This window comes from Stegodyphus dumicola, chromosome 3 (assembly GCF_044657685.1).
Source record: "Stegodyphus dumicola isolate Sdum_Otavi_A_Nest chromosome 3, ASM4465768v1".
Taxonomy (NCBI): domain Eukaryota; kingdom Metazoa; phylum Arthropoda; class Arachnida; order Araneae; family Eresidae; genus Stegodyphus; species Stegodyphus dumicola.
In genome coordinates this window covers 104,092,289-104,157,003 of record NC_140770.1, presented here as the reverse complement: position 1 = coordinate 104,157,003, position 64,715 = coordinate 104,092,289, and the positions used below count along the sequence as shown (strand labels likewise).

Here is a 64,715-nt window from a genome sequence, read left to right as displayed (position 1 = left end):
TTCTCTTTGAATAATTGTTCGTTGAATTTTAGAAGCTTCGTTAAAAGTTTTTGAGGAAAGTATTACTTGATTTTTCGAGGAACGTAAAAGTAATTTTTTGCATATTTATATTTATTAAGCTTATTTAACTATTATAGAATAATCTTCAGAAAATTGATTATATTTAATTCACTGTGTATTCTGAATTCGATTTTCAGTTTTCTCCCTCCTATTCGGTTTCAAGCTTTGTTTAATACGAAATGGGACTATTCACCGATTCCGTTTCCCCGTTAGGACGTTTCGTCGTTAAGACATATTTTTTTTTTTTTTTTTTACATGACTGCGTTATATCTTGCTGTATCATATTAAGTTGATTTAGAATTTTCTACGCACAGTTTTATACAAATACATCGTTACGCATGACATATCAGTTTTTAAAAGTGTTATGTGCTGAGACGATTCAGAAGTAATTTCGTTTTCAATTCAGATTTCATAAAAATTTCAATTTCCTGTTTGCAGAGTGATTTCTCTGAACTAGCCAATTAAAAGTGCAAGAAATTTTGACGGATCCTGTAAACATTCTACCAGCATAATTTTAAAATCGATAATATAACTTCTGTTATATCAGAGGTTTTGCCCCAGTTTTCTTTGATACTGACATAATTTTCTAACTAACTATGTGTAATTTCTTTATATCTCATAAACAACTATATATATTACAAGCACCTTTATTAAGTAGGCAAAATGTAAACAGAATTATTAAACTAAATAAATTTAATACGAGTATAATACGGCAAGATATAATACAGTCATGTAAAGAAAAATGTGTCTTGACGGCGAAATGTTCCGACCGCAAAACGGCCACGTTGAAATGGCGAAGGCGAAAGGTCCTAAATCCGTTTAATATGCAGCAATATTCTTATATGGACGTTAATAAAGTTTAGCATGTAAACATATTAAAGTCTTTTTAACCGCGCAGTAATTTTGCATTTAAAAGTGAATTATCACTTAATAAAATCAAGTACTTTGAGATTTCCCTTTCGAATTTTTTTCCGATATAACTTACTCCAATTTAATACATTAAACTATGGAAAATGTCGTTGAATATTGTTTCTTCTAAGGGTTTGGTTTGGCTTGGCTTGTCTGGTTATGGCAGAGGACTCGATGGCGTGGAGGACTTCCTAAGGGAAACTGGCTGTATTTCCAGCCCTAAGTTCCTAAAGTTGCAGAAAGCAGAATGCAAAATCTCGAGTAAGAGAAAAGAATCTGAAAGGAAAGACAAGAAATAATAGGCTATGAGAAATTGCGGTTAGAAAATTTGGTTACAGTGTTCTAGTTCGTTCCTATTTGAATTTTCAGCCCTGGACAAATTATGCAATTTGTTTAATCTGCGATGAAAATGATGATACAGCGATGTTTTCACAAATGCACATTTAAACATAAGAAACTATCTTAAAACAATCCGTTTTGTCAAATTAGATTTTGGAGGGAATCGAAATTCATAAGATTCAAAAAATAAAATATAATACACTGGTGAAATAAATTAAGAGAATTTGCATATTTGATCTACGATCTCTAGAACTACTGCACAGATTTTAATAAAATTTGGTGTGAACATAGATTGATATAATACAAATAAAATAAACATTTAACAGTTATAATAGATACACATGGTCATGTATAACAATCATGGGAGTCTGAAGGTCCAAAACAGCGGTTGCAGAAGACACGAAAGAAATGGGTTAATGGGGGTGCGGTCCCCTCTTACAGCCATACAGGCCTTGCAGCGTGATGTCATACTGGAAATAAGGCAGTTATCAGCGCCTGTGGCAATTGGTCCGACTCATTTAGCAATACTGTTTTCAGTTCCTGGATGGTTTTCGGAGGTGGTGTTGTGAGTTGCAATTGCCCTCTACAGAGAGTTCCAGATATGCTCTATAGGGCTGAAGTCTGGAAACATGGCTAGTCAATCCAACCGGCGAATATCCTCACTCTCGATAAATTCGTCGACCAGGAAAGCTCTATGTGGCCTCACATTATCGTCCTGTAAGATGAACTTGGGGCCAACTGCACCCCGGAAAAGGCAAACATAGGGCTCCAAGACCTCTTCCTTATACCTCACACCGGTGACAGAGCCTCTGTCAAAGACGTGGAGAGGTGTGCGGAGATCCAACATGATGCCTGCCCAGGTCCGTTACACCACCACAGCCATAATTGCTGACTTCGAGGACATTGGAGAGTAGGTAGCGGGTCCCTGGCTCTCTCCATATGAAAGTACGGCGAGAATCGGTGTTTAGGCTGAAATGGGACTCGTCGGTGAACAGAACGGTCGCCCATTGCTTCGTACTCCAATCACTATGCTGCCTGCACCATGCAAATCAGACTCTCTTGTACGTAGACGTGAGCAGGACGCAAACAGCTGGTCTTCTGGCAAACAATCCGCTCTCATTCAGTCTTTTGGAAAAAATCACCCTTGTTACACGGGTTCCTGTGGCTGCATACAGGTCTCGAGAGAGCTGAGAACCTGTAGCCCCTCTGTTACGCCGCTTATTCACAAAGCCTACAGACCGTTTCTTTTGCTGTTTGCTCCGATTGGTTAAAAGAGGTAAGGTTAACGAATCTAGTGCTTGGGGACTTTTGGTTCATCGCCTTTACAATTTGTATCTGAGCGTCGTGTACCAAAAAGGGAGCATAACCCACCGGAGAAACCGCAGCCCAGTGGTAAGGAGCGCGGGAATAATTCTCAGGCTTCTAGGTCGCCGGTTTTATCCCCGCTCGTAGCTTTCATAAACTCTGCTCTATACAGATTTATTTTTATTTTGACTTTATTGAATGACTTATTTGTCTTTTCGCTTTCGGGTACGGTGTTAAAAATTAAACGCCTTTATTTTCTCTATTTTTGTTAATGTTAATTTTTCTTTGGTTTGTACTCTTTGTAGTAGGTACCAGTAAGCAAGATTACAATTCAAGATCCCGAAAGGCGTTTCAATAGAAATAGCGCATAATGGAATAAAATATAATTGTAGTAGTTATACTTACTCGTAAAAAGAACAGGTATCCGACGCCCTAAAATGTTTACTGAATGTTTTCATTTGGTTAATTTTTTTAATATTCCTTTATTTGTATAAATTAATGCGCTATGAAAATTTACACAATAGGCTCTTCCTAAGTGAAATAACGAAAAAGTGCATATGCTGTCTCCATATAAACACCTTTTCTTGTAAACCAATTACATGCTTTTAAAAGTTTAAATTCAAATACAAATAAACTATTAATAAGATCAGTAAGTTATTTAAGATATATTCCACACATTTCCTCTAAGCTTTCATTCATAAACTAAAAAAATATTGAATGAAATAAACGCTGTTTCCGTTTGTTTGGCGTTAATTAATCATTCTACAACAAAATTACGTAAATCAAAAACGTCGAAAGCTATGTATATTAGAGCTTTACTGAGAGACTAATTGTAAATTCCTCTTTTTTTTATCAGTAGTTAAATATTGAAATTTTAATATTCTCTTGAAATTAAATGCTAATATCAATTTGTAATATAAATATGAACACATAAAATCATTTTCCAATACCTAACTTTTGATGCACACTGTAAAACAGAATCCACTCGTGATTCTCTAAATCTTGCAAGGAGAAATTAAAAGTATATTGAAATACTTCATCTTCTTTCTTATTTTACCAAGTATATATTCAAATGTAAATACAGGAGCAACTGAATAAAATGTCATCTCTATAGTTTTATTTTTACCAATTTCATTGGTCTGAATCATAGCAAGTCTACGAATTATTATCGTGACAAGAAGTACTAGATTGCATCTGTCTTTGGCCAGAGTCTTGATCACCATGCAGGTGAAAGTCCGACTTTGTGAGGTTCTGCACCAAATTTGAAGGATAGCACCCCGAGGGACAGGTCCAAGTGTCTCCCACACCTCTTCCCTTATCGCCAACTTCTCGAGAGGACTTTCGGCTCGCCGCATATTTTGTGTGCCCATGCCGCAGAGACACTATATGTTTAAAATATCTATGCCTTTAAGGGATTCGAGCCCGGTCCCTTCGTTAAGGTAGTCAGCTTCGCTAACCACTTTCTCATATGGGCAGCGTCTGTAAACATAAATACACGGCAAAGTGTGTTGTTTTAGTAACACTAAGCATTTTAAGAGTAGCTTTATAATGCGTAGTTTGAAGGGGCTACATTAGTACTTACATAAATGTATAATTAATTTAAAATTTGAAATTAAGTTTGAAATTATTGTCACGTTTACCATCATTTTAACTACTGACATGTTAACGAAAAGTAACGTCCTTTTATTATGAATATAAAAATTGTCAACATTGGATGTTTCGAGACTTTTTTGTCATTTTCGCAGATTTGTCTTGAAATGTAATTTCTATTGAACATTTCCGGCGCGCCAGCGGCCGAGCGTTGAAGTTCCTGAACACTGGTAGTTCAGTCCGAGTTTCGAATCCCGCGGTTTGGTGATTTTACCCACGTTTAACGTGGGAATACGAGCTGGTTTCCGTTAGAAAGTCCTACACAAAGACATCCCTCCCTTCCGTTTAGTGACTTATGATGGAGACTTAAATAATAGTAATAATATTGAACATTTCTAGGAAAATGCAATATAAACGTACCTTGACTATTTTTCACGATAAGGCAGAAGCCAAATTCTCCATTAAAATCCTGCAAGTACGAAGAGGACTTTTTTTTAAATGAAAAGTCTTTAATGATAATTAATGACAAATCATCATTTATAATCTTTGGTTAACTTGCGCTCTGTATTAAATAGAAAATGTGATTGAAAAATCAACAATACTCATTTTTAGAATGAAAATGTAATAATTCCTCTGCTTTCAAGTTCCCATGCTTTGCAAATCAATACAAGATAAACTACTCTCTTCTAGCAACAAAGTTCCCTACATTGTGTTTGGAAAACTCCATAAAGATCATCTTAGCAAAAGCGATTAGAACTTTCAATGAAAAAAGAAATTCAAAATTTTCATAAATGTCCATTTTGACGACAAAGGTTCAAAATTATATTGATTATAAAAATGTTAATTAAATTATTTCATTCCAAAACAATCTTTAGCTTTGCACACAAAAGTAATATATTCTCTGAGCATTCGAGTTTTACAACGTAATTGAAGTCGGCATTAAGTTTAATGGCCAATTAGCTATTAGAAAAGGCAGAACGTTTAAATGCTAAAGTATGTTGATATTCATATTTGTAATTTCTGCTTAAATTTATTCCGAGATTTATGGAAACATAGTTGATAATATGCAGATCAGAACGATCTAAGTCAATAACAGTTTTCGAATACCGCCACAAATTTTGCAACGCAAGATGGGTTATATGTAATATCTCACATATAACGCATTTTTAAGTAGAATCTCAAAATCACTGGGGGCAGATCTTTCGTCTTTTAAAGCACTTTAAATGAAATAGGAAAAAAATAAATAATATCTCTTATATGGAACAACTTTGATTCATTTTACCTTAATTAATTTTCTCTAAAACTGTTTTGATTTAAATCAGTGTTTACGTGTCTGAAAAAAAAAATAATTTTTCATTTTGTTGCAGTTTTGGATTTCATTTCCCTTTCAACTAGCATGAGGCTTAAATTTTAGAATACTTCTTGTAATATTACACAGAATATATATTTACGATTTCTGTGCGTTTTAAATTGTTAGCTTTCTGAATAAATAATGAAACCTCATACTTGGAAAATCATTAATTATTCATTCTCCAAGTCTTAGTTTCAATAACATTTCCGTGCACTTTCTCTTTCAAAATATATGCACATATCTATTTTGCTTTTAATGAACAGCAAATTCCTTACTCTTACAGTTTTCACTTATACCAATATCTTCAAGACTGCCGCATGCATTCTATTCTTTATTTTTTGAAATTCGATATAAACTTTTCTCAACGTGCTCCAATTTCGATTTAGGAAATTATAAATTTTTCATCAGAATTAAAGTATTCATTCGTTCGAAACGGACTTCTAGAATTTCCAGTTGTTTACGTATGCCTTTTAAATCTCAAGACTTTTTTAATGTTTATTTGGCTTAAAACACTGCCGAAGTTCTTGATAAAATTTTAAATCACTTAAGCTTAGTTTTCGTACCGTGTGCATGAATGTTTTCATTTTCTGGTATTTCTCAGAACATCGCGTGTGGATGCAACTATTGAGACACTTTGGAATGGTTTATATAGCGGAACCAATCTACAGTAATATAAGAAACATTAGTTTCTTTCTCCAATACTCTTATTTATTCCTTAATCCCAAAACTTAAAATTATTCTCAATGCTTGCGAAATATTTAAAGAATTTCCACTTTTCCCACTCAAAAATAAATCCTTTGCATAGCAGCTCACTAATTTTATCGCAATTTCCTTCAACTTGGCGCGTTATTTGGCAACAGTAAAGATTTAACTGCGTATTAAGATCATTTAAAATTATTGTCATATGCAGGTAGTAATTGTACGCTATCAGCCTTTTATTTCGAAATGGCAGATATTAGTACTAAAATATTTCCTTTAGATATAATCAATGGAAACAAAAACATTAACATAGCTTTGTATGCAAATAAGATCGTAAATAAGCTTGTATGCAAATAAGCTTTGTATGCAAATAAGATTTTAAATGCGTAAATTGATTTCTGCTACAGGACAAGCAATATTTTACCCATTCTCTATATTACTTTTGTTCATTAAATATATATTGATATATAATAAAATATATGTTATGTTCTTATAGTACTTGAGTTATATTTCTGTTTTCCTTAAGAGAAACAAGCTAGGTTAAATTTTAAGTTTGGTAAATCAGGAACTTTAGTTTGGCGTAGATTTTAAATGAAACATTATTGATTTCGAGGGCAAACAGGTATAGATTCCTTTTCCTCAGAACCAAAACTGTCCTACTAATTATATTAACTGAGAATTGGTTTTCTTTCTGACGAAGAAGAACCTGTATCTGTCCACACTCGAAATGGATAGAATTTAATTTTAAATATACGCCAAACACAAGGTTGTTGTTTTGCCTAATTTTAAGATTTATGCTACTCTTTTACAAAGGTTTTACAATTTATTTAATATATAAATAATAGTTTTTTAATTTTCAGATTATTTTTGTAGTCTGTTGCGGATTGTATACAGCAAATGACGGGTATGTTTTACATGTTATGGAGCTTCCGTCTCTGGGAAACCATTTATCAATACCTAGAATCAATTTATTTACGTGCTAACATGAACGATAATAAAGAATTGATAAGAAGCGGACGAATGATTCAAAAATACACCTTTGAATGCAATCATAGTCATCATGTTTTGCGGAATACATCAGAGAATGCTTAAGAAAAATATTAACTACATAGTTCCAAAGACGAAAGATGCTACAGATAAATCCAAATATTTAGAATCTCTTACAAAAGTGGGCGTAGGGTTTTTAGTTACCAAAATTTTCACTTTCAAGAACATCTTAAACTGGGTTTTTCGAACTTTCACTGGAAATATATCGAAATAAATCTGTAAAGGCATATATGTAACATACCTAACATTTACGAAATATGTTATTTCAAAATTCATCATAATGTTCCAATAGCAAATCATAGGGCTTCCTCAGATGGAGAAAAAGGAAACATTCCAGTTCCACTTTAACACGAGAGAAAGATCAATAAAAGATACTTAAATGACCGATCTGGCAGAAGATGCTTTTGATAAAAGCATTAGAGAAATCAATTTCAAGATTCAAGCAACGAGAAAGAAGTCTAATTATCTCTTATCAGGAAGAGGATATTTCTTCAAAAGTACTTAAAGTCTCTAAAAACTCCACAGTAATATGCATGGTGTCATGGTGGACTACGAATTATTTTCAGAAGCAAAAGATCATAGCAGTTTTCAGTTACAGAAAATGAAAGAAATCTATCAAAAAAGTTAAAAAGTTATACCTAGTGTGAATTTAAACTCGATGGAAAATGGCAAATCTAAAATATCAAGTCTAAATGACTCGAAACAAAGCATCACTCAAACATCAGAGTGTTTAATCACACAAGAATTGGATAGAATATCTTTGGGATCATCTTCTAACGATTAACATGTTATTTTCCCGCGAAGTGTTACAGAAAGAGATTATCAGACTGAAAGACGCATTTTGGTAATCAGTCATTCAGGTACTAAACGCATGCTTCTTAGACTTGAACACGTTATGCTAAATCTGAGGAAAGTAAAGACTATTGGAATCATTACAACAACCTAATAATATTGCTCATTTTATATTATAGTCATTAGAGCGCTGGTTATATCGACTGCAAGAAATATCGATGCTGGATATATCGTTAGGATATATGGATGCTGGAACTCGAAAAATGTACAATGCCCTCGTCAGGACTCGAACACTGGACCACTCCAATAACGCTCGAGTGTGCTTCCAGTCTCACCACAAAGACATGCGAAAAGATATGTTGATACTAGTGTTCAGCAGAGATGATTTTTCCTACTCTTAACAGTTCACTGAAAGAGTCCCCTAAATTGTCTGAATTTTGCTAAAAACCTGAAGGAAATTCTCCATCTGAGGAGAAACTTAGTCGGAGTAAGAAGAAAATAAAGAACTTTGCTTTCGGTGAGACGAAATGAAAGTCCTTGCGAGAGCGTAGGCGAGTTGACAGAATCTGAGCTGCGAAGAAAGAGGCTATGATGAAAGGGGGGTGAAAATACCTTACATACCATTTAAAGGGCAACATTATTCATAGGACTGCAAATCTCCCTATTTCAACGGAGTAAAATTTTGTTGAATTTGTTTGGTTGATGTTTATTACTTACAAAAAAGTTAAACTCTCTTATAATAGAGTAGAATCTTGAACCATGAACACCTATCATGCCGAATAAACCGGATCACGAACAATCGTACTCACCAGTCACTACATACTTGTTGTTCGACCTAGGTTCGATTTCAAGCGAACGGGCTGGCTGCATCAAGGTTTTCGTGGATTTCCTTATGTGCAATGCAGGTACAAGCGACTAGAGGGGCTACGTAGGTGTGTTCGTGGTTTCCCTCATATGTAATGAGTACATGAACCAGTTTTCCTTAAACCGGCCTTCAAGAAGGCATCCCTGCCCATAGGCAGATAGCTCTCACATGCTGTTCCAAAATCAGATAAAACCAAATCACACTAAAGCGAGCAAATAATCTGAAAATGAATGTCGAATGGAAAAACGAAGCCTTAAATCGGCAACAAATAATATTTAAAACTGTTTTAAGATAGCCGCTAATACAGAACCTACTCTCAGGGATTTTTTAAACATTATCTTAGCAGTTTGCGCAGCTTAAGTGTTTTTAATAATGCATAGCAACAAGTGTCTTACAAGATCATAAATTCGGCTTGCAGAAAATTTGAGGGGTTGAATACTTTTCGCTACCTATGATATTATCTAAGACAAATTAATGATAAAAATTAATGATAAGACAAATTATGATATTATCTAAGACCGGTTAAAAATAAAAATCGTGAAAGTCTTTATAGAGAGCCATAAATATTAAATCAACAAGAGCGAATTAAAATATTTTCAGAAGCAGCAAGAAATGAAGAAAAGCAGAATCTGTAGAAGTGCTTTCTGAAAAAGAGATTTCTGAAAAAGAGATTGGACAAGTTTGAGTGCAAAAGGGATTTGGAAGTCGAGTGGTGAAAAGGTAAAAGAAGAATCTAAAAGAGCTACCTGATATTTTCTGTTGAAGGGACCCTTCATTGGAACAATGTTTCTTCGTCATTTTATGTTAATTCAATTCACTTTGTTTCGTACAATTAAATTAAGTTTTCATCTGTTTTATCAGTTTAACAGTTAGTATATCTATTTTGTCTTAAGATCTAACGATTTGTATTGGTTTCTTCCTGATAACCTGCACAAAATAAAGATTTTATAAATTTTAAATAAGCGATGATTTGTAGTCCGGGAATAAATTCAACTATTTTAAGTAATTACTATTAAAAATGCAGGTTTGGTTTGCAAACATTGCGAATCACGAACTGACTTCAGGAACGCATCAAATCCGTGAACCAGATTTCATTCTAATTGTTATAATTCTCTATACAAAACATTTCTCAATTTAGTCAGTTCTCAAATGATATACGTTAATTTCCCAAGGTTCCGTTGCTTAATAAGCAAACATGGTTAAAGAGCTGTTCCCGAATCTCTAAACTCACGATGTAAGAACTCTAATGCATTCCAATTTAGAAGACACTGGGTGATAACAGTAGACATCTACCAGTGTTTTCTAATGATAAGAGACTACCAGGAGCTCCTTCTAACTCTCTGATCGGTAAAGCCGTAAATATACGGTATAATATTTTTTGTTATGTCTGTAACAACGTATATATACGTGCATCTTAAAATATGTTCAAAAAATCAAGGCAATGTATTGAAAGTACATAAATCTAGGTATAAAGTACCAAGGAGGTTGTAGCATTAAAATCATGAAAATATTCTAGGTAAGAATTTTTGATTTTATGATTTTGATCTTATTGTAGGTTTGGGAAATTTGTGCTACCTTAGCGAAAGCCTAGGCCTCTCAGAGGACTAGAGTCTATGCGTCTTCTAACTACAGGAGTTTACCAGAATCTTCTCTTCTAATTAACTGATTCAACATTATATGCAAATAATATTTAGAAAGTGAGGTAGCTTTTATATAATTTTATTGGATACATATATTGCGCAGCCATGATTTAAAAAAAAAGGATAACTTTACAGCTATGTAAGAAATGCTATTTCTTTCCGTGATCGTAAATTATAGTCTCTACTTACAAAATTTTCTATGCATTTATGTTAAATTTTAGTGATCGAAATATCTAAAGATTTCTTAATTAAAATCCAAATTTTCGTTAACTAGTAAACTGTGATATTAACTAAAGGATTTTCTAAATTTATAAAATTTCCAAATAGATTGTTTAAGATATGTTGGTTATGCTATGGAATTTAAGTTATTCCTTTCCATAAATCTGTGGTAAATATTACCATTCTTTTAAGATGTTTCCAGAAATTACACTTTTTTGAATCCAAAATTGCGTCTTCATATAACATTTCATTGTTACATATTTCATTGATCTCCAGATATTCCTTAGTACCTTTCGCAAGCAAATGACATAAATTTCTTCATAGAAACTTCATTAATTACTACTGAACAGCAACTGTAAACAAAATTGTACAAGCGATTTGTTCTTACAGACGCAGATTTTTCATAGACATGCCACTATGAAATTCTAAGAAGTCATAGGTTTATTATGATATTAAAGACGCTGTTAAGATTACAAATTACAAACTAATTGTATATGTAAATGGATTGTGATTAGCTAAGTGGCTTAACCAACGAATAACTGTAGTCCACTTTTGTTTTATTCTCGGTTATAAAATGGGAATAAAGCGTTTTGAACTATAGTATGCTGTAGTAATTTTCTTCATGTGAAATGTAACTCAGAGACTTTCGCATAGCATAATAGCTCATCTGTGTTTTTTACATAATCGAGCAAGTGACTCGCGTCTACAAGGTTTTAAAGTCTCCCTTGAATAATAGATTATGAATACTGAAGCAGAAACTTTCTTATTCTTTATATGCCAATCAAAGACTAAGATAAGTGGAGCACTGTCAGCTCATCCCGAGTTCAAATTTCAGAAAACGAGCTAATTGTATGAGCATTTTATGGATTTCCTACATGTACATTGATTATAAGCATAGGTTCATTGGAGATTCGTCTAAAAACTATTGCTTGGTCTGGACCTGGATCTGGATCTTTACGTTACTTGCTCACCTGTTTACGTGTTAACTACGAGAGGTTTATAACAGTATGTTAAGGTTCGAACTCATAACTCTTGCTTGGTTTTGAAAATCAAAGACACATGATAACATGAGTCGCGCACGCGGTGGGAAAACAAATAAATGAAAGTTCATTTTACAGTTGAAAAATAATTATCATTAAACAAGAAAATTCTTCCTTGACAAGACGTAGAGTATGAGCTTGAAGTCACTTAAATAATTTATGTACAAGCTATTTACATTAAATACAATGGTAACTTATTTAGTTTCTCTTACTGTGCAGTTCGCAAGATTTAAAATTCCAAATCAATATTGGAAATGTAATTTAAGGCAGCTGCGCCCACTTCTAACTTCTCTAGCATCGTTTGCGCTTCCTTAAATTTGGTGAGGAGTTCTTTAGGTTTTTTTGAATGGTTTTTCATCCATTCAAAAAATGAAAGGTTTGTAGTCTTCTTCTTCCATGTAGGAACTTCTTGTGTTTCCGGATGGTCGTCATTAAGAGCATTGCTTGTTATTACACGCTTGGTCACTTTTATACCTGAAAATAAAGGATATAATTGGAACTGGTTGCATGCTACAGATGTTTGATTTGAAACTTAATTTGCATGATGAGTCAGGAAATGATATATCTTATTTCAGAATTCATTAATTTGTTACTCTCTAAAAATAAATATAATTCTTTTATTTATGTAACGTAATGAAAAGTTAAGAATCATGATCGCGCTAAAATGCTTCCAAAAATCTTTTCACAGTACAACAGAGAAGAAAACTGAAAGATGTCTTTCATAAAAAGTATTATCTTTGTAACTAATAAACAAAAGTCTCAGAAAAATGTAATATTGCTCGCTGGCGTATTCCATATGTTATTTCGATTATTTCCGTACATTGTTTTGTTCAGAAGAAGGGTCATCAGGGACTTGTGTCTTCTTTTCCGACTGGGCAAATAAAGGGGCACCATGATATTGTTCTCGCACTGTAATATCTTCTCATGTATCTCATAGTAAGGCTCAAATCGTTAACCACGGAAACCACGTGAGTGATGCTATATCACTGGATTTAAATGTACCTGTCGCATTCCCCGATACCTATCGTTTATTCAAAAGTTAAATGAATGAAATAACGAGTTGCCTATGGTGTTCAAGAACTCTCCGTGTACATGACGTCACGTGGCAGCATAAGAGGGATTTTATGCCTTTTAAGTCTGGTGAGTTACAGACACAGAATGTGTTAGAATGTTATGTGTAGCCCAAATTAAAGTCGGCTTTACTAAACCATACAGTATTACGACCGCATTTCCAAAAACTGTCGTTTATCTACGTTTCGCGACACGATGAATTTCATAATCACCAATTACTTAAGTCTTGCAAACGGTTTTGTATCAGTGGGTTTTGGCATATCTCGCATATTCAAAGATACATATCGGTATCCGATTTCTTCCGAAGGTTAAATGAATGGACATACTGAGTTCTTCTATAGAAATCAAGGGCCAATGAATGATACAAAGTTTATTTCATATGGCCGCATAATCTAAAATCAATGGGACTTACGTCCGACAGTCTGCAAACAGATTATCATCAAAAATTAATCATATATTGCCATTCATGCTGCCAAAATGAACTGACATCAAGGAATTTCAAATTCGCATATTTTCTAAACAGACCTATATTTCAAAACTGTTAGAATTGCATTTTGTTTCCCCAAACCTGCTAAGTATTCCTTATAACCTAGCTACATTTTTTATGGAACAGTCAATAAATGGCCTCCGTTGTGATCTAGTTAAAAACATTGCCATTCCTTCGCATTGTATTATATTTAAGCATTTAGCTAAACAAAATGACAAGAAAAGTGCATAAAGGAAATATTTGTTGAGAAGACTCTGCGTAAGAAATCTAACAAAATAAATGCTCAATTGTGCCTTGAATATATCTATTCTTTATTAAATAATCCATGTGGTGTTAATTAGTGATGGAATATTATCACAGCAACCTTGGTTTCTACCATCTGGCTTTCCTATTTAAAAGAAAAATTAACATGCAATCTTATATTCTATGACTTTAATTTCTCGGGGGCTACTTTTTTAAATTAAAACGTCTAGGCAAACTGTTTAGTTTAAATCATTTCAGGTATCTACATGGATCCGTGAAGCAAGATCATATACCATAGATTTAATAGATTCTAGTTCTTGAAATACTTATTTTAAAAATTGTCAGCTTTAATGATATAACTTATTAATGGATTAACCCCAAACCTGATATTTTAAAAATCACAGTTTAACTGATATTGGTTGTAGATTATATTTTTCAACATTCATGTTTTAAATTTGTATGTTTTAGTATTGCACTTTATTTACTTATTCTGTAAATCTGATTGCTAGTTTTAGATTTAATTGATCGTAGTTTATAGCATTATCGAGAAAATATCCATGAAACCTCTGCAACAAGCGGTAATAAAATACAGGGAACCAGTGTGAAAGTCTGTTTACAAATCTCACTTTCAACACTTTGTATGCTTTAATGAAAGACACACACACACAAAAAAAAAAAAAAAAAAGAGTAAAATTCCCAATCGGGGATATTTTCTAGGGGATAATTTTCTAATCTTCCTTCCCCTTTCCGAAAAATGAATTTTCTATTCAAGACTCATTAGTTTAAAGAATGGTATACATGTCAATCTGGCAACAAGTCATAAAATGTTCATCTTGAAATCTTGGTGGGTTTTCAGTATCTAAGCGAAGAAAATTCAACAAAACTCTTAAAGAATTCAATACGTTGCAGCTTATTTTAACTGACGCTTCTAATACTATTCTGTGTACTGAGAGTACTATTAATTTTCTTCAATGTAACTTACAACGTTCTCGAGTTGCAACTTCTCTAAATTTTCAGACACTTAAAGAACTCAATATACACGTTGCGTTTTTACAAGAACCTTACATAGCTCATGATTCAATTCCGGGTCTACCATCCTTCTTTCAAACTCATTATTCTCATTCTAGGTCTTCGGTACTTGTTACAACGGGTACAATTCAATTGACTTCTTTTATGGTTTCACAGCATGTGGTCTCTGCTTTTTTCTGCTTTGCAAATGAACCACAACTCGTCTCCTCGACTTATTTCTCACCATCTGAAGATATGGATAGTAATCTACATGAACTTGATTTCATACGATCAACTTCCTTTCAACATATAATTGTTGCAGGAGATTTTAATGCTAGTAATAATTTATGGGGTTCGCCCAACGATAATGTGAGAGTAACAGCTGTTATCGAATTTTCGTATTTTCATCATTTACATATTCTTTATAATACTGACAGTCCACCCATTTTTCGTACTACAAGAGCACAGGGTTGGATTGACCTGACCTTATGCAACAACTATTCGGCTCAGTACTTTCAAAATTGGTGTGTTCGAGATGATTTAATGAGCTCTAGTGATCATGAAACAATAACATTTACGTTTAATAAACAAGTCTCTCGCTTTTCAAAGTGTAGATTCAAGACAATTTCAGGGAATATTAACAAATTTATAAACCAGTTGGCTCCTTCGGTTGAAACTCTTTGCCATCAATTCGACTCAGCTTTCACTAAAGGTGACTTGGATAAAGTGTACAATAGTCTCATACCTGGTATTACCACTGCTTGTAAGTGCAGTTTTAAATTTAAACACCTCAAACCACATCAACAGGTCGCATGGTGGACACCAGAGCTACAACAACTTTGACGAAATTTAAGACGCCTAAGACGACAAGCTCAGGGGGCGACGCAACTTCACCTCTGCGGCAACAGCTTTTTCTTAAATATAAAAAAGAACAAGCTCACTTTAAACGTAAAACACTGCAGGCAAAACGAGACTCTTGGAGGAAAGTTTGTCTCAACCTATCAGTGCGTTTTGGCAAAATCTGTAAAATTGCGACTGATGGAGTTTTTCATCCTCACTCAATTCCAGCTTCAGATCTGCCAGCAGCCTCCACTCAACAAGAAATTACAAAATATATCTTAGCCAAAATCTTTGAAGAGTATTCTATAGACGATGATACATCACAGCAAGCAGACATCCGACGTAATTTTGAGAATTATAATTTTGCATCAAAGCAGACAGATTCACCTCTACCAACAGAAAGTGAAATTAGTCTCATAGTTAAAAATCTGAATATTCGAAAAGCACCTGGACCTCATGGTGTAGATAATCAAATCATTAGAATCATCTTCAATAATTTTCCAGCTCTGTTAATAGCTATTTTTCATGCCTGTTGGCGTCTCAAGCATTTTCCTCAAGGTACTAAGATAGCTGAGGTATCACTGTTTTTGAAAAAAGAAAAAGATCCTACATTACCAACATCTTATAGATCTATTTGTCTGTTACCAGCTCTTGGAAAAGTACTAGAGAAGGCAATTTTAATACGGCTACAGTACTTCCTCGCTAAACGCAACCTAACTATCGAACAAACAATATGGCTTCACCAGGAATAAATCTACGGAACATGCCTTACATGATCTTCTAACAACAATTCAAACAAACAGGCAATTTAATAATCATAGATTAATCATTTCGCTTGACATACAGGCTGCCATTGATAGACATTGGTGGCCTGATGTTATTCAGGCACTGAAGAACTTAAATTGTCCAGTTTACTTGATTGACTTTCTTCGGGACTATCTCTCTGACAGAGCAGTTCAAATTACATATGCAGCAGGTATTATAACCCATAGGGTTACTAAGGGATGCCCGCAGGGCTCCTGTTTGCGGCCCCTGCTCTGGCTGCTTGAAGCCGACTTACAGATTTTATGGACCATACATACATAAAGCTTATTGCCTATGCTGATGACTTCTTAATCATTGTTAACGGTAGACACAATATTGAAAAAAGAGCACAGATTGGACTAAATATTTTTCAGGAGTGTGCGAAAAGACACAAGATTACCAATTCACCAACCAAAACCAAGGCAATTTTAATTGGAAGACGACATCGACTTCGACATAATCCAATAATGGTTATTCTTTACATTCATGAAAAATCTGCCTTTTCTGGGTGTTATCATTAATAATCGACTATCTTGAATTCCCCACATTAAATATTCAAGGGGTAAAGTAATGCGCATTCTTAATTCTATGCATAAAGTAACAGGACCAACATGGGGAGTACCACCCCATTTCCTTAAACTTTGGTATCAAGTAGTTACGCAACGCATCATATTGTATGCAGCATCAGCATGGGGCACGAATCTTAATAAAGGATCCAAGTGGCAGTTGGATTCCTTACAGAGATCACATCTTCTTCTGATAAGCAAGGCTTATCGTACAACATCAACTGCAGCACTTCAGATTTTGGCAGGCATTCCTTCCTACTTGTAGAGAGAGAGGCACTTATAGCCAGTATTATACGTCTCCGTACACAGCAAAATCTCTGGGGCTTTACATTTTACCCGGACAATTTTGAATTGCGGGTTACAAGCTTTATTTGCAAGCCCTCTGACTTTAACTTACGACATTCAATTCATGTTAAAAATACTCCTCAAAGTCAAGCAGAAATTTCTATATTCACAGATTGTTCAGGGATGGCCTCTGGCACTGGTCTTTGTGTTCTAAATCAGCAGTTGACTTTTCACTGGAACAGACGACTGTCTAAATTTAACACGATCTACCAAGCTGAACTTTTGGCTATTCGAAAAGCGCTTCAACTTGCACACCATATGGTCCTAATTACAAATCAAAAGATTGCAATTTATTCTGAGTCAGCTTCCAGCTTAGAGGCTATCTTAGACTACACCAGCAAAACTTCTCTTGTTCAAGATCTACAGCACTTACTGTTACAATTTCCGTCCTCTCTTCGACCCAATCTCATATGGGTCAAATCACACCAAGGTCTCTTCGGAAACGAATTAGCAGACCGTTTGGCAAAAGAGGCTGCTCTTGCACAGGACCGCATAGAACAAGCTCTTCGATTACCACAATCATACCTGAAATCTTTAACATGGAATTTACTGCAGAGTAAATGGCAAGAGCAATGGTCTACTGGCTTGACTGGAACACGAGTTTTTAAATTCATACCTAAAATTTCGACAAAACTATATGCTGTTAATTCGGCTTTAACGTGGTTTCTCTCGGGACATGGTCCCTTTAAGAGCTATCTTCGAAGATTTAGAATTAGCTCAGACGATTGCTGTAACTGCGGTGGATTAGCTGATCCAGAACATTATATCTTTGATTGTCCAGTATTCAAGCAAACTCTTTTACGCAAACCGCTGGAGCAATAGTGGCCTCAGTGGCTAGAAAAACTTTTGACTAACCGCGCAGGTATGCTTCAGCTGCAGAGAGTACTGATACAATGCAGTGTACAGGTACAGAATTCTTCGTCAGCTAGAAGAATAATAATACTTTAGTGTAAGAGCTGGGGTGGGGTTCCTAGTTTCTTAGGAGTTATTGTCAGTTGTTTTTTGAGAATTGTTTACAGCTTTAGTTGTTCTCCAATTATAAGTAATTGCTATAATGTGTAATTAGTAATCATTTTGTCACACGTTTAATTAATAATCATCATTTATAACATGAAATATTATCAAGTAATATGTTTTACTGTGTTGTTTGATTTATAATAAGTCTTGATATGTTTTAATATGTAAATATTTTTTGAGTAATTATAAGTTTAAAGTATTTTTTTTTACGTTACAAGTAATAATGTGTTGTTTTATGTTGTGTTGAATGCTGTTTTTCTTTTATCTTGAAAATTGTTACAGCATTTACTATGGCATGAGTTAGTTTTGTTTGTATTTTTGGTATGACTTTTTATTTAAAATAGGATAATTGTTTCCCCATCGCTCATGGTAACTGCTTCTTCTAACATGTCAAATGCTTAGTTTCAGTTTTTATGTACTTATTAGTAACTGTACTTTGTGATTGGTATATGCTCTGATTTGTAGACAAATTCATCTGTAATCGGTTTGCCTCTCTTACAATCTGTATTCACATGGTCATACCATTTTTTTTTAATGGTGGAAAATTATTATAGCACATTTATCGTACTACTGAATGTTGTTTACGTAACGAGAAGTTTAACAAAATGCATACATGTTCTCGTTCTTATTTAGTTTTATTTGACTTCACCAGAGTTTCTGTGCGTAACGTAATTGTTCGAATCTTCTCTTATATATTGTTTATTTCAATAATTTTAACATTGTTTGGCTAGAATTATGATTATCTATGAATATCTGGTGTACTCCTGGTGTCTGATACTGCAACTTTTTATACTGTGTATTGATTTGTAACAAGTATTGTGTTTTAAAAATGTATTAGGTTATGATCTGTCTTTTGTATTTACAATGATAATATGTAACATGTAATTATATTAAGCATTATGTAACAATATGTAATATGTTTTATGTAATTTAATGTATTTAGTAAGTTTTATATAAAATAAGTAGTAGTGTATGTATTTGAATCTATATATAGTATATCTATATATATATATTAATGATAGTGAATGTATTGAATCAGTATAGTATATCTTTGTGTATATCTCTTACCTGCATTAATATCTAGGTTTGAATACAAATGTAATAATGTGTAATAATATGTAGTGTTGACTACTGCGCTTAGAATTACTTTAATTTAGCGATCGACTTTCTTCGTTTATCTCTTCATATATCTGGCGCGAAATTTCCATATTTACACTATGTTCTATCTTACTGCTAAATATTCTTGTCTGAATCTCTGCATAATCAAATTTTGTTTTGGCTTATATGAACCAGTGAATATCTGGAATGACTTACCTACGAAATAATACAATTGTACTTTTAGTAATTGTAACATCTGATTTCTTATAAGCGTTATGACATTTTTTTTTTTCATTCAAAAGCAACAGCATAAAACTGTACAGCACGTGCTTAGTTGTATCTGAAGTAATCTTTTGTTCAACGTTATGAATGCATGTCTCTCAATATTATGCTATCTGTTCTTGCGTAGATTAACATATAATTGTACTCATAGTTTTTCTCCTGGCACATTTATGACCAAGTATGGAAGCATAATGTTTGTTCTATATTGTGTATATCTGGTATGATCTTCTTTAACTCATTGTTACAATTATATGACAATTGTTAATTGTACTGGAATCAACAAACATCTTGATTGAACTTTTGAATTTTATTACTATAATTTAGTACAAATTCCAGTACCTCTGAGTTATATGACTTGAATGTTGCATGAACTGCACAATACTTTGCTTTGGACAAAACATTTAGTACTGGATTATGGAACATAAAATATGTTTATTTACACTTAAATTTGGACTCTGGAGATCAGACTTGATTCTTTCATGACTATATACTCGTACTTCATTTCAATAGCGTGCAGATTCTGAACGGGTTGTTGATACTTACTGTTCATTTACTTGTATTTTTCTATTATATATGACTGGCATTTATCTATGATCTTCTACTTTAAACGTTTTGCATTTATTGTTACCATGTTTGTTACTGTAGGCGGCTGTCAATTCCTGTCTTAACTATTCTGGAAAATCTTAATATAATAACTTCAGATGTATTTCTTCAACGTACGCAATACATCCAAATAACTCTGCATATTGTACAAATGTAAACTTTGAAATTTGACTTTGACATTTTAGTGACCGACTGATCTGTTTTGGCCCGACCTAAGGTTGCAGCCAGTAGATAGTACATGGTTTTTACCTCTGAGTAACATATTCCGTTTTTTGCCTTTACGCTAATTTAGGTCGGAAGTTGCTCAGTAGGTCAGTGTTGTATGAATTTAGCTTAATGTTTTCAAATTTTTCCATAATTCAGTTTGGAAACTGAAAACACTGCTTGTAAAATTTGTAGAAAATGATTCATAATACTGTGAATTAATCAATAAATTTTTTACAAATTGCGTAACGTCATGGTAAAATAATACATGTCACTATTGAGGAAACTGGCAAAACGCAGTTTTCAAAAGAAGAAGAAATGATTGACTAATGCATTTAATTAATACAAATTAAAATACATTTTATTTGTGTAGTATGGAATCCATAATTTTTGTAAAATTTTGTAAAATTTTGCAACATTCATTCGGTTAATATACGTAGATATTTCTAAAATCATATGTTACGTATTTCCCCATGTATTTGCTATAGATTTTTGATATCCGATTTCAGACCTTATCAAATATAATCTGAGGGAATTTCTTTTCATTGGATATATGAAAATGATTTTGCATTTCCTTCAGTAACACCTTTCGAACTTGGAAATTTTTTAACTTTGTTCTTTAGATTCTGGGAGGTTATTTTGGAATGCCAAAGTTATATTTATTAAGGGAAGGAACGATAAAATTTTATTTTGTTTTATCCGTAACAAATGAAGGCACCATTGAAAAAGATTACGATACTTGCACAGAAATAATATCCTTTTTATTATACTTTTTATAACCTAAAATATGGATCTATTAATGGACAGAATATTAATGTCATGGCCAAATTAAGAAATTTAGAGACTTTATGCACTTAAAAGAATTTGTTGCCTTGACGTATATTTAAGGCAGTTCTTTTCCCTTTTGACTCTCTCTGGGTCTTGCTACGCCATTCTATATGTGGTAAGCCGTCCAACCGGGATGGTCGTTAGTGACTCTGACTACCTCACCGAAGGGCTCCGATTCGAATCCTGGAGAAGGCATGGATATTTGTAAATGTATAGTGTCTCTTTGGCATGAGGGACACTTAAAAAATGTGGAGAGCCGTAAAGTCCTCTCTAGAGGTTGTTGTAAGGGGGTAAGAGACCCTCGGTCACCTGTACGGTACCTGTACTGCAACTGTCACCTGTACGGAAACCGAGGCTCTTGCTAGCGCAAGCGCAATCTTGATTCCTCCACCACGACGAATTTGGTGGGCTTACTCTGATTGAGAAAAGCGGAATTATTAACAACAATATTATTCGGTGGAAAAACTAGCAAAAAGAAATTTTGGTGGTGCACTTTTTCCTGAGTCTAAAATTAACATTTCTGTGCTCCTTTTTCTTCATGTCCTAAATACGGGATTGTTTTTCTTAATGTTTAATACAACCCTCCTTAACCTACAATAAGTTCCGTAACCTATCAAAACACTTTGAGATTTATAATTTCAGTATGTAAGTTTGCATCTTATTTTAACTGTATGGCAACCGACACCAGACCAGTGAATTATAAAGAAACATTTCCGAGTACGGAAATGCTTCCTTATACTTCACTGGTGCGCGAAACAGTTTGCTAAGCGGATTTTAAAAACCTTGTTTTACGTAAAGGTAATTTATTATACATATTTATTTATTAAATTTATTTTATCCTCATAAAATTCAGTATATTTTATGAGGATGAAAATTTATTGTGTATTGCATACTTATGTTTCAGTTTTCTTTTGTGAAGCTTGCATTTAACATGTAAACATGGTAAAGTGTCAGTTTTCATTAACTTCACATTTATTTGCATTTAGGAAAGAAAATGCAATTAATAAAATCACGATGTTCGGATTTTATTTCATGTTTTGTTTATATATAAACTGGCAAGTAGTTTAATACCTTAAATTAAGACTACGGAACAATTGGAATTGCTTTCTTCAATACTTCGATTTCAATTTAACATGTGTAAAACTAGACACTGTTGAAATAGAAATTGCTCGTTATGTAAAATATAATTATTTGTGATGTAAGGTATGTGCGCGATAGGTAGAAAAAATTAATATTAAGCATAAATGTTTTACAAGCTTAAAATATTTTTTACGTTAGCTTAAAATTAATTTAACCTCTAAAATAAAATATTTGTTAAGGTTAGACCTCCGAAATAAAACTCGCCCTCGAGTGCCAGTTTATTTCATAAGTAATTATCTGAAACTAAATTTAAATTTGAAAAACGCTTGTAAATGCTCATTTAATAATTATTTAAGATAATTGCTTCTGAAATAAAATGACCCTCGAGTGCTTTGTGAGTACGCAGTTTGCACTTTGACTGCGTTAATTGACCGACTTAATCTAGACTAGTATGAAGTAAACGTTAATTATCTTTTACAACTTAATACATTTTTGTGGTGTATAATATTGATATTCCAAAACCATTCATAAATATTTTTATAAAAAAACTTCTAGGTGTGACGTCTTTATCCAAAAAAGATTAAGTGAAACAAATACTTAATTGTGCAAGCGCTTATCGTCTGAAAATCCCTCGAACTTGTCCCGAAAGTCGTCAACTGTGCCCTGGGGAAATAGCAAAAACTAAAGAAAACAAACCAAAAAAAAAAAAAAAAAAAAAAAAAAAAAAATCGAGATATAATTAAGAACAGGGTAAAATTCTAGTATACGGTGCAGCCTTGGCGCGACTTTGAACATTATCGCCAACACCAAAAATGATCCAAAGAACGTATATATATATATATATATATATATATATATATACTATACACACATAGTATATATACTATGTTTAACTGTATATTTTCTTTGAATGACCCGTCAACTACTCATCGTATATGTCCCGTTTTTACTGCTCATCATAAAGTCGCCAAAAGTAGTCTGCTTAATTTAATTCGTGTAGGTTTGATTGTATGGAAAAACGTAAATGTTTTCGGCAGTGTGTCCAACTAGGATTGGCCCAAAAATTCTGAAACCATTACAAATATATCAGTTATTTGTGTTGCTTACAAGACTGTTTGGTAAAATGAAATAAATAGGTGATAATCCCATTATCAACGCATAGTTTTTTCTTTTTTCTTTTACTGAGTTAAAAATGCATTAAAATTTCGGGATTACTAGATGTGTTCCTATAAACATATTTATCAATATTTTACTTTTATTTTTTCGGTAATATTTTATGGCATACGGAAGTAACTGAGCTGAAATCTAACTAATAAAGTAAAATGTCTATTAAGCATATCTGCTTGTGTAATTACACTAGTTATTTTTCGAGAAATATTTCTATTCATTTACAAAACACCACAAAAAAATTAAATATGTACATAAACATTTTAGTTCATTTAATAGTTGCGGAGTGCTTCATAAAATTACTATATTAAAATTTAATGTTACTGTTTCTTTTCGTACAGAAAAACTGGAGTTTTAAATAAAGTTTAAACATTATTTTTGGAAAATGTGTTCGAAAGTCAGTTACTACATTGCTACAATTACCTTGTTTTGCAAGTTACGATTTCTTTCAACTTTATTTTAGATTATTTTATTCAACACATTAACTCTCACTGGAGTTTGTAAGAAAATCTATAGGCCACGTGCACTGGTATATCGTGCATCAGTTGTTACCGATTGTTAAAACATTAGAACAAAACATTCTGGAACATGCATTCAGTTAAATCTTGCCTCAAAAATGAAGTATTTAAAAAAGGGTGTGAGATTTAAAAAACTGTTTTTTCTTTTTCAAATATTTTTATGAGTAGTGAAAAAGGTTTAATTTTTTTTTAGTCCAAAGGGGCTTTGTCCCTGAAAGACTAGATTTTTCAGTTTTGCGATTTTGTGTTGAATCACTATAAATGCCCGTTTCACTTTTCAAACTGTTGCCACCGAATGTTAGAGTTCTGCATTATATTTGAAGAAATTAACTAATGAAAAATATGTATAAATGTATGCATATTTCTCGCATTGTGATAAAACAACGATACCTAGAGCCATCGAATTTTGAATGACATAATCCTTCTACGAATATGGGCATGTGGAAGACCAAATTTAAAATTTGGAATATGTTTTTTTATCGATTTCATATTTTGTAAATCTTTAAAGAATTTTTGAGTAACGAACGCAACGATTTAAAAGCAAACAATGGCAACACTCTACGGAGGAAGAAACGTTTTACCTCCAGCGCGCGAAACTGTGTATTGGAAATTCTTTAAGATATGCTCTTTTTAAAATTATTTGGCGATATTGATATTGAACTGGATTTTATGGTTTAAGTGCAAAGAAAATATTTAATAAATAAAGGTAACACACAAAACGTTAAAAAACGCCCCTTTGGACGTCATTTAAAATCTGAAATCTTTCAGAATTTTTTTCCAATGCAGCACATTTCTGAAATATGCAACAACTGTTAACTCCTTTCGCACAGTTTCCATGCATTGACAATAATTTCAAAGATTAGCAGTTAAATACCTGAAGCAGTAGCAGACTGCATATTTTGCAAAAGAAATTATTTTTCATCAAAATGTTCTTTTAATAAAGCAAAAACAATTATAATGACAATGCTAAAGGTCCAGAATCTAAACACAAACATGATTTAAAAACTGTTTCCGAGTAGGAAACTTAAACTCCGAAAATCTTGTTCCCGAGTACTTGATAATAAACAACGTTTCAAAATTATATTATAATTAAAATTATCTGGCTTAAAGAAATTCTAGTGATTTCACTGAAAATTCATTCCTTGCCTTAGCCGAATCTATTTTCCTTAGATCGATTAATGGTACATTTCTGTTACCAGGACTGGATTCAGAAATGTATGCATGGATGTATGTGTACATGTTATGTGTACATGTATGTGTGTATATATGAAAGCGCAGATGTGTGTATGTATACTATACACATATATGCGCATACATACACATGTGCGTACTTTCTTTTCACAATCGACAAAACAGCTGGCCCACTGGGTTAGGTGCTTTTCAGCCTATTGGATCCCGTGACTGGTGGGGACTGCTGAGACAAAGCGGAACACTTTTCACTATTATCGTACATGTTAGACATACAGTTATATTAAGGATGTGCTATAAAAATCAGGTACAGATGTAAAGATGACCAAATACATTACAAATTGTAGAATACATTAAATGAGTTCTGGAGTAATCATAATATTAAGTATAATTAAAAACAACAAAAACAAAAAAACACAAGACATTAAGTAAATTAATATATGTACAGAGCAGGCTGCTGACGGCACTGTGTCCAAGGAAAGTAGTCACTTCATGCTGTCAGCAATGCTTTTAGCAATGTTAGTGCAGTCTCTAATGCGGCTAAGCGTATATTTATTGTTAATTGTGTTCTTGAACCATGCCGGCATATTGATTGCTGTTGGTCATTTTAAATGTGAATTCGATGTGTGCGGGCAACCAAACAGATAGTGATCTGAATCACCACTACTGCCGAAAATACATTGGTCACAGTCTTAGGCGAAATACAGCGGTTGTTTTTCCCGTTTTTAGATGCTTTTCATTGTAATTACAGAAATATTTTCCCTAAACGTTTTGTCTTAAATGTTTTATTTGATAATACTTATTCTCCACTATCTCTTCAGACACTAATTTCCAATACATAAAGTTTTTATAGCATCGGAAGAGGTAGTTTATCCCATTGCTCTCAAACAGCTTTCCAAAGTCGTAGGAGGTTGTATCTCCACGTTTGCATAACCCGTTTTTTAAATGTCCAAAAGCACAAAGTACATTAATAGGTCATTAATTTAGTAGGGATGTGTGATGGTTACAGCCTTGATTACCTATTTCTTGTTCCGTTTTTCTAGGAAATTAACAGTAGATTTTGACGTGACGCTGCTAGCTTTATATTGATGCAGTTCTATTGATTAATCGCACAGTGTATAAAGAGAAGGTATTTCATTTCTGAAAATTAGGTATAAGTTATGTTTTTGATAATAATTGGAGTTTATTTTAATACTTTTCTCCAATCTCTTTATCTTTAATTTGCAGTTATATGAAAAACCAGCAACAATCATGAATCCTCTAGAAAAATGTTTGGTACTATTCGGTTTTGAGGGCGTAAAAATTCGCCAAACTATTGATGATGCCAGTACTGCCAAAAATAATTGCGGCAACCCTAATGCAAGAAAGGAAGTATAATAGTAAGTAACTATCTAAGATTGATATTTTAATTTAGATGAAAGTTTAATTTCATATAATACTTATTAGTAATATATTTTATATAAAAAAGGCTAAGCATGAATGAATGGAAGCATAAGAGTAAATAGCTATTTCAGATCATTATTATAATTTATATAAAAATTGCTAAACGTACCTGAATGGATGCCTGCATCGCTGTTTCGCAACCGAGTTATCTCTAAAGCATACTTTCATCTCGTTGGTTGTTCAAGTATAATTTTCTATAATGAATGATGCTTTTTCTTTAAAAAATTTCTCGGTAAACTGCAGAATCGTCCACTTGTTTGTTTCCCGCTTTTTACAATGATAAAAACAATTTAATTTTTGTCAATTTTCTTTTACTTTTTAAGTGAAAATGGGTCAATGTGTACATGGATACCGAGTATGTGGAATTGTTAAAAACGAGTCAAGCAGTGGGTGATTCTGCACTTCACCCAAAATTCTATTGCGCCAGGGGTAATTCCCAAATTGTTAAATCCCATAGGATATCAAAAAAGGATTTAAAATCCCAAAAGGATTTAAAAATTAAACTAGTATTTCACTGGCATCTTAAGAAATATAGAACTATATAAACTTACGCAATCTGCAATCATCGCGTACGCTAGATTTGGCGCGCTGTTAAATGAGCGCGTTTGCTAGATTTGGCGCTTTTGCGCATACATTTTCGCTGCATTTTTTTTACGATCCTCAAAACGGAATAGTACCAAACGTTTTTTAGATTCCCTGAACCATGTTTAAGATTTTTTTCTCCTCTTTCATGACAATAAACAAAACGCCTTTTACTGCCTTCATTTAGTACACAAGATCCGCCTAATGATTATTTTTTTTTCCCATTTTTATTCGGATAAATATTTCTCATTAATAATTCTGGAGCTCGTTCGGCGATACTATGTCATGAAGAAAGACGATGCACATTATGATTTTTCTCCTTTTCAAGATTTAAATCATCATTAATCACTTACAGTTCCCATTGAGCATTTTAATGATTTTGCAACTGTTTCTTTGACTTGGTGGAGTTAACACTAAAGATCTTACTTCTGGAATATTCGAAATGCTCTATTTCTTCCTTGGATACGTATTTGGAACAAAGTTTCCTCTTGAAGCTAAATTTTAACGTTTTTTGACTTTATTGTTGACAACATTACATACCGTAACTTTAGATATCGAAACACCAAAGCCTCCACTAATTTTGTTAATAACTAGATAACGAATAAATTTCTTTAGAAAGAACACATAGTCTTCCAGCCACTGTATTTTTAAAAGCGCCATTTTGCATGAAAACAAAACTGTCAAGTTGCAGACGATAATTTATTCTTACAAAAATATAGTGGCAGTCAAAACAAAATCCTAACATATTTTTATAGCAAAGCAAAATCATCTAAAAGCACCCATAGGAATTCATAGGCTTCGCTGTAATTCATATAACAATAATTCTTACATTTATTTCGCTGATTATAAAAGCGACATTCTTGTTATTACTTTACTAGCGGAATTAGCTGAAGCCAGTTAAGTTAGATTGAGAGTAAACATCAAAGAGACCGATACCGTTGTAATCCTTCTCCAATGACGACGCAGAAATTACGATTCATACTCCTACATTTCTTCAAGCTGATGCGATTTGGAACCCACATAAAAGATTTCGATAGAAAAATAAACTAATTCTCTCTCATTATATAAACAACAATGGCACGCAGTTTTTAATGCTTTTAGTCTGTCTAATCAAGTGGTCGTAAAAGCTCAGGTTCAATTCAATATTTCACCTATATTCAATTTTAGTTGATTAAATCACCTATATTCAATTTTAGTTGAAATTAATTGTGATTTTAAATAATTTTAATGATTCAAAAAATTTATCATGACTGATCAGAAATCAATAACTCGAACAAACGTACACACAGGCATTCTTCGTTTTATATATAGCTTTTGTAAAACTTACAAATTTTCGATTAACAAATTCTACGATATGGAATCGAACATTAGCAACACTTTTCGAAATAAAGCATTTTAGTCTCCAATACGCGAAACTTTTGCCACTCGGAAAAATGATTGCGAAAATTAGTGGTTTGGAGTTTTTAATATCTCGGCTTATTAAAGTCTTACGAAGCTGGGAGTAGTCGAAATGTCTTCCCCGTGATTTTTAGAGTCGGGAATAATGTATTTAATGTTTGGCAATGCTACTTTTATGTCATTGGAAAATTTAGAAATTGTTTATTAACAATCTCTACAATTTGAAAGAGAGCAGTGGCATCACTTCTCGAAATGAAGCAGATTTTTATCTCCAGCGTTGACTGTTGCCACTCGGAAAAATGTGGGCGAAAATGATCGTTTTTCCGAGTTTTGAATTAATATCCCTGATTTTAGCTATTTTTTCTTCTTGAAAAATGGGGACGTCGAACTTTTCCAGGACTCAGAAAAGACTTGCAGAAATGTTGGTCACGATAGCTCTAGTAGTGACTGAGATAATCGCGAACAAACACATTCTTCTTTATATTTATAGATAATAGTTTAAAAGCGATTTTATGTAGTAGTTTTATTTAGTATCTTTGTGCATATCCAATGGACTAATTTTAGGATATCGATGATTCTTAGAAAAAGTACTCTGAGGACAGGTTTTTGAGGTCTGTACAACGGCTATAACTTACAGTATTGTATGAAACGGTAACCTTTAATAGTTTCCGATAGTTTTTAATCGGAAACCTGTAATTCATTCTAGCTTTAAGAATTTTAGAATAGTTTTAGGAATATCTAACGTTAATTCATGAAACATATTTTACTAATAGTTCTATTGAATTCTCTTTATATATGGGCTTTAATTTTTAGCAGTGGCATATGATTTTTTTTAACTTCATAAAATGATTTGAATATTTATATACTGACAGTAACTTCACCAGCATTAAGCCATCTGAGTAGATGCGATGGAGAGTTATTATTTACTAAACCACAGAATATATTTACTTTAGACACGACAAAGCAAACAAATTAAAGGAAATAATATGCACATATAAAATGAAACATGCACAACTGGTACTTCGTCTCGGGATTCGAATCCCAGCGAACGTGTTATCTGCAGGTTGGTTTTTCCCTAGGGTATCGTGTATTCGAGCCAGTTTTCCTTGGAAAGATTTCCACGAAGGCGTACCTTCAATCGGGGTGGGATAACCCTCGAGTGCTTTGCTGTAATTAAGTAAACCAAACTGTAATACACAAATTGATTTCTGCTAATACTCTGAGTCTTTCCTCCAATCTATATTATCCTACGGTACAATAAGTAGATATTTATATGATTGTATATATATATATATATATATATAGTAACGTTCTTAGTGTAACTGGATTATTATTAAAACATATAAATATCTCAGAGTGAGATAGTATTTTTTAACGGATTTAATATATAAATATTATTAATAGTCGTCCGTTTTCAGATTTATTGCATTGTCTGTGGTCTTCCAACAGCATTATTTTGTAAATGATGATGTTTTTCTACATATTTCAGAGCTTCCATTTCTGGGCAAGTATTTGTGAATACATTGAAATTCCTTATTTTCATACTGATATGAACGATCATCAGGAGGTCGACAAGAAATCTACTTGTGAACTGCAACTAAATGGCCTTTTAGAAACAGGACGTGCGGGGTCTTCTAACGAGGAAAAGAAAAATAATTCTTCGCAATTACAGTTCACCTAAGTGAAAGATCAGTGGAAACAGTTGAAGTCACCGATACAGATGAAGATAAATTTGATAAATGTATTAAAGATATCGATTCCGAGCTTCCAGCATCTGCAGATAAAAAAAAAAATTTCATCATACGAGGAAAATGAAATATCTTCACAAGTAAAAAATTCTTTCAAAACTCTATCAAAACAAATGAGGACTATGTCTTACATCCAGATGTAAACGATCACCTGAAGTTTCCAGATTTAAAGACTTTATTTGAGAAAAGTTTAAAAAATAAAATCGAGAACAAGTTAATTCCAGATGTAAAAAAGCAACAGGCGTATTCGTTAGCAGATATCAAAGTTCCAATTTATGAAGAAACATGGTAAACTATGAAGAATACTTGGAATCCTCTCCTAATAATAACAACTACGCCTTAGAAACGATTGCTGCTGCAGGGGTTAATTTTGTGTAAAAAAGTGTTTCAGAAATCATAGATCGAATTCTACATCTTCTACAATTTTGCACAGCCGATGAGTTTAATACACTAAACGCAATACTTCTAAGACTCGTGGACTTTGAACCATGTCTTAAGGAGATAAAACCTACGAAGTCTATATTCCTACACATTAACACGGCTGTAAATTATCTACAGCTTTTCCTCATTCTATTTTCGAAATTAAGTCACTACTATGATGCGGACCAATTAAAGACTATCAGAACCGGTTATTCAAAACCTCCAGTTCCAATAATGTCAACCCCGCAACAGAATTGTAATTACACAATCAATGAAATAAATTTGAGCTTTACGAAAGTTCTTTAAGATGCAACAGAGAAGTTACATTGCATTATAGAGGCCGCAAGTAAATCTTTTAGCGAAGTATCAGCTCAATGTTTGAGCGACGATACTTGCTTTCCTGAGTATCCTTTTGTACATGATGAAACTGAAGACTATTACAAATTCCAAACTAGGAATAGTACCGCGATGTTCTTATCTTCATGGAAATTTCAAAGGTACTAGAAATCCTGCCAAAGCTGAAAATTCAAACTCATCTGCTATGGTAGCATTTTCTGATTTGCACATATCTTCTACTTACAAGCAAGAATTTTGCAAAAGTACAGGAAACAAACCGGATCGAAATCAGAAATTAGATCCTTCTAAAGCAAAGAAGGACCATAGATTCCAAAAAATGTTATATAAAAAAATTATGAATTGTAAAAATGGATAGAAACTAGAAAAGAAAATCTAAATGCTTCTGACTGTAATGTGCTTCAAATAATGTCTAGCAGTTTTCCCTCCAGTAACATTCAAACAGCGTTGGGAAGTTCTTCATCCAGTTATACTTCAGATTTTCCTTCATTGCCAGTTACCTTAAAATCTGATGTCACAATCGCATCAGAAATATTATCCTCATTAAAAGAAAGTGATCAGAAAACTGGTAAACAATTATATCAAGTAGGTCTAGATTCTGCTCAGGACGCTAATGTTGAGGAAGACTTACACATGGACGAAGCTGAAATGGAAAAAACAGACGTTAAATATAGCGACTGAGTTGATAATATCTTCAAAATCGGTTACCATTTTGTGATGATCCCGTTTTCAGAAACTGTTAAAATACCAAGACTCCATGACATTTTAGGAGTATACTTCAGAGACTTATTCAAGAAGTTTTAACGATAACATTTTCTATAAATTAAAAAAAAAAAAAATTACTGATTTCAAGATCTTCCACAAAATCTCATCCTAAATGATAATTAATAACTCATATAGATGAGATCATATAAATGAATGAAATGTGTAAGAAAGAGTGACGTTTTCAAGAAAATTAATAAGACAGTTTTATAGACTTTATCTTTGGTATTAATCAACGGTCAGCATAATAGATTTGAATTAGATTCTTTGTAATAATTGTGTAACTCATTTAAAATTCGAAATGTTATGTAAGCAATTAAAATAATGTCGACTAAATTTTCAGTATTTTGCTATTCTAAATTAGCTTATAAAATTATAATTTAATCCGAGTTTATATAATTATGATTGAATTTATTATGATTGAAGTTTTTATAATATACATTGGTCTGTATTTTGTTGTGTAAAATTTTACCCAATGCTATGCTTTTATTTTAGATGATGCATCCTTATATATTGGACTACGTGCAAGGTTTACTGTTTTTATGCAATGCGTGTATTTATCTTTCAAATAATAAATGATATTAATTTACTTTGTTGATGTTTGATATTTACAGAAAACTAAACTCTCTTAAATACCTATTTCATTTGCAAATTTAATAAAATAGATGATTTAATGCATTCGACTTTCAACTGTTATTCATTTATTTACTAAACTAATCGAACGTCAGTTGATGGACATTTTGGATTAAGACTAGTCTTAAACTTCCAGGCACTTAAAGTTAAACACCAGTGTCCCTCCATTTAAAGTTGATATCCTACGCGTTCTTTGAATGTGTATTTATTCAAAATTTGATAGTTTCTTCAAATTATTTAGAGGGAAGTGTAAATTTCACATAAATTTATTTCGATGAATAAATTTCAAAGTAATTACAATAACATTTTAAAATTTAGGTAAAAATGTAGCTCCCGCACTGCTATAATTATTAGCGTAATTAAGATAATAGTGCTGTAAATGTATGAAAACGCCGAAAACTATATTTTGGTCTATTGATTGTTTCTAGATAAAAATTACTTTCTGTTGCATGAAGGTTTCAGATGAAGTCCTTATGAACAAGAAGCAGATTTCGAATTATTGTAAAATTCCTGATATAAATTTCGTCTACAGAATTTTCTGCGAGTATGTGTCACATTTATCGCAATTTATTTTAATAGGAAAGCTACTATTTCTTAATTAACGTGCAGTGTCACGTAAACTGGTAAATTATGATTTTTATAATCGGATTACTTAATCTCAAGCTTGTAAAGAAGTCTTTGGATACTGCATTTAATTCATGTCACTAGTGTTCCAGAAACATGCGATAAATAGAAATTGCAAAAACGTGCGATAAAACACTCTTCACGATGTTTCCTAAATATAAGTTTTTTTATTTTTTATTTATTTTTTTTAATTGTAAGTTTCAAGTGTTTTAAACTAATCACTACATAAGTATTGTTTCATTGCCAGGGAAAAAGACGAAAATTTCAGGAAATTCATATTTTAGTCACATCAGAGGATATGCTAATGTTGATTCTTCGCTACTTATTTTTTTAATAATACATTGAGATTACATTTAGCGGCAACAGTTTGGAAAGTGATTCGGACACAAAAATGATGCTGACAAAAAGTACGATTGCAGACTTTTCACACTTTATGATGCTAAAAAATGATACAAATCTAGTCAACGAAAAGTCCTCAGTCTTTTCTAGAAATAAATTAAATAAGGGAATTTGGCACAAGCAGACATGTTCTTAACACTGAAAAGCTACTGCGTAAGTATTCTAAAGATATCATTAGATTGACATGTTTAGAATATTTATGCTTTCTGTAAGTTTACACATGCAGCTTTTGTGCGTTGTCCGATGGGAATTTCTGAGTTAATCAATAAAAACAATTGCAGTCTAACCTGTGTTTTACGGCCAGCTGTAGAACGGGCGAGTGCACATGTGTGTGGTGATTTGCTTCATACGGAATTTAATTGCAGAATATTTTTCATTAGAAGGTAATCCTCAAAGGAATTTCCTTCTGCTACAAGAGAGCCCTCCTGTTTTTGCCAGATTCGCACAACTTATATTACATCCCGGGTTCCAATTCCGTGATATGACGACATGCATGGATTCTACGTGAAATATAAAACTCTGTGATTTTGCATATTTAATTATCATTTTAAATTATGCATCGGAAAAATGCTTTAAAATTTCTCATCGCATAAAAGAAATGCAAGTTGCGAAATGCAAAATTACAAAATATCATTCATAGATATTTTCTTAGCTGATATTCTAGCCGCTTTTAAAAATGTATCTACTAAGTAGAATCAAATACCTGGAAAAATTCTTTTGAATAACAAAAATGAATTTAATAATGAAATTTCAAGAAAAAACTGGAAATATATATATCATTTTTTTTCGTTTTAGGTTAAATTAAATAAATACTGCTCTAAATTGCAAAATTATGCAGTACAGGATAGAAATTATTTCTGTCTAGCTAACAAATCGACATGTATATTCAAAACGGAACGTTAATTTTCAGATTTACTAATCGGGATATAGAAAATGAAAATTATGAAGTGTAAAATGGAGTCTTCGGGTAGTATTTTTCTTATTGGAATTAATACTAAATATTTATGTTATTTGTGGAAAAGAAGCAAAACTATCATGGTACTACTGTCGAAATTTATTTAAAGTTCAATATAGAAATTTTATTGGCACAGTACCAAATCCATTTGTTTTAAATTCTTTTCCAAATTGAAGCTGCAAATTTTTAATGTAAGGGTGGGAATCAGAAAATTTCTAATTTAAAAGTAATTTTAAATATTTACTCATTTACACATGAAACTGGAGAAACGATTATTTCAAAATTTATCAGAATCAACACTAATATCCTCTCCCTTTGTCAAAGGGGCCCACCAGCGGCCGAGCGGTAAAGTCGCTGAACACTGGTAGTTCGATCCGAGGTTCGAATCCCGCGAACGGGCTGGCTGCATGGGCGTTTTCGTGGTTTTCCCCATGTGTAACGTGTATACGAGCCAGTTTCCATTAGAAAGTCCTCCACGAAGGCATCCCTCCTCTTAGGCAGATAGCCCTCGAGGCTTTGTCATAATCACACACACACACACACACCCTTTGTCAAAGACACAAATGCCGCTTTCACCTTGTTGCTACTTCTCGCAAGCAAATTGTGGGAAAAAGGGGATCCAAGTGCTTTCAACAGCTATCCTCAAACACAACTGAACACACAAAACTAAACACTATTTAATGTTTACAACAAGTTTATCATTAGTAAATATTTCGAAAATTATGAAAAATGTTATCAGTTTGCAAGATAATGATTTTTTAGTAAAAAAAATTAGCTAGCACAAAAATTAATTCAAATATTATAAATAAATGAAAAATCATATTATTTATAATAAATGGAAGAGAGATTAAAATAACTGTTCGGATGCGAACAGTCATTGTATTTTAATTAGTAGTGTAAGTTATTCAACGAAAATTCATAATTAGAGTAGCCACAAAAATTCTAGTGGACTTTACTGATGTACAGCTGAACCTAATTCGAAAGAATAAGTACTGATACTATGTAGGAATAGTACTGAAAAGTACTGAAGCTAACTCGGAGTTTTTCATTTTTATTAGAAACCACTGCACTAAAATGCATTCGTTTTAGCAAAGTGAAAATTCAGCCTTGCCGTTGGCAGCGCCTATTTGGTTCTTACTTTGATTTGAGAAGTTTATTGCTAAAAGGTTCTACGGGAGAAGACCATACCATAAATAAAGTTGTTTCATCTTAGGAAAAAAATGAGCCGCAAATGGGCTTAAGGAGTGTGATGGATTGTAGACTTACTCAAACGTATCAGAGAAATAAAAATCAGTTTGCATTACGCGCAATTCAATTCTACCCCGTATATAATTGGTGCCGCCGAGATAGTGGTTAGTGACCCTGACTGGCGTACTAAACGACTTGGGTTCGAATCCCGGAAGAGGCATGGATGTTTGCAAATGTGCGGTGTCTATCAGGCATGGGGGGCACTCGAAATATGTGGTGAGCGGAAAGTTATTTCGAGAGGTTGATTGTAGGGGACGAGGAGTGGGCAGAGCAACAGTCCCGTCCCCACCCCTTGAATTTGGAGAGGAAATGAGAAAAAGTCTTGTCACCTGTATGGTGTTCAAAGCTCTTGCAAGGACAGGGGTTATCTTGCACTCCTTGCAACAATGGATTTCGTGGCCTTGTTCTGGTGTTTCTCTCAGACAAGGAAGCTAAGTAACAGCAACATGTTTAATGATAAGGTTGTAGATCTTCTGCCAACTACAGTTTTAATCTGCTGCTAGGATTCGCCTTAATAAAGCACTGATCATAGCGTAATTTGCATATCTCCATTAACTTTCAGCTTGTTCTGATTTTGAATAAATTTTGTTCTCAATGTACCCCATAATTACAAAACTCCTTCCTCTTGCCTTTCATATTTTATTTAAACTGTATGTCTCGACAATTACACAATATAATGAAAATAATTATTTCTCTTTCTCGTATATATTTCTGGCAAATGGAAACGGGAAACGTCTTGCCATTGCTATGTCTGCATTTCTGTCGAATAAATTCCGTCATATTATTATATTAGGATTATAAAATTAATTCTTAGAGTAAAGGATGCGAAAGATTTTGCAGAAGAATGAACTAAAATTAATAATACTCATTACACATATATTTTTAAAGGAAGATATAATTTCCTTTCTTTTTATTTCATAAACATAAAATATGAATATGTGTAAGTATTCCCCACTTTGGCAGTTCAGTTAGAAACTCTCAAGAATTTTTAATGCATGGCAACACTTCCTCTTTCAGAAGCGAACCGACGAAATATAAAGAAACGCTTTCCGTGCGAAAAAGTTTTACTAAGCTGAAATTGAGTGATGTTCCCATGCGTTTTTAAGTCATTTTAACTACCCTCGGAAACATATTAACAATAAAATTGCATTTTGAATTTTAACTGTTTTAAATTGTGTATTTTAATTATACTCTTTGGAGTTGTTAAAAGAATTTTAAGAACGCCGTTTTAAATATCTTTAAAGGACATATTACTTGATTTTTGAGAAACGTAAAGGTAACTCATTCTATGCATCTGTACCTTAAAGTCACTTAATCTTTGAACATTTTCTTAAAAGACATATGTAACTTCATTGTGTATTGTGTGTATATAATATACATATACTTTTATCGTTTGTTCTTTGTTTGATGTGATATTCAATACTTCTCTTTGCATTTTAATGGACTTCGGTCTGAAACTGCTTTTATGTGTACAAATTATTTAGGTTTGAATAAATTAATATGAACCAGTATAAAATCAAAATTAATGTCTTTTTATAATTAAATTTTTTAATATATTAAACGTTAACATTATTCATAAAACTTCTAAACAGTAAAGTGTTTCTAAGTAAGGCATGTTTTGTATGTTTTAAGAACTTTTTTGGAACTATTTTAGTCTGCAGTTTAATGGTAACGAATGGACATTACTATTAGTACTTGCATAACAAAATTCTTTTAGGAAACAAATGAAAGCCTTTCTTTACAATGAGTTAAAAACAACAGATTTTTTATGACTTGAAGGACTTATCTTGCAAATTTTGAGCATAAAACTAAAATTAAATATAACTTTGGTTAATCTTTGGATTATAGTAACTTGGTGATTTTTTGGCGAAAATTTGGCGACCAACCCTGCTACAGCAACCCGCTAGTTTTTGTTTGGATGCCATTTTGTTTTCACGAAGTAAAGGCATTTTTTTTTTTTTTAACTCAACATTTCCCACCTTTTTTTTTCAACAATCTGCTAGCCGAATTACGCTTATGCTAGAACTTTTATGGAACAAAAGTGCTTAATCATGACGAAGATTAGGTGCGAAATTGGGACAAAGTGCAGAATCGCCTACTGCTTGCCGCGTTTTTAAGAATTGCACATACACGGTATCATCCATGTACACGTCGACCTATTTTCACTTAAAAACATCCCAGAATTGCACAAAAATGGCATTGCGCTCACTCTTGAATTTATCCATGTACACTGCTAAAGTCCTAGCTAGTAACCTTTAACGCCTAACCGAAATGTCGCCAAACTACCTGTTACCATATTCCAAAGATTAGCCATTACTTTAAATAAAAGAAAACCAATTCATTTAAATCAGTTGAGAATACGAAAAAATCCTAAATATTAACTATACATGAATCAATACACTGAGAGATCTATTTATAAATTTGGAACCAAAATGATTATTTTTGTGTACTGCTACAGTGTTATAGCATTGTTCAGCATTATTCTGTGTTATTAAGAACATGTTACGGTTCAATATTTAAGAACGTTCTTCAGATTTGTGCATAATTTTATTTGTAGTTAACAGAAATTTTAGTAATTTCAGTTAACGGGTGCTAATCATAACTATGGTTTGTTTTATGTGAAAGTCTCGTGAGCTGTGTTCCTAAGGGGAGGAATGCCATCGTTGAGGACGTTCTAAAAGGAACTGGCTCGTTATGCATGGGGAAACCACGAAAACGTCCATGTATTCAACCCGTTAGCGGGAATCAGACCTAGGACCGAACTACCAGTGTTCAGTGACCTTATGACAAAACATCATAAGTGGTAACCTGTTTATTCCATAATACGATTATCTTTGTTATTCGGTCATTATGAAAAAACGGGAAAGTTAACATTGTAATTTTCCCCTTGACATTTTCAATTGCATTTTGTTAACGGCTAATTTACTTTGTTTTATGTTTATCATTTAATTTGAGGAAAGTTTCAATACAGATTACGCAATTCTGTAATGCAGAAAGGCGAAGTTAATGTTAGTTTACCGCTGCTCACTCTTATCTGGTTTTGCCCTCAATTGGCGTCAATTAAATGGGAAAACTCAAACGCTTGCGGAAACGTTGAATGTGAAATCATTTGCTCAATCCAACTTTGCCATCTTGAGTTACTGTTTTATACATTTTCATTTACAAATTTGGGTATTATTTCGAAGTCATAATTATTATTTTCATTGAACATAAGTTTTCGTAACATTTGGCTTTCTTGTTTTTACAAGATACTTGGATTTCGGTTTGCCATTTACCATTGCTCTCTGTTAGCAAAAGCATACTGAAATTCTTTTCTTTCTTCAGCCGCTCGTGGCGAAACATTAGTTGCTAGATCCGAGTGAGAGTTCCCGTGAACATCCTATTATCCTAAGCGAAAATAATTACTTTAGAAAAGCCCTGATAGCCATCCTTCACATAAACAGTCTTACTGCCGTCATTGTACAATTTTATGTTCTGTCCCTCACTTTTTAACAAAATATATCTTCGAATTCATAAGGTAGTTGGAATGCTTTCAAATCTTGGAGAAGTCTGGTTGCGCAGATGTATTCTCAGGATTTTCAAAAGCGTGATGCATACGCATAAGTTTCCCTTAAATGTTCTGTGGAGGAATTTCTGTATCTAGGAAAACAAAGTTCTTAACCTTTCCCGTATACGATAAGAATTTTAATCCTTACTGGGTTTCCTGCTGTCTAAAATTTGAGATTAGTACTATCATTTTTCACAAGAAAATGAAAGTTTAAAAGTTTCGCAGCTTATAAAATTAATTGCATATACATTTTCCAAATGTATTAGAGTCATGCTGGTTTTAAAATGTAACAGGTAAAACTACGATTTTACGTAATACTAATAAAAAGTGCAAAATATTTAAAAGAATAGTTTATAGAACATTCAATTAAATTCTGAAAATGAAAAATTTATATTGCGCATTTCTCGATTTTTAAAATCATACTTGGAGCATTTTAGCAGTTCAAGTTATTGCTTTTAATGTAAATACTTCGCTCTCGGATACTATTAGTATACGTCTTCAAGGTTCTTTATTCGATATTTTTCATGCAAAAAATATTACTGTTATACTGCTTATATTATGTTATGTAATATATACTCTAGCAGAACTGAAAAGTTATTAATGAGAGATACTGAATATTCATAATTTCAACTGGAAATGAATTCCAGTAATAATTGTTTATAAAGTAGCCACATTAACGTCAGTAACATTGCAGTATACAATGTCTATGCAATGACTGGTTTGGTTTATTTGATCATAGCAAAGCACCCTAGGGCTATTTATCTAAAGGGAGGGATACTTTGGTGAAGGTGCTCTAAGCGAAAGTGGCTGGTTGCACATGGGAATACCACGAAAACTCCCATGCAACTAGTCCTTCCCAAGAAATGAAGTCGAACCCTCGGTGTTCAGCAAATTTATCACTCTGCCTCCTCTGCTTAGCTCCACGCAATGAAGTTGCAATCAGTGCCTTGGGTGACATTTATTATTATGCAAATCGAACTGAAGTAATGGTATGCATGAATTAGTTTAAAACTCATTATGATACGTTGCGTAAAAGCAAAATTTTGCACTGAATCCAAAATAACTTCTAAATTCTGTTTTCATATGAGGTGTTTACTTTTAAACGACCCACCAGTGGTGAAGTTGCTGCAGACTGGTAGTTTGGTTCGTAATTTGAATCCCGCGAAGAGGCTGGGTGCAAGGGCGTTTTAGGGACTTTCCCCACGTGTAACGTGTATACGAGACAGTTTCCCTTAGAAATTCTTCCACAACTTCATCCTTCCCCTTAGGCTGATAGCCCTCAAGGCTTTGCCGTAATCACATAAACCAAATTTCGAAACAAAAATAACTACAGGGCTCTAAGCAAAACTTGGACACCTCTTTAGCATATCCATGACGTTTCTCAATTTCTAAGTGCAACAAGACAAATTTTCTACAAATGCATGAATACCAATTCGGTTTATAGCGTGGAGGATTTTAAGTAAGAGAGTATTTATGACCGAGTAAAAATCTGTTAAAGAGTTTATTCAATATCATTTAAAATCTCTGTGAACGGACGATCTGGCTGTTTTGAGATTTTAGCAATTTCTAATTTTAGCGTAGGCATTCCTTACCACAGGAGTAAATCCGAGTATGTTTCCTTCTGATCAATTAAAATATAAAATAATGGTTTCCAATTTAAAAGGTTAGATTCATTCATATTATAATCGATATTTTTAAATCTGAACTCCACAAATCTGAAAATAAATATAACTTTATACACATTTAGGATTTGGAATGAACCTCAAAGAAATCTATTTTAGTTCAAAGTTAAACCTTTTATCAAAAACAAATTTATATATGAATTGAATTTTTAATAAATTTAAAATGGTTAATACTAACAAAAATGTCTTTTTTGATTGCGCGACGAAAAAATGTCTATCATTCTTGCCGAAATGAAAAACTAATTGAATGAAATTTGCTTTTAAATTTCTGTTAAGCGAAATACGAATAGGTTTTTTTAGTTCTCATTCGGCAAAAGGCAGGACACATATGTGAAAAATACCTGGAGTGCTTTGCTAATCGTCTTTGTTCAAGTGCTCTATTATTATCCTAATTTAATACAGGCAAGAAAGGATCTAAAAGAATATAATAATTTTCTGCCGTATTTATGCAATGTTTTAAATTTTAAATTCAATTTGTTGAGCATCGGTATCAAATAAAAATTAGACGCCACTTACTTGAAAATTAATTTTTGCCAGAAATATTCCGTACTTTTCGAGTTTTCATATAGGATTGAAACTAGTCTTCTGCGCTTTAAATCAACTGAGTTGAAAATTTCCGCAAGTGCCTGTGTTGATCTGCAAGTGCCCTAGAGCTTCATAATTGTTTCGGTCTGAGTGTACGATTATCATGCACAAAAAATGCGCATTAAATTTAATATCAAATGTGACGTATATCTTCAGTATTTTTAATATATGAAAAGAAATATTGAAAGTTGGTATTCAAAATTTAACTAAAAATTCTGATCCGAACTTCAACTAAAGTCTACCACTGGTAAACGTTTTCATTAAATATGTAAAACTCTTGCCAAACGTAAATTTGTTTAAAAATATAAACGGAAAACCAAATGCAGTTCTAGCAATATGTCGGAAACACTTCGCTATTCGCAATAAACTCGGGGTTCGAATCCCGACGAACGGGCTGGCTGCATTGGCGTTTTCGTGTTTTCACAAAGTGTAATCTGTATAAGGAGGCACTTTCCTTAGAAAATCTACCACGAAGGCATCCCTTCCTTTTAAAAAGATTACTTTCCTCTAAGCTTCTGATTTGATTCCTACCAATGTTTTCTTCCCATGCAAAATTTAAGAAAGTTCCACAATTACAGCGTTGACGTTTTCCTTTCTATCGTACGACTTCAGTTTAGCGATATTTCTTACAGATCTTAAACGGGATATACAAATGGAAGTCATTAATTTCATGTTAGTCAATTTTCTGTTATAATTTCTTAAACGTTGTTTTAACTTTTGAATTCCTAGCTTTTCCTTAGACTAATCATTCTACAACATTAAATTCCTTAGATTTTCAATGCACACTGAGGTCAGTTTTTCCTTTCGTAAGCTTAAGATCTACTATTTCTTCAGGGCATACCTAAGCTTATACTTTCATTGATTAACCCTTTCCTAATCATTCTTAACTGATTCCATATAGCAATTTGGTTAACACTACTCACTCTAGATTTTCGAAATTCTAAATTTTTGATCAAAGGGAAAAAATGAATTAATGATTATACACTAAAATTTTCTTAAAATTAGAAAAATCCAGTTTTTTTTTCCATCTGTTCTTCTTTCACTCTCATTTTTCAACTAATCGTGCTTTTCTGGATGAATAAACGGTTTAGAAGAAAATTTCCTGAATGCTGCCACTTCAACTCTGGTTCCAACCCCAACAAACGGACTGGCTGACGGGGATTTTCGCGGTTTTCTACATTTGTTACATAAAATGCGAGCAAATTCTCTTAAACTGTCTTTCACGAAGATATTCTTTACCTTAGACCAGGGATACTAACTAACATATCTGTACCTGCCTCGCTAACATATTAGCACTACAAGGACTGAAATATCAGTCAAAAGTCACCCTATGGATAGTCATCAACACTCGTGCTGGGCCCAGGGTACCGAGACACTAGCAGTTTTCTAGGCTCCTACTTTCCCACCACTAACCATGGGCCAGTCAGAACCACCTTCCCGGCCGGACCGAGACCACGGTGGGGTGGGCTTTGAGAACTTGGAACGATGACTGGCCGTTCAAAATGGCTACCTGCAAGGAATATGCGGGATGCCCTTCGCGTTAGGCTTTACATGGATTACCAAGGACAGCAATGATCGGACGCTCAATGGCCCCGGCGCTATTTCGCTACCAATACTCAGGTGGAGGAGACTGACACCTCCCGGCCTATGAAGAGTTATTATAGTACCCACCCCAATGACCATCGGGAACCACCAAGTTCATAAATATTATACCCCCGCGGCCGATACTGTCGAGGTACAGTTCCTAGTCAGTATTGCACAGAGCGCTCTGCGTCGACCCCGGGTGGTTAAACCAGGGAGGGGCAAACTCCGGCCCCCCGAAAGGTTCTATCTGGCCCGCGGTATAGAATTTTAAATTGACGGTCGGAGGCAAATTAAAAGAAATATTATGTCCGTTTCCTTTTCTACTCTGTATAAATATTATTTTTTCTCCCTTTTTTCCAAAGAACTGATGGTCTTTGTACTTTCTCAATTTTTTTTCTACAGAACATAAACTGGCGGAAATAGCAAGCACAGACAGCTTTCAATCGGTAAAGTGTTAAAAGCGGAAGTTCTTTGTTAGTTATAGCTGTAGGTATGTGGCATCAAGCGTTATGTCTTTCTCGGGGAGCAAACATATGGGAATCGAATATACAAAAAACGTAACTTTAACTTAATTATCTTAACTTAAAACTTAATCTGTTTGATGGACAGCTAGCTAAGAACGACTTACTCATTTCCTGAGGTTAAATTCAATACTCTCGGTAAATGAAGAGAAGCTTCAGAATTATGAAGATGGCTTGAAAAAACTGCATTTTGAGTTCGAAAGAAGATTTCAAGTTTTCAGTGCTATTCAAACAGAATTGGATATTATTACCATGCCTTTCAACGTAAATTGTGAAGCATGAAGGTCAGATTTGCAACTTGAATTAATTGAGTAGCAATCTAACAATCATCTCAAGCAGTTGCTTCTGAACGTGACAAAGTTAGTTTTACAAATCATTATCGAAATTAAGTTTCCCAAATTTAATATCTCTCGCCCAGAAAAGCAGTGCTATGCTTACTTCATCTTATGTATGAGAAGAAGTGTTTCCAACTATGAACCTTAGAAAGAATTATTTCAGAAGTAGACTGACAGATGAACATTTAGCCTCGTTCCTTAGAATCTGTATATCTCACTTCGAACCTCAATATAAGGAAATTATGAAAATGAAATCGCAATTTCATTCATCTCGTTAAGATAGTTAAACTCTAATACTTGTATATTTTAAAATGTTAGAAAAAATTATCTTGGCAGCCAAACATTTTTTCGATTTTTGTGTCCCCGACCGAAAAACGTTGACCATCCCTGCCTTGGACTAACAGATCTCAAGTGCTTTGCCGGAATTCAAATAATCCTGCAGCTCGTGTTTCCTATATATTATGATCATTATTATTGATTATAATTGTACAACCGAAGATAAGATCTCTGCCTTAAATTTAATGATCAAGAATGTACTTTTCAGGACAGTAATTTGAATCACTGAAAGCAATTTTTATTTTCTGTATTTTTTCCTCGGTGTTTTTTTGCGAAGTTTATTAAGTATTCATCAAAAAATGAGCTAAACGTAACATAGCTTCTTTATATCTACATTAATTTTGCAAATCCAGGACACAAACCTCTTATTTATACTACGTGCGCAGCCTTTAATCTGAATTATGTATATTATTAGCATCGTACAATCTCTAAAGCAATAACAAAATATCATAAAACGGTCAACATATCCCCACTGCAGGCAAATATAATTTTTTGCCGACGTTTCCTTTTATTAGCCTGTGCTTTGTTTTGTATATTTTAGTTCCTGGTAAAATTTATTTAACCTTCCATTTCATAATTTCAGACTGTCCTTTCCATCTTGTGATTTTTTCCATGTGTAACGTGTGTCCAAGCCAGTTTTCCTTAGAAAGACCTCCAAGAAGGCATGATTCCACTTAGCATGGAGCCATTGAGTGCTTTACCATAATCAAATAAACTAAACCAGGCTTTTCCATCTCACTTGACTTGAATTTTTAATTCATGATATATTCGTTCGATGTTATGCAAAATATATATTTGGAGAATACAAATATGCGTTTTGATGTTAATAAACGTTATGCATTTTAATTTCATTCTTTTACCAAAGACTAGTGATACTCCACATTTAAACTTCTTATTCCATGCACGTTTTTCCTCAGATGTATATATGTGATCAATTTTACCTTCACTAATCTTTTAATAGCTTACATCTATAAAATTGCCCCACACCGATACATGGGCGTTTTCCTCCTTGTCCATATTTACCTACTCCATGTAATGTTTTGGTCAACATGGTCACATTTAGATCATAGAAATTGTAACCTTTTGATGAAAATTGAGAACGTTATTATTTAGTCGATAAAATTGATTTTGTTTTCCGAGCTCCTGTATTCATTTTCACTCTAGGACTCACTAGCAGCCGAGCGAAAGAGTCGCTAAACACTGTCCGAGGTTTGAATCCCGCTAACGGGCTGGATGCATGGGCGTTTTCGGGGTATTCCGCATGCGTAAACGTGTATACAAGCCAGTTTTCCTCCGAATATATTCCATAAAGGCATTCTTCTCCTTATGACAGATAGCCCTCGAGTTCTTTACCAGGATCTAATAAACCAAATCTTCTCAATATCAAAGCATGTTTTCGTGTTTTAGCTGGAACTCTTGATAATACTGAGTGATATCGGATTTTATTAATGTTACAGCATGTTTTCTAAGCAAACATAATTTGATTTGATAAGTGTAAGAGTTATTTTTATGAAGACTACCATTGAGGGATTATGGAACAACCTCAACCGTTTCATTTTATAGTAGTAAAGGAAACCTCAGAAGACCTCCGTCATTTAGAAATGAGTTCATTAACCATAATATATTCTTAACCTCTTAGCTTTATAAATTATTTCACGAATTTGCAGTGTTATTGTAATCAGAAATAATTGATTACCATAAAAGCTCAGCAACGTGATTCCCTCTGATTACTTTAAACTTTGGTCCAATTTTTTGCAGAAGTAAAGAGTAATTTGCACATCAGATTGACTTGTATATTTTATGTGCAGACAGGATTGACATGCGTTATATTTTCTGAGCGCTTATTTATGACAAATCATAATGCTGGCATACTGAGTAAGCTCATTGTACTCACGATTGACAGACAAAAGGACTAAAGCAATAAAAATCGACAATTCTACAGATGATATTATAATCTTCCTCAAAGTATGGAAAGCATTTTTTTGATAATCCAGAAATTAGTTTCTACTATCGAACTAAGGATCTCGCCCACTAATATATATATATATATATATATATATATATAAATATAAGGTGTTTCAGGAAACTGGTTACAAACTTTTAGGATAGAGTACACCTACGCTATGGAAAAGCACATAGCAATGCGTGCTCGGAAACGCTTTCCTGACACGGTAGTGGCGACACAAAACACAAGAATGTAAGAACACGAACAGGTTGCGAATAATACTTATTATGTTAAGTGCAACGGAAACCAAGAAATAAAAACAAAACCTAACTATCGTGTTCAAAGAACGCGTTCCAAATTACAACTCGGGAGCGCGATGCGGGAACAGTTCATTATGCATCTTCCATGCGCGATGTAGATCTTGTGAGACAACATCACAGTTTGGGCTCTTAATTTCGAAATCCTTCTTTAATGAACATCGTTCGTTATCTGTTTTTGTTCTTATTTTTTGGTTTCTCATTTGTTGGTTTATATTTGTTTGTTTCTCTTCCACTAAATGAAATATATTTTGTCACACTGTTCATGTCCTTTCTTTTTTGTATTTTGTGTCGTCACTACAGCGCAAAGAAAGCGCTTCAGACTATGCATTGTTATTTGATTTTCCATCATCTAAGCAATTTCTTTTAACGTACTTTGCAAAACTAATTTTTCCCTTTGGTTGGCACAAACATCCCTAAGGTTTGATGCCAGAAATTACGATAAATCAAAATTCATCATCTAGGTGATCTCTATTTCTCCTGGAAGTTTGTAACCGATTTGCTGAATCTATATCTATCTCTCTATATATATTCTCAAATGTGCAGTGATATGCAACAGTTACGTATAAAGTGTTTCTGTGCATTGTTATATTTTTTTCTTTAGCTATTATGGTATATTTTTTTACGTGCAATGATGTTTTACGATAGCATTTATATACAAGTATTGATTAATATTCTTCGGTTTCCAGATTTTTAATTGATCTTTGATGGAATATATGCAGAAAATGAAGTGGCTTTTCGATATATTACGGAGCTTCTACCTCTGGGAAAAGCTTTATGAATGCATAGAATTGATTCTTTTTTATACTAATACGATCGATTTACAATGTATCGACAAGAAAGTTTCGGAAATATGCTTTCAGTTGAAATTATTACTATATGGTATGAAATGTATTATAAAATGTTTCAAAGGCAATGTAAAGTACATTCTGTCGAAGCTGAAGCAGGCCGAAGGTGCAATTAATTGTATAGGTGTTTCTATAAATTGGAAAAAAGATGTATTATCTTACAAGCATTTCATCTTGAAGAGGCATTTATTTAAACCACTCCGTATATACGCAGTATATTACTTTGAAATGCAACATAATTCTCCTGAAACATGTGATGGAGATTCTTCAGATGAGGAACAAGAAAACCAACCATCACCAAGATCTCAGTTCAACGCGAGTCAAAGATCACTTGAAGTAGATAAAATGATAGATAGAGACGAGGTTAGCGCTGATAAAATCATTACAGAACCGAATGCGGAGGCTTCAGCAGCTGATACAAGACGAGTTACGTCTTACCAAGAAAAAATATCCTCATCAGTACAAAAATTCTTTCAGAACTTCACAGAAACTAATAAAGACTATAAACCACTTTCAAAGTCAAAAGGTAATGAGTGTCTTCAATTACCAGATCTAACGGACTTCTTTAAAAAAAATCTGAAAAGGAAAACTGAGGATGAATTAACTCCAGATGCAAGTAAAGAAACAATATTTAAATTACCAGATATCAGCTTATATCGAAACGCGACAAGAAGATTAACCAGAAAATCATTAAAAAAAATACCCTTAGGCTCCTCATCTAGCACAAAAACGTTCCTTCCAAGTAGGGTTAAAAAAAAGTTTGACAATCGTGTTATTGAAAAACTCATTTCAGAAATTAGAAAGCATGCCTTATATCTTCTTAAACTCGGTACAAATGATAAGCACAATGTACTAAATATAATAATTACCAGACTCGAAGTATTTAAACCTCGTCTCAAGGAAGTAAACCAAACCGAAATAATTTTAAATAATCTTAAACTAATTGATACATGTGTGAGCATGCTGTCTTTTGCGTTTTTAAAAATGAGTGCGAACTATGACGCGAATGAATTTAACACTATCATACACAATAGTTTCCATACTCGAGATAAAATACCAATAGTAGATGCTAATGATTCAAATGATAATGCAAATGTGATCTTTACCCGAATTCTTAGAGAGATCGTAGCAGTGTTAATGTGCATCATGCAAATCGCAAGACCTTACTTTGATGAAACGGTATCTCAGCTATTAGGCGAAAAACCCCATAAACCGAAGAGTTCTGGAAATGAAGATAATGAAGATTCTAAATCACACTTTGAACGTCGATGTGTTTTAGAGCCTAATATTTATAAATCTGCAAGAAATCCTGGCGAAGTGAAAGATTCACACTCTTCTCTCGAGCCTTCATCGTCGCACTTCAACAGTGCTCCTATTTCCAAAGAAGAATCCTGCAAAACTGCAACAAAGGAACATTATATAAATCAGAATGTGGACCCTACTAAAGTAAAAAAGGACCATAGGTTTCAAAAAAAATTCTATAGAAAAGTGCGTGAATTGAGAGAAAATGCAGAAAAGGAAGATATAAATGCTAGTAACCTTAAATGCGAAAAACCTCATTTACCGAAGGGTTCTGAAATAAATGGAAATTCTAATCCAGACTTTGAACATCGAGGTATTTTACAGCCTAAAATTTATGAATGTGCAAGAAATCCTGGCGAAGTGAAAGATTCACACTCTTCTCTCGAGCCTTCATCGTCGGACTTCAACAGTGCTCCTATTTCCAGAGAAGAATCCTGCACAACTGCAACAAAAGAACAGTATATAAATCAGAATGTGGACCCTGATAATATAGAAAAGGTCCATAGATTTCAAAAAAAATTCTATAGAAAAATGCGTGAATTGAGAGAAAATGCAGAAACGAAAGATAATATAAATGCAAGTAACTCTAAAGAACTTGAAGTAACCCCTAGCAGTTCTTCCGCCAATGAGACGTCTGCTTCGTTATCGCCAGATATCATAAAATCTGGTATTTGGCATATAGAAGGGACACCACGTTCCGTGAAAGATTATCCTTAAAGTGGGTTACAAGCAGATCAGCCCGAACCTGGATTTCCTGAGACAGGTAATGATGAGGATGCGAATGAAAAGCAGCAGACAGATAAAGATAATGAATGATTATTATCTGCCGAAATAATATGACACTACAAAATGTTCCTCGGGTAATAATTCAGGTAGTTTTAATATCAGAAATTTTCTAGACGTTTCCTTAAATAATTTGTTTGCTATTACAGAGAAGCATCGTCAAAATCTTTCATCTAGGCTTTTTTAATTATCTGAATACATAAATGAAATGAGCTGGAAGAGTGTTATTTCTAAAAGCATTTGAATACTTGGTAAAGGTATAAGTAAGATAGTAGCAACAGTTCGCAAAATATACAACAAAAGAGAAAACTAAATCAATGAAACCCTTCGGTTAAACATTGTTTATTTTCCTGAAGCAATTCTACTTGTACAAGGAAAATAAATAATAATGTAATTTAGAAAATTTAGCCCATAACATTACTTTTGATATATTTCTATGTAGGAGAAAATGTTTCTCGATATTAATTAAATTGTATGTAAAATAAACTAGATTCTTAAGATGCTTTTTTAATTGCAAATAATTAAGCCACCCCAATTGAATATAAATCTTTTCAAAACTTAAATTGAACGAATAATGATGATGAATTAATAATGGAAATAATGAAAATTTTAAAAACCTCTTATTTTTCAAACATTTAGAACTTATTGATATGTGCAACTAGTTTAATGGCCAATTGCAACTTTATAATATATCTAAAGCTAAATATCTAGAATTTGAAACGATCATCAACTAAAATTTATAAGCTCATATGTTAAGATGTTAGCAACAATATTAATGCCATATAAATATCCAAATATATATTGATTTCAGAAGATGACATGTAAAGTTTGAATGTAAACCTCATCATGCACAATTATGATGAAATTACTGTTAATGATATTTACAGTATGTTGATTCAGTTGTGAAAAATCTTTTGAAGAACTTCAGCCATGTAAAACAAAACTGGTAACCTAGCAAAATACCTTCACCTACAAACTTCAGCAATTTTCTTACAACAAATGAAGCAGGTTATATTTCATCATTTAGTAGTATCTAGAAAAACTAGTAGAAATTGGAACAAATTTCAGCTGGAGTAAATATTCATAATTGTCAAAACCTACAATTTAACTTGAAAGCTTTCTATACACTATTAGAGAAATGTAAATCACATTTTCCAGTGAACAGTTTTTAAATGCCTTTAAAATTATACTGAACGGTTTGATTTCATTATAAAGTATACCTCGTTTCTTATTGGGTTTATGTAGAAATTTAGTATTTTTATTCATTGAAGCTTTGTTGCTATATGACTGTATTTATTTTCAAATACTAAAGAATTTTTATTTATTTGAATGTTGTTCTATCTTTATAAAAAAATAACACTTTATAGACTTGTTAGAGTTCTCAATTTAAACACCAAATTTCTTATAATAATATTTCAAACATTATTCATTACATTTTCATGCTAGTCCAATCGTGTTTAATGAACATATTCGCTTAAAGATATGTTCCCAAATTTCGAGCCGCTCGAGGTTAGGACATAAATGCGTTTCCATTTAGCTGAGAGCGCGTGCTTTAATGGTTTCATGAACATCTATTAATGCTCATCTCTGCAAGTAAATAGTTGGGACAAGAACTATATTTTGCATGATTTTATTGAAAAACGTATTGAAAAGCCACGATTTTAAAATTACAATAATACTGATCTAAATATGTAAGATGCAACATACACTAGATTTTGGCATTTTGAAAAATTTTTAATGAAAATGAATTTTGAAAAATTTCTAATTTCTGGCAAATTTTGATTTTAGCTAATGAATACTGTAACTAAGTTTTTAAAGAAGTAATCAGAGGATTAGATATGGAATTCAAATTAATCTGTTCCGCAAAATTGCAATAAATATGAACTCTTGTATGCACTTTTCCGAATAGGCTTTTAGTTATTGTAAAACTCTTCTTGGCATTACATTTCGTTCATGTCTTTAATAACGACATCTACATATGTTTTTACTTTTCAAAAATTACTATATAAAACTAGAAAAATCTTCTTTAAGCAATGCTATTCTTATCACTACACAAATCTCTTCTAGGAAAGAACAGGAATAAAATGGTTTCGCATTTTGAAAAATTAGATTCAGATTTTATATATAACTTGATGGCGATACTATAATTGCTATAAATGTAGCGGGATAAAGGGCAGTTTGTCCTGTATTTTTTCATTCCTTGTAATTCCAACAGGTTGCCCGATTTCAACTGTCCTGAGTGTAATTTCGGATTATCTGCTGTTCGAAGGTAGTCCACGGAGGCATTCTTTCTTACAGCTAATTAAATGAAATTTCAATTAATACATTACGCTACTAGCCTATAAATTTAAGCACTAAACTGAGTTCAGGGTTCAAATCCCAGCGAACGGTCTAATTGTAAGAGCCGTTTCGCGGTTTTTCAATGTGTAACGTGTATACGATCCAGTTTCCCTTTGTTAAGACCTCCACTAAGTCATCCCTTATTTTAGGGAGACAGCTCTCGATTACTTGTCAAGATCAAATAAACCAAACCAATCGTAACAAAATAAAATCTGTAAGAATACCGATAGCCGATTCTGGATACAAACATTTATTACGAGTCGCATAATATCCGAACATTCGTTAAAACAAAAACTTCTCCTATTTCCGTTCATTACAATCTAAACTCAATTTAAAACTCGGGGGTCTGAAATAGCCCACCTGTGTTTTGTCGCAATCGAATAAATGACCTCCATCTAAGTTTTTTAGTAAATATAAGCCGATCAGATTGAGAATTTTCAGTAGCGATAAAAAAAGGCTGCGGTGGGCCACCAGTGTTTGAGATCATAGAATTAGTGATAACTTGATGTGTGTCCAAATCGCGAAGAATGAGCTGGATATATGAAAGTTTTCGGGTATTTTACCATTCAACTTTAGTAGAAATAAGTTTTCCTTCGAAAGAATCTTGAAAAGGGTTCTATGATTTTATCGACTGAGCCCTTTGTAGGCCTAAGGACAAATGAAGCAATAGAAAAGGAGCATGTCACGTGTCTTGATTTGAAGCAATTTTACGAAATTGGGCAGAAAACATGTTAAATTTAAGTACGCATAAACCTATGCATAATCCTTTTGCAAGAAAGATTATCTTTTCATGGATAATTACATGCTAAGTTTCGTAATTGTGGTAAAATGCTTGAAATGGGCTCATTGTTCTATAAAAGAATGCAAAATTGCAACGGTTATTTCATAACTATCCTATTGATAGTCTATATTGAAGCATGCTGATTAAAAGTGCGGCAATATTAGCATATTTAAAAGGTTAAAGAAAGTAAATGCCATTTCAGGGATTTTGGATACGCCACTCAGTTCGAAAGATGGAACGATATGAGAATTCTTGCTTCTCGAGACGCGAATAAAGAAACACCGTAAACTATGGCCATAATTGCAGTAATGCATCTCTCGTGGTGTATCGCACAGTAAGAATTCAAACGGCCAACCGCTGAAGTCACGTGAACAGTCACCATTTCCAGTGGCACCGATGGGTTATTTCATATCCGTCACACTTAACCCTTTCACGCTCGCGATATTATTTTTATAATTTCTTAACTAAAAACTCTAGAAATTGAATATTATGATCCTTGAGACAAATAATATATGAATTAAAAAAATCTACTCTTGCCCATTGTTGTTTAGGTAGTGGCACAATGTGAACAACCGCGCGTCTAGGACTTTAAAACTTACTGCCCTGCTGAAAATGCCCCGTAGAAACCCATAAAATTTTTTAAGTGGAATTGGCCTACGGGTACCCGTACAGCTCTGTGGGTACCTGTAGGCCAAATCCCCGTAAAAACCCACAGACAAAAACCCGTACAACTGTACGGGTACCCGTAGCCAAATCCCCGTAAAAACCCATAGAAAGAAACCCGTACGGTTGTACGGGTACCCGTAGGCCAAATCCCCGTAAAAACCCATAGAAAGAAACCCATGCGGTTGTATGGGTACCCGTAGGCCAAATACCCGTAAAAACCCATAAAAAGAAACCTGTACGTTTGTACGGCTACCCATAGGCCAAATACCCGTAAAAACCCATAGAAAGAAACCTGCACGGCTGTATAGGTACCTGTAGGCGAAATACCCGTAAAAAACCTGTAAACAGAAACCCGTACGACTGTACGGTTACGAGTAGGCCAAATCTCTGTAGAACTGTAGGCACTATAAACAAAATCCCAGTAAAAACCCATAGCCAAAAATCAAAACTTTATATGCATATCCATCCATTGGCCAAATTTCCATTAAAAAAATGGATATTCCGTAGGTCTATGCCTTGTAAAAACCAGTAAACAAAAGCATGTACACCTATACAGGCACCCATACGCCTGTAATCCTGTAAATCCTGTAAAAATCCTGTAAAAACCACTACACAAAAATCCACAGACCAATAAAGGTACCTCTTGGAAAAATCGCTGCACAAAACCCATAAACAGAACCAATAGCATTATACCATAGTGGAGTATCCATACATAGAATCGTACATAGAAGAGGGTATCCATATACAGAATCCCTATAAAAAACAATACACAAAAATAGAACTGTAAATCAAATTTCCATAAAAACATAAACCAGCAGAAGTACATAATTAGCACTGATGAAATGTACAGAACTAAAGAAAGCATGTAAAGTAATTTTAAATAAAACTCAATGCGAATAAATAAAAATTTTAAACTATCTAGAAGCCTACGAGCCCGTCCTTCTTAATGCACGTCAATATCTATAAACATATTACAAAATATTTGTATAAATTCTCTTTACAAAATTTTAAACTACCTTTATATAATTCTGAAAATAAAATGAATAGAAAGATAATAACCAAAGTCATGATTCACAACCATCGAATGATATATGTACATATATATATGTAAAAAAAATAAGGAATATGCAAAAGATTAAATTAGCAGCGTAAAATTAATTTTCCTTCTCTATTCTAAAAACACTAATCTTTCTGCACTGCATCATTCGGAGATTAATTAATGTCATATGACTCTTACATAATTTGATGTTGTAAAAGAAACTAAAACTCAAACAGCCAATAGTAATTTTACAGCAGAATTAACTATCAAAGACGAGTAAAAATGCATCGAGAACCAAAATTAACTCGGTCTGAATTAAGATTTCACCCTTAATGTAACGCATTTGCTTTTTGCGCTTTGTATTAGCTGGATTGCAGTTTGTCTGCTCCTTGTTTCTTACTACACATTTATCAAAAATGTTAATTTTTGGAATAGGCATAAATAATGTGCCAACTTGTTTGTGGCTGCAACATATTTGCTGACAGAAAAGTTGAATTAAATCTACCTCGACTGCCAAATTTCTTATTCATTGTGGATTGGAGTTTCAACATCTCTAAGCCATCAAAATTCTTGCTGTTCATTACGGATTCAGCTGCTTGTATTCGACTACAGAATCTATTACATATATATATATAATATCATTTCATTTCATGGTTGTGAATCATTACTTTGACTGTATATATATTATTGATTTCATTATAAATATATACATATAGTACTGTACCTCACTGCATATATTTGTATTTCAGTTCTTTAATTGGGAAATTAAACAATTGTATTTAATCACATCAGCTTGTTTAACAATTTGATACCTAATGAGAAATGTATTGCCAAAGGATGGTACTTTCTAGCATCTGCTTAAATTTTAAGTTACCTACAATGCACTAAACCAAATTAAAAAACAAAACTAGAAGAAACCCAAATTTTCAGGAAGAGAAACATTATTAACAAGCAAGCAAAAAGAATACGGGACTTGCAAATTAGAAACTTAACATAGAGTTCAAATTTAGCATACTTGCTATCCCCTTGAAGCTCGCTTACCAATGATAGTAACACCCTGCAACTTATTATGACATGCATACACATTGATGTTTTGCGTGGAAGAAAGGATGAATCCAAGAATATAATGTAGTGATGAAATAATAATATACAAACACTGTGTCGACCCCTTATTACAATACTTTGAATGTTACCTGTATCTCTCAAAAGATAAATGAAACATGAAGATAACATATAATAAACTTAATAGTACCCAAAATACAATAAATTATATTGTAACAAAATGAATTTAAAAAAAATTACAAGTTTCAACAAATACCAATTCTCAACGCACAGTTCGGGAATTAAGAAAATATAGCGTATAATGTTTTATTCCGTATCTCACTTTTAGTGCTATATAATCTTCCACAGATTTTATATAAATAAAATCTGTAACATAATGGGTATTTATAGTATATGTAGTTCTTGATGTAAAAAAGATAAACTTTCGTACTGTAAAAATTCCATCTATGTGAATAAGTATGAATATACTCATATACACATAATTATACTACATAATTAATTTAATGAAACTAAATTCCTATAGAAAAATGGGGAAAGTGTAGAATCGCCCACTGCTTGGCGTGTTTTTAAGAATTGCACATACTCGGTATCCATGTACACATTTACCTATTTTCACTTAAAGAAACATCTCAGAATTGCACAAAAATGCCATTGTGCACTCCTTTGACTTTATTCATGTACACATCAACCTATTTTCACTTTAAAAGTCAAAAGAAAATTGACAAAAATCCAATTCCTTTTACTTTTGTACAAAGTGCCAAATAAATAAGTGGGCGATTCTGCACTTTACCCGAAAAAATATATAAAAATACTATTTACCTATATATATTAATAATTTATTATTACACAAGGTTTTTCATATATCATCTCAAGGGAACATAAATTTAATTAAAGCGATGCATTATTGGAATAAATTTGATTCAGTGTTTTAGGTGCAAATTATTTAGATTTCTATTGTAGAAAGAATACTTGAAATAATGTATAGAAATATTATTTTGAACCATAAAAATTCTCAATAGTAAAATTTAAAGTACTGAAAAGGTAGCTATTGTTTTTGACCGTAGATTATATAATATAAAAATACCTCCTGCTGAGCATTTTCTGAAATTACAATGCTAAATGAAATTGATATAGTGCAGTATTTAGCAATAATAACTTTTTGTAAACAAATGTGGCTATATTCGGTTAATTGCAATAACAGTAATTTTAACTGCATTTGTATAAGGCTGTACAGAAGATTTATTTATATGAGTTTTCATCCGCAGACAACAACCGGATTCCCTGTGGAAGTGATTCCAAAAATAATGTTTAAATATTACTCTAACTATATTTGAAAGCAATGCTATAACAGTGCCCTTATAAGACTCATGATCCGAAAAGCTTTGGTTTTAAATGTCTCGTAAAAACTTTCAGTTACTTCTGCAAAATTCATACCCACGTAAAAATTACTACACCAAAGTCAATTGATTATACAGCAAAACGTTCCTAAAACAATCAACTCCACAATTCGAGATAATGCGAGTTTCCTGTAGCCTGACAAAACTATGAATGATTTTTAAGTCCTGTTATTTAATTATTGTCCTGACAAATGTGCCATTATCAGAGGTGGTCATTTAAGAAAATAACCACTATATGAGGTTTCAACTAAATGTAATTTTTTTCAAATAAATAATTCACTTTTTATACTCCCAAGACTAGTACATTTAATATTACATAACTCTTATTCACAAATCTATTTCTATTTCAAAAGCAATTTATGAAAAACACATTTGAAATTTTCTTCATCAAAGTAATAATAATGAAAATTTAAGTATGCATAAAAATGATTATATGTGTTTCAACAAAACAGCACAAAATATTTAATGTAAAAATGTGGTTCTAGTCTCATACTTGTAAAGAAAAATAGACCAAAAAGAAAAAACAATGTAAGCTACTGTGATCATCTAAATTTTAACATAATTTTAGTAGTGGAAAAAAGATTCCTTAAGCTTGTATGTCTTGTCTACCCCATTCAATAAGTAATAAACACATTAAATACTTCAATGTTTATTTCATTAATAAAACTTACCTTTTTTGCTCGCGAAATATAATTAGTACATTTTTAAAAACATAAAAAAACATTCTTTTTGCTCGGCCACATCACATTAGTCGAAAAATTCAAAATTGAATGATGCAAGATCATTTTTAAGTAAGGTATGCTCAAATTTATTAGTACATAATATTCAAATGATAAAGCATCTACATGAACAAGCTTTAAAAAAGTATTTCTAAACTGTAATCAAAAAAATAAATTTTCAAAATACAGTTTCAGTAGAATGCAAAAACTACATTTCTGCATCTGCACACTGAAACAAATTATCAAGCCTGAAAATATCACTTGTCTTTAAGCACATTGTTTTTCAGGATAAACGTAAAGATGGAAAATCAATTTCACAACTAGTCAGTTATCAGCAACGGTCTCTCAAACATTAGACACGATTACATGTGCATGGCTTTAGTGGTATATTCATGGTCAGTGCTGGTATTTTATTGTTTATTACTAATTTCTAAACAGTAAAACATAGTAAAATTTGTAATACAGTATATCCTAGTAAATAATATATTGCATTACTACAACCACGAAGAAAATAACACCACCATCACACAACAATAACTAGAACAGCGCCATATTGCTTGTTTGGGAAACTTTTGAGAGTGGGGGAGGGAGGGGAATTTTTTCCTCACGTCAGCGTTAACAGGGAGAAAAGTTTTGCGATTGTGAATGAACTTGTTCGCGTTAAAGAGATGTTGGTTGATACCGGTGTTTATTTGTAATATCAGAAATGTAAGTGCTTATGTGTGTGTATTCAGAGAACCAACTCGTAGCAAAAACCACCTCCCTAAGACGACCGCCTCTGAAAGAGACCAGTATTTCTGAAAACATAAGTATACTTTGGTATTGAATATTCCCTCTGTAAGGCGACCATTCACAAAGAAAATTCTGCAAGTGTGTCTGGTCGCCTTAGAGAGATTCAATCCGTAGATGCAATCTCCCTAAGACGACCACCTCTAAAAGATAAACGTATCTCTGAGAACGTGAGTATCTATTGGTATTGAGCATCACCTTTCTAAGCTGTCACAGATGAATTTTTATTTGCGGCTGTTCGCCTTGGAGAGACCTCGTTGTGTGTGGTGTATATGATTACTGTTATTGTTTCGGAAAAAAAATTTAAATAAAAAAATAGCATATTTAGTAAAAACCCTCTCTAAAACGACCACCTGCGTTTACAGGTTACTCTGGTGGTCTTAAAGAGATCATATTTTCATTCTGTTAATTTTATTGTTTACAAGAAGTATATTAACGTCAGATAAAAAAATAGCACAAACCCATATAAACCAACAGAAGATTTATTATTATATTGATACCAGTAAGAAAACCACCAAAAGTCAATATAAACCTATACAAACCAGTACAAAGTTCTGCCATTGAATGTTGGTTGTATGGGTGTCAATTGATACCAGTAAGAAAAACCCACAGAGATCAATAGAAACCAGTAAAAGTCAATAGAGACCATCAAAAATTCTACAGGTACCAGTAGAAAGTTTTACTGGTTTCTATGGGTCATTTTGAAACCAGTAAAAAAAAACCCCACAGAGACCAACAGAAACCAGTAAAAGTCAATAAAAACCCATAAAAAGTTTTATTGGTTTCTATGGGGCATTTTTAGTAGGGTGATGTAGCAGGGAAAAAAAAAAAAAATACCAATTTCCACGCGCGTTTCCAATAAATGACGAAATTTACGGATTTAAAAAAAAATTAAGACAAGCTTCTTTTTATCTGGCACATGAAATTTGTGGTTTTTATGTTAATGGAGGGGGGGGGCTCTGTCTTTTTGGCTTTGTACGGATTGTTAGTTTCCCATTTATACTTATTTTATTCGTATTTCGTCCCAAAATATTCAGATAATATTTTTAATTTAAATAAAACTTTTACGCAATTTGTGTTTTTAATTATAGCAAAATATATTTACGTTAAATTTAAACCACAGGAAATAATTTATAAAATCACAATACTAGCTTGGGGAGCAAGTGTGTTGATGTCAGAGAAAAGTATTTGGAAAAGAAAGACCTTTTTACTGGGCAGGTGCATGTATTGTTTAGTAATAAAATAACATTGTGGTTTCAAACCCCTTTATCTATATCCAGGTAAAAATAGACATTCCTATTTGAAAAGCAAGCGAACGCCATTGAGAAGCAAACGCCAGTGGTTTCAAGGCGCGACCACCGAGACTCTAGAGGATTATAAGCATTGTGACACAATGCTCTAGTGGCGCAGTGGTCGCGCCCTGAAACCACATAGCAAATGCCATACATAGAGTTTTTTATATATGCAGCTTAATTACTGCAATGTTTTATTGTTTATAATAGAAATTATGATGTGCGATGAATAACTTTTGAAATTTAAAGTTTATATTAATAACACAAACTCTGAAGTGGCAGACGAAGGATCTATGTTAGTGCCGCTTTTTGCCAACTTGCATGAAACTCAAGATTTCCCACTTTCTACCTATACATTATTCGATCAAAACAGATCAAAAGATGAATATCTTTATTTTTAAATCAGATGATTCTTTTCGAAATATGTTGTATATGCTTTATATATAGGCTATTTTCTAGTTTAATTTTTGTTTGTTTACATTTGTTTTACAGTTAGATTACAAACATCAATCAAGATTTAAAGTAAATTTTGTGTCATCTGTTTAAATTGCTTTAGTGGTTATTTAACTTTCATTTATCATTTGAAGCGGTAACGCGAATTGAAAGAACACATGTACTAAAAATTAGTAGATATATTATGCATTAGAAAATCCTTTTTTCACGTGAAAATGGCTTCATGAATAAAAATAAAAACATTAATGATAGTGCGATAGGAATGAATCTTTAAATGCTTTAAAAACTCATAAGGTAACAGAAGTGGGCGCAGCCCGTATCACCTAACGAGTCAATTTGGTCTTATGGTCATAACAGGCCACGCCAAAATCTTATAAGGTATTTTCTCCCTCCTTCCAGCACTCCTTGATGGTGTAATCCTGACATACTCTAGGTGTATTCGAGAGGTCCTGGTTCGATTCCTGGCGACGATATTGCTAATTTTTCATAAACAACCTGAAAATTCTACAGTGGTGCCTCAACTAAAAGGAGGAGACCAATAATGCTTTATCACCGGGATCTGGCAATTTGGTCCCCTAATAGACCTTTCGCTCTTTAAAAGGGGAAGTACACAACGAAATTCTCTCCCTCCTTTCAGCAAGCATTCGTGGTGTAACAGTAGCACACTCGGCGCATATTCGAGAGGTCCAGGTTCGACTGCCCGCGAGGGCATTGCTCATTTTTCACGTACATCTCCTTCAAAAAAACTTAATTTCATAAAATCTTTGAAATAATAAACGAAGAAAATATGCACACCAGCTCATTAGTACTATTCCACATCTAAGTCTTTCTGCAAATGCTCTTAAAATAATGCGTTAAAGGAAATGTCTGAGAAACTGTAGAAAAATACAGGAATATCTTATGAAAAGCCAGGGCAATAATATGAGATTACTGTAAAATTAACGCTGTCCTACTGGCTATTTCATTTAACTAATAACATATGTGTTTTCTTTGCTCATCTTTTGCCACATACGATTAAAATAAATTAATTATGATGATGTGAACTCAGACGCTATTTAGTAGTGTAATCAAAAATGTCAATTATTCGTTTTTTTGTGAAACTATGTTAAATCTATTCTTCATTGATCGATGTTACTAAAGAGCATTTTAGTCATTCAAAATTTAATTTTATATCCTCTGAAGAGAGCAAATTGCGTTTATTGATAGATAAACGTAATTGTTTATGACGCATTTTCATTGTAATTTTAAATCATGATGAATCAGAAACGTTGCTAGAAGAGAATTCCATGTAAATGGAGAACTCATATTCTGGCGATGGCATCCATTTCCTGTAATAGGAAGAATTACAGCTTTTCCAACTTCCAGGTATTACGGACGTGTATAACGCCGAAGGGATTCACCGTAATCAAATTTTAATTCTTGAAATCCTATTCCAAACTTAATGTCTAATAATTAATTCGCGGTTATGGAATTCTCAGTTGATCCAATAAGAAATGTCCTTCCCTGAATCTCGCAGCTGACTATACTAATTTTAACCTCTCTCAAATATTTGTGATAAACATTACATTAATCGTCCACAGTATGAACTAAATTTTATGCAAATTATAATGCTTTTGCTTCTTAAATTTCTATAGATTTGTTTTTATGTTTTTCCTTCATAATTGTTTCCTTAAATGAAAAAAAAAAAAAATACTGCATATTTTTGCAATAATTTTGTTCCACAGTTAGTCTGATATCCAGTTAGAACATGAGATAACAACAGTTTCAAACATTAAACTAAAATCAGAATATTTTGTGAGAAGCAAAACTAATTAACCCGGCGGAAGTCACACCAAGAAAAGTTACAAGAGTGGGCGCGTGGGGTATCACATACCCCAATATTTAAAATACGATAAAAATAGTTTTATTTAGTTTTAAGCGGTTTTTCTTGTTCTCGTGTATTATAAATACGTGAATAATAATTGGGTTTCAAAAAATTAATTTCCAAACTAATCTTAGAGTTAAAATTAAGATAAATGAAAATAGTTAAAAAATAAACTTTATGCCTCTAAATTTCATTGCATCTCTAATAAACAATGCTTATTTTATTTCTTCACACTTTGAACGAAATACTACATTCATGTGTTCTTGGCACAGAATGTTTTCACATTTTAAACATTGCATTCACGTTCTTTTGTCTTTGTCACGAGGGCAATTTATCACATCTTTCATACTTAGTTGTTTCGAATTTTATGTATCCGTTTTAATTCTTCGTCGAAACTTTTCGTGCTTTTGTTTTGTATGCAGTACGTCAGTTTCTTGGTAAAGTATTAATCTCTGATCTTTGTTCAATACATTAGCATTACAATTTCATTAATTGTAATGCTAAGTTCTTCAAAAACAGACTTCTGTTTCTGGTTGGTGAATTAGCAGTTGAATGTAATATAATTCAAGCATTTATTACAGCAACATTCAGTGCAGGAAAGAAAATTATCATTGACCACCTCCTTGTTATACTGGCAATTGAATAATTGGCTGACCCCATATCCACTGCTCCTTTAGTCATATTATAAAAACATATAATTCCTGACGTTTTATTTTCTCCAATAGTATCATCTATAGTATGATCGTTATGTAATGTTGAAAGCATAAGAACAGTTTTTCATTTTTTAGGAACATTAGAAATTAATGTTTTATCTTTTTCGAAACGAAAAAACTGTAGAAAATATTCCTAGTTTCATCTTCAGTTTCCGAAATGCAATCTTCATCGCTTTCAAACATTTCTAATAAATATCACAGGCGTTGCATCTGCAATTCATAAGGAGTCATTCTTTTTACGATAATGTGGTTAGAAATTTTCAAGAATTTAATGTCAAGTACTTTAAATTCACTTGCGAGTATAAATATTTACTGTTACACTCCAGAAATAAATTTCTGAACTAAATATTCGGTCAGAAAAACACTTACGCGGACAGGTGCGTGGGGTGTGTCATACCCCAGTTCTACAAAATACCGATAAATCTGTTTCTGAAACACACAGGCAAAGAGAAAGCTGTTCTGAAAGTCAACCACAACTAGAAACTCAGCTACTGAATGCAGCACAGAATTTCAATTTCACAAGTTAGGAATATTCCACTTTTATGTAGGGGTGGGGTAGGTAGGTGGGTAGCTAGGTGACGGAAGACGAGGACGCCTGGTGGCTACCAGAGATAAACAGGCATATGTCCCTCGCCTTCTACTATCTAATGGCAACAACTCCCTGTGGCCTCAAGAGTCCACACCGGGAGCTTATTAAGGGTGCAGGAGTTTACATGGCCAAACAGGGACGACTTATTAACATTGCTTGACTAATTACATAATTACAGGTATGAGACTTTACAGGTGAGGGGCTCAGAGCTAGGTACTAAATGTATGAAAGCACAAAAACATGAAAATGTACAGAAAACACACACGCAGAGGGGAAAAAAGGGGGGGAGGGATACACTTCATTAACACTGAAGAATTATGACAAATAAAACACACTTAAAAAATAATAATACACATATACCACATGTCAGATACATATTTGGCCTCATTGATCACATATATTGTACATTGTGGGGTGTGTTTACAGACGAGGGGCCATAAGATGGGAATAACATGTGATTGCTGGACATTGATATGGGGGACACGTAGAGGTCCGGCGAATATATATTTGTGGAGCGCATAGGTTGCTGAGTGTATGAGCATGCCGAGCGCGGTTACATGTTAGCAGCACAGGGTGATGTTCATGTTGACTTCTGTTAGTGGCGGACGTTGTGGGATTATGCAGCGTCGAATGTATCTTGGCCCATAGCGGCGAGCTGGTCAATGACCTTACAGATTTTATTGATTGCAGGTTTGTTTTTAATAATGAACCGTTGAAAGGCGTCTGTAGGAGGAGTGGGATGCTTAATGTGGTTGTTTGCTGTGAGTGGGCAAGAGTAGATATAGTGTTCTGGTGATCCAAGTTGGCCGCACACGCAAGCATCTGTAGTGGAGATGTTGTGCCTATAATAATACGCTGGATAGGGGCCATGTCCCGTTATGAATAGGGTGAGTTGGGGTATAGCTATGCGGCGTGATAGAGAAACTTTGGGTAGGAGATTGTAGGTCCGCCGTACGGTGTCACACGCGTTCCATTCCTCTTGCCATATTTCAAGTAGGTCTTCTTTGAGAAGCCTCTTTAGATGCGATGGTGGTGCACGGATATACGGATTTGCTGAACTTCAGAACTGATGGCGGTTTCTTTGGCTAGGGTGCCTGCTGCCTCGTTTCCAACTAGACCAGCATGCGCCTTGACCCAGGTGAGGTGAATGCGTTGCTGGTGGTTTACAGAGAGTAGCTTTTGGATTTCGGACATAATTGGGGATGTGTGGCTTAAGTTTTGAATTGCCAGGAGTGAAGATTGGCTGTCTGTGCAGATGCATGCTTGGTGGTAGCCGTTATTTAGTATGTCGTTGGTGGCGTTGAGGATGGCCAAGGCTTCTGCCTGGAACACACTATTGAAGTGCCGCAGTGCTGCCTTCCAACTGGTATGTTCATTATTTTGGTGGTAGCAAATGTAGGCGCTACCAACTCCGTCTTCAATCTTGGATCCATCGGTGTAGTAGACGTACGGTAG

General features: G+C 33.3%; 1 protein-coding gene and 1 long non-coding RNA gene across 3 annotated transcripts; both read left to right on the top strand.

The window, feature by feature from the left end:
- The first annotated feature begins 21,972 nt into the window (after positions 1-21,972).
- LOC146998050 (uncharacterized) lies at positions 21,973-32,483 on the top strand. 2 transcript variants are annotated; one of them, XR_015040003.1, is made up of 3 exons: positions 21,973-22,050; positions 26,433-26,584; positions 30,118-32,483. It is a non-coding gene; the product is annotated as an uncharacterized LOC146998050 (long non-coding RNA). The 2 variants fall into 2 exon arrangements; XR_015040004.1 differs by lacking the exon at positions 21,973-22,050 and adding an exon at positions 26,247-26,334.
- A 4,367-nt stretch (positions 32,484-36,850) lies between these two features.
- On the top strand, positions 36,851-50,880 carry LOC146998049 (uncharacterized). Its single transcript, XM_085813111.1, has 2 exons — positions 36,851-37,047; positions 47,313-50,880. The coding sequence occupies exon 2, from the start codon at positions 47,331-47,333 to the stop codon at positions 49,488-49,490; it is 2,160 nt and encodes a 719-aa protein (XP_085669237.1). The 5' UTR covers positions 36,851-37,047; positions 47,313-47,330; the 3' UTR covers positions 49,491-50,880.
- Positions 50,881-64,715: the final 13,835 nt, after the last annotated feature.

Excerpts from the sequence above, each read along its gene's own strand:
- LOC146998049 (XM_085813111.1), top strand. The coding sequence starts at position 47,331 with ATGGAATATATGCAGAAAATGAAGTGGCTTTTCGATATATTACGGAGC.